We start from the raw sequence: 72089 nt of genomic DNA, 5'->3' as shown, positions 1-72089 counted from the left end.
GTACATCTGTGATCTTGAAACTGAAGTTTCTACATTACTTTTTTTTTTTTTTTTTTTTTTTGGCTTCTAAAAAACAGCAAATATATGAAAGCTCTAAGGACACTCAAATGAAAAAATGAACTCTCTGACACAAAGTCTTAAGAGAAAGGATCCCTACAAGCAGATGGGCCCCACCTTGCAGCAAATTGAACAAATAAAGAGTAATTTATCTTTAGGTGCAGTAAGCATCATACAAAAGTTTGCCAAAGGCTGGATAATTCCATAAAGCTGCTGAACAAGAAGCCATAATTGATTAGAAATGAAAGGTCTCACACCACCACCCTGAGTACTCAGCTCTTAATCAGGTTATCAGGCAGTAGGGCTTTTCTTAATTGATAAAGTCTTTTATCGAATGAGGGTGTTATCTCATTGGTGAGGTCATAAAAAGTGAGTCACACAGAGTCAATAGGGTATCTAGCACAAAGGCGATGGTATGCATTACAGAGGCTAAAGCTACTGCAGGTACTGTAGGTGCTGTTTACTTACAGGCAACTACTAAGTGTTGTGTCTCCCTTCAACCTTCAGAAAAAGCTGTTGTAAACTCATTTGAAGCTGTGCCTACTGTTCAGAATAATTCTGCTTATCGTGTTTTGATATTGTTGCCTTGGCAATGCTGTGGGACATTCTGAACCCAGAGCCTAATTTCTCATTTTCAGTTGCCCCAGCCGAGATTTTAATTAAGCTAAGTAGAATGCATTCTCTGAGCACCGAGCTCTGTGTGGTTCAACTGGCAATGTACTCATATTAAGAAAAGAAAAATTAACACTTTTAATTAAGTGTTTTGCATTTTTACCAAACTTTTACCTTAAGAATAGCTGCCAGTCAGAACTGGATTTGTCATCTTGGAGATCTCTATGATAATTCCATGATTCACACATGAATTCTCGTGTGACTTTTGGCAAGCCTTTGGCTTTGATTTTCTTCTGCTCTTAGGTACGTAACCCTTCGGTGTTGTACTTTTGCCTGTTGTACTCAGTGCCTCCTCAGCTTTCTTTTTTTTTTTTTTTTTTTTTTTTTTTTTTTTTTCTCTCTTATTTTCCTATAAATTAAGAGAAAATTACTCCATAAACAAACCCAAGGAATTTGGCTACCTTTTAGGAGACTCCCAGCAAAGTCCATTCCTAAAAAACCCTTCCATACTACTACCATCATCCCATTGCTAAAGCTTTAAGCTCCAGAAAGCAATGCACTGTGTTAAAAGAGCTGATCATGAGATCAGCATGGAAAAGATTTTGTTTCTGAAATTAATTTTTAAACCAAACAAAAAACTTCTAAGCTGATCAAAGCATCTTGTGCACATATTAGAAATATTTTGTTTCATTTTCAAGTCGCTAATAATGTTTTAAAACATAGAACTACTCAAATGTAGAAGGCAGAAAGAAAAGGCTTTTTTTTTTTTTTAATAGAAGATCTAAAGATGGAAGAGACTCATAGGGATCACCAAGTCCAACTTATCAGTTTGACTTAATGCATTGGTGATGGTAGTTAGACACTCATCCTTCAGGCTTCAGAATCCTTCAGAATTTCAGCCTGGAGGGCAGAAGTGCCCAGTTTGTTGTTAGGGTGTGCTGGGTTTCACTGTACAGCACCCCTGGCACACAGAGCACACAGACTCAGCTTCACTGTCCCATTACAAACCATCAGTAGTTGGTTTACCAGGCACACAGACTGTGGCTTCTCCCACCTTTCTTCTATCTTAGGTACTTAACACAATACTCCGGTCAACTGCATCAAGTGAAGTGTTTTTTCCTATGCCAGAAATGGTATTAAACATTATGTCAGGTGGAAAAATTACTTCATTCTGAGAGCAACAAAAGAGCAACTGTAGCTGGAAAATGCTTCCAAGCAGTACTGCAAAAAGAATGACCAGAAGAACAGGAAGCATCATCTCACACAGGAAATTAATAAGTTTTAAAGATTAAACAAATCGTGTCCATTAAAATTTTGCTAGGAAAAAAATCCATCCAGTATACCCTACAAAATGGTGTGAAGCTTTAGCTTCAAATAAGGTGAAAAACTGCTAAAGACCATCCCATATCCTGCTAAAGCCAACAGGCTGTAAAGAAAGCATTCACACTTAATATAGATGCCACAGATCCATAATTGTATTATCAGAGAATCTAAATACTCTGGAATGAGTGGAATGAGAAACTCTTGGCAAAGATCTTCCTGCCACTGGGTTTGAACCCCTTAAGTTAATACTGAACATATTTCTAGCCTCCTAGACAGAAGAAAATCCCAACTATCACCTTACTGCTGTTAGAGCCATTCTGTCCAGACTGTCCTCAAGAGATCAGGTAGTAGAGCACTGCTCATATGAGCATTGATATTGTTGATTAAAAAGATTGTGTGCAATAAAAAAGGCTTATTCAGCTAAGAGGCTGAAAGTTTAATTTGAATGTTGCTTCTTAGAGTTGAAAGCTCCACTAATGTCCTTACAAAGGCACTTCAGCAAAACTGGAAATCGATTCTGTGTTTCATGACGTATCCATATGTACAGGAGTTCATTGTACCAAAGTAACTGTGTCATACTAAGACCAGTGTAGTAATAAATTTTAAAGAAGATTAGTTTACCTAGTTGGCTTATATGAGATAATAAATACAGAGCGTGTTTTCCAAATGACAACTGGATAATCTCTGATTACATGGGCTTATCCTGGTAATGAAGGGCAGATAGTGAATAGCTTAGACAATTAATATGTAAATGTAAAGTCTTATTTCTACCAACACTGAGGCAACTTAGAGCCTTAGCTCCACTGCCTGCAACTCACCATCACCTAACTGCTATAGAGTACTGTTCAACCTGTGCTGAAGTTCAGTGGCTTCCTATTAGACAACTGCCATCAGACCACAACATTGCCTTCCAGAAAGGCAGCTCTTTATAGACACGTAAAACAGCCTCATTTTCAGATTTCCATGGAGGTGAATGCAGCTAAGTTATCCAAGCTGTATGCAGAAGATCACATTGGAGACGTACTCAATCCACAGATTTTTATGATAGCAGCTTTATGCCAGTAGGAAAGTAATGGGTGTGTTTTTGGAGAATTTTATGTAAATTCCAAGCTCATTGCCTGACCAGAAGCCTATTTTAATAACGCTTGCAGTGGTAAAGCCATTGCTGAAGGCCTCAGCAGTGTTGTGGCTGGCTCAGTTGCACAGATGTAGCCATGACCATGTTCTAGGCTTGCTGCCTTCTCCCATCTGGCCTCTTCTGCAGCAGTGAATAGTCACAAAATTCTGCTTCAGAGTTCAGAGCAGACACCTGGGCTGGGGGACCATATTCCCTCTGAAGTTAAGGGGAATCAAGCAAGGAATCAAGCTCCTCCTGGGGAATATTTACAGCATCAAACTTGACATCCTGCTATTCTCCCCTAGGGATACAGCTACAAGAACACAAGCACATGGTGTCCTTTGCAAGCATCTGGCATTGTCTATAGAGACAGAGGTAGAGGGACACAAATTCTCTGTTCATGACGCTCAGGAATCCTGAGATATTTAAAGGGGCACAAGTCTTTTTCATTTGCACTGTGTCCAGGCAACTAAATCCTGCATCTGGGATCTAAAGAATGATGTCCAAAGTAAGGCTGTGCCTGGGAGTTCCTGTTGCTTCCAGAGGCAAGAAGATAATAAAAAAATGCTAAGGAACATCAGTTCAGTGAGACCATGAGTTCATGACAGGGAGTCATTCATGTCTTATGAGTGAGACATCTGCTCTATTAATGAAACAGTGAATTCCCATGGGCTTTGAAATCCCCTGTGACATGGGCAGGCACATCAATGGTTCACACTTGCTGAGCTTTAATTCTCATCACATGTACAAGCCCATTCCTTATACAGTCTGGAAAACTCTGTAGCCCCTGACAAAACTGCAATAGTATCCATGGTCTTTTATATTTATCCCATGAAAATATAAATAAATTGCATCTACATCAACAAATCTTGTAAAATGAAATTATAAGTATTTACAAAAAGCAAGCTAACAAGCAATACCTTCTCTTCTCTTACACCAATAAAACAATAAAAGTCAGTGTTCCAGTCTTTGATAAATGGCAAATGGAAAAATCAATGAACAATGAACCCCGTATGTATTTGTTATAGAATAATCAGTGGAAAAGGGCTCAAAAACTTTTTATAATGAAATTAAGGTAACTGAAATAGTTTCATATTTGGTAAAAAGCTGGGTTACCTCTGTTTTCAAACAAGAACAGCCCCCTTTTATTTTTTTAATCTGCAGGGCTGCTGCCTAAGAGAAGAATGTTTTGAGTTTTTATTCACAAAACTGTAATATTGGCTGCTGTGGAGATCAGATTCCAGCTATGGGACATCTCCAGCCTGCCCACCAGTTGTGGCAGCCCTTATTTGGGTTGTGGGGTCATGCAGTTGGTGTGATTCAAATCCACCACTATCACGCCTGCCTTTATCAAGGCTGTGCAGCTCACCCCCTGTTTGTACATAAAGCATTAGGTGGTGTGGCTATCACTTGCTTCCTGCACAGCTGCTCCTTGTGTCTTCAAGGGAATGGAGCCAAATAGGAACAACCTTGAATGTGGACTGTGCCAACAGGATGCAAGTGGCCCACCTCCATGGACATAATATTTTTTGCTTTTGTTTCCAGAGAACTGATGTACAGTCCATGTTACCATTGAGGAATGTTGGTCTTCCACTGGCCATGTGTGCAGAGCTGGCCAGCTGACCCCATGGGCTCTGGGGTGCTGACACCAGCCATGCAGAACTGAATCTTGTGATCTCCCAAAACATGTCCACCTCCCTGTGAACCTGGAGTGATGGGAGTCTTCTGTTAGTGGGCATGCCCAGGTAGATCAGCAATAGAGTCCCTAAAGGTAAAATGTGAGAGAAACCTTTGCTACTTAGGACTAAATAAGAATGAGCTGTTACTACTGACTTAGTTAATACTTGAACAAGCTGAGTCAATACTTCAGAGAGATGACATAATACAGCTGGTAAAAAAATACATATATAAAGTGGAAAACTCAAGAAAACTTTTGTATTCTGTGACCACAGTTCCTGTAATACATTTTGTATGCTGTCTGAAACACAACTTCTAAAACCTGAACTGGAAGCTTGATTTGGGGCACAAGGAAAATATCTGGAAAATGCTAACAATTCTGTTCATTGTGTGGTGGATTCATCACCTTCTCTCTCATGTGATCATGTGAAGGGTACCAGGTAGCTTGTGCCCACTGCCATGATTTCCCCAAGCAAGTATGATGTGTTTGAGTGCAGATATCACTGCTGATACTCCCCTACTTGTTTTCAGGAAGGGGCTGAATGGGCACACGAAGAGTAGCCTGAGCTGCATTCCTTGTTCACCATAGCACCTGCTTGGTCAGACTATGCTACAAGAGACACAGGGTGGGTAGTAAAATCATGTAAGTAGCAATGGGAAGTAAAGGGAGGGTTTGAAGGGGTAGAAAATGCAGGCTGTTTGTTTATTTGTTCATGTAGGCAGGCACATCAAACAAATACAATAACTGACCCAGAGATTTGTGGATTTGGGACATCACCCAGAGTTGGATTTCAGCACCAGTACAGGAAAAAGTCAGATTATCTGACCCAATAAGTTTGAATGGGTTCTCATTTCTCTTGTTATTAACTGGCATCTGAGAGCTGCTAAATCAGTAAATTCTTAGCATTTCTGGATCTGAACTCAACAAGCTTGACTTGCTCATCCAGTTACTGTTGCACATGCTTTGACATCAACTTTAGCAAGGAGGAGGATTTGAACCAGGAACTCCTATAAACAATTTTCCTTTGAAATCAGATTAGCAAGTCAGAAATGCCAAGTGATAAGAGAAGACTTTCCTTCACAAGACTTCCTTTAGCAACCCTGCGTCAATGGCATTGGGAGGACATTAGCCTTCATATCCACCATACACAGGGTAGAAAAATTGTTTCACTGTCATCATGAAAGTTGTAATTTCAACTTTGCTTCAGCAAGCTATGGAATATAATTAGAGATGTACTAAAACCACACATACCTTCCCTATTTTAAAAGGAAAAGGAAAAGGAATTATGCACCTGGAGGAAAAGTTCACCCAAAATCTGGATTAAAAAAAAAAAAGGGAAAATAAAAAAATAAAAAGGGGGATAAAATCAACCTGCAGTGTCTTTGCTTGCTGGTTTTGACATTAAGGTCCTTTGTAGGCCAAAAGTGAGCCTTCTAAGCGAGTAGATGGAAAGCTTCTTCTTGGGGTGAAGAGGTAGAGGTGGAGAGATGCTTCTTTTTTGGAAGCTGACTAATCACTAGAAAGATCATTTTAGCAAATCCATCCTGGCATAATATTCCTGACTAGTTCTTCCAGTAGCAACCCTTGTATAGATTGGAGTAAATCAAGAAGGCCCTTGTTTTGAGGTGTGCACAGCTGCACATTGGCATCACACCTACAAAATACACTCTTTGGAGAGTCAGATACACTAAAGCCTGTGGTTCCTCATCAAGCAGGCCACGCAAGATATACTGAGGGAGGAGTACTTGGTGAACTTGTAGGAGGGCAGTTTCTCTTCTAAAAATAACAAAAACGTTTCCCGTTCTTTTCTTCTGTTGAACCATAATGATATGGTCTATCTCAGACTTAACACCTTTTTTGGGTTTGATAGAACTCTAGAATGAAAAGTCAGATTGAAAGCAGGATGATATAAGCAATTTAGGAACCTGCAAGTATCCAAACTGCCACCAGCAGAAGGCTAACCTATTAAACCTAAGAGTTTTTTTACTTAGGTCTGTTCTTAAAGTCATTACCCAAAAGATTTACATTATTAATATCTTCAGACCATTGCTATTACAAAAATATTATTGCATCACATCGTATCTACATCTACAAAACTGGATGGATTATTCTCCAAAAAGCAGTTTTCAGGTGGGTATTCACATGCATGCTGGTTCACTGATGTAGCAAAACCTCTCACACCTAGCCTGTAGCATCCTAGCTAAAATGGAATCCAAGGAGGTGAAAAACTCAGAGTGAAATGCACTCACTGGGTGTCTTAAATCCAGCAGTGAGTTTCATGGTCCTCCTCTGTTGAGAGTGGAGAGAAGCACCCCCAGAGCATCATTCTGCCCACCTAGAATCTGACTGGAACATGTAGTGTAGCTCCACCTGAGGTTACACCATTCTGTAGCAAACGCCATTAAAAAGCAGCTTTCAGAAGTAGCTTCTGACACCTGACCCAAGAAGATCAGTGTCATTCCTTTGTCTTGATCAATTTTAATGCAAAAGAAACCCATTATACTGCAGGAGAAATGGAGCCAAGCTCTGTACATCCAGTGTTTTCATGCACAGGCTCTAGTTAGGGCTGTGATCTGTTATCACTATGGTGGGTCATTACCCACAGGTATGAAGTTGCTTCTGTCAATATTTGCTCAAGTCTGCAAATAAATGGATTACCTGAATGTATATGTCTCTGCAAAGATTTACATGTTAGATTTGTCGTTATCAGATCGCAGAGGGTGTAACACAAATTTGACCACAATCATTTCAAAGAGCTAAGCTTCTTTCTCACCCTGGAATTTTACCACAGGTTTCAGAGTAATATCATCAGCAGAACAGAGACAAGATCAAAATACATAAAATAAATGCTGAGCAAGCAAAAATTCTGCTTCTCTTACTTTGTTATGTTTAGTATGAAATACCACAATTAAAATAATTATCATCTGAAACAGTTTTAAAGATAAAAATGGCTTTGTGAGCCAATGTGAATGCACTTTCAAAAAGCACAGCTCCAAAGGAAATGAAAATAAAAAACCCAAGAGCAATTACTTTTTTTTTTTTTTCCATTCTCATTTTCATAAATGTCTAAAAGGTCAGGGAGGAGAATGTACTGAAAATTGATTTGACACCCTTTACATATCTTTGCTACATATCTGGTGGAAAAGTGGTTTTTCACTCACTGTATGAATTTTCTTGCAGCAGTGGTTCCTATTTTAAAGTGAATAAAGGGGAAGGTGCCACAGAGGTGAAGAAAAGAGTGTAGATTTTTCTGATACAGCAGATACCTGATACAGCACCTACCTTATTAAGCTGTCATGGAAGCCAAGACTGTGTTGAATCATTACATCAGGATGTTCCAGTCACTGGGAGAGTTCAGGTTCCTTTGAGGTTCGTGGTTCAGGGTTCAGACAGAGAATTGTGAGGTTTCCTGACTGAAAAGAAGTAAGTATTTATATTCATATACTAGTGCAGGAATAGTATGTTCCACTGATAGGGAAGGAAACTCTTCGTGGACTTGGCTAAGAATATTCATTCTTTTGAACCTATAAAATGGACTTTCAGAGATGCCCTCAAACTAAAAGCTTCCTTGAGCAACATGTGTTCATATTCAAAAGTAAAGCCAAGGAATTTGGCTCTTACAAGGCACATGAAATGAGCAGCAGGTAGAGAATTTGAGTTCCAAGTGGGCGATAAAGTCAATTTTTAATGTCACACAGTACTACAGTCAGAGCTACCAGCAGTGGGCATTCATAGCACTGGCATGTACTTGCACTAAATTATAATAGCATTGAATATTAAAAAACCCAACCTAACCTCAAACAGCTACGTACTTCAAAATTAATCAGGTCAAAGGGTTGGAGGAATGAGGGGTTTTGAAATCTGTAAAGGAAAAAGAATCATAACTGTAACTATCATCTTTACCCCTGAACATTATTTTATATATTTGCTTTAGTATTTCTTCACTTCCTGTTTGCATGAAAATGTCTTTCACAAGCTACCTCACAAGCTTTTTCCCAAAGGAATTTATTTCAACTCAAATTATATTACTGCCGTTTTTACCCTTTTTTCTTTCTCAGTGCGCATTTTCTTTAAAAAATATGAATTTATCTTAAACCCAGCAATCTTCTGCTTGATATTTTCTCAGCTAATGCCAGACAATTTCTTCCTCCTCCTTCTTGTAAGTCCCCTTTTTTAATAGCTTCTTGTTTGATTTCTTCTGATATACATACACCTATCTCAAGACCTTTATTGTAACATTTATGGGTTCCGTATATGTGTATTCTGCTTTTTTAATATTGTTTCTATGTTTTCTTTAAAGGGAAGTACTACTCTTTAATGTTCCACACACTGGTAATATTTTTATTGGTCAGATAGAGAATATAAGCTCACACATTAGTATGTCAGAGGGAAGAGTAATGAGTTTGCTTTTGTTTTATTAGATGTTAAAAAATGGTTTACCAGTTTCTGAGAATCAGTTGACACTTTTTTCCTCTATACCTCATCCCATTATAATTATCTATGAGGTGTCCATGCTGCTCTGGTTTCATATCTCTTCTGGTTTTGGCTGCAATTCTAACATGTAAATGGCCAAACAATCAATTTATCCCCCAAAATCAGTTGAAACAACAATGTCTGTGGCAGCAAAACTACTATCTTTTTAGAGATATTTTAGCACATTAACAAAATCAATTACTCAGTAAAGGGCTTACATGCTTCAAGATTTTTTTTTTCATCAAACACAGAAATACAACATAGTTCTGCATCCTTGGGAAGGTAAAACTGCTTTATCCAATAGCCTTGGGCTTTGGATCTGAATTTTAGGAGGAGCTGCTTGCTATGACTCTGAGAAGTGCAACTATGAAATCAGAGGGACTTTGGACACAATTAAACTGGCGTTTAATACTGGAGTATTATATCTGTTAATGTCTAGCATCTTTTTGTTCCTGGGAGCATTATTTGGTGATTGCTGCAGATTTCAAAGGAGTGAACCATCTCAAATTCTTCCCAGAGATCTACGTATGATCCATCACCCATCTGAATAGACACACGACTAATAGCAAAATAAAGACCCATGCTGACATGCAACAGGGATCCTTATTTGATCCTAGAATGGATACAATATTTCAGAAAGTCACTGAGAACAAGGATCCCATACACTTAAAGGTGACCTCGGACTGTATATCTGTATACAGGGGGAGATGAATTATTTCTTCATGAGCCACTCTCATAATTAGTCTTTACCATCAAAAAGTATTATCAGAGCTGGCTGGTCACTGGTGAACATCTCCTTTCCCAACCCAATATAAAACCAGCTAGTTTCCAGCCTTTTTCAATGCTACCACATTCTTCTCTTTATTCTTGCTCCTTCCAACCGAGTCACTTCTTCCTTCCTGGTAATCTGTGTGGCACTGTTCTAAAGAAGATTGTTGAAAAAAATGTAAAGGGTCATTGCCAAGACCACTCTTTGCTCTGAACACTGCTTTCTATTGCCGTGACTGCTGAAGTAACAATATACAGTGTGTTTTAGTGTTTTTATAGTGTGTTTTCTGTCAGTGTAAGCAGTGGCTGAAAGCCTCTGCCATGTGCACCACCACACAGTGGATGCATCTTGAAGGAGGTTCTCATGGACCCCCTCATGCCCTAAAGAGCTGTTTCTACAAATGGTACATCTTAGGTAGCTCGGGTCTGTCATAACAAAGATAAAAGAAGGAGAAACATTAGCTGTGGGTGACTGACTGAACACAAATAACTATAGGGTACAGAGGTTTAAAATGCAGCTCATTTCCCTGCTTGACCTAGTCCCAGCCCTTAACTGTAACACCTTGAAGGTAAATGTTAAAGGGGGCAGACATTTTTCCTGCAGGGTATTTCCATCTTGCACACGGTTTCATGAAGTTCTCCTTTTATGATCGCCTTGTGTAATGCTGTGAGCCCAGCAGAACGGGCTGTAGCAGGGTGTTTTGGCATTTCAGTCTTGCACTTGGTCCTTCCAGTCCATGGAATGCCTCCAAGAGAACAGGTGAGTAGTGGCTGAGCAGATCAGCTGATTTCACACACGTATCCACTTTCCTGAACCTGGATGAATATCTGCAGTAATTCTTTGCTAATATTTACTCAAAGAGTTCCACTCTTTGTATGTTATACTATATCCTGCTTCCATGCTTTCTACTTTTTCCTATACATTATTACCTGTGCCTGTTTTGCTGTCTTTTTGTTCTTTTGTTGCAGTCCACTCTGGAAATATTTTGCTCTGTAATTACACACCTAGTAGAGCAGAAGTTTGGTCTGAGATGCAGATATTTGCACTTATAAATATATATAAGGACAGCAGTTCCTATCCCTCTTTATATGTTCATGACTTCATACCACCTTCCACAGTCACCTTCTCAAGACTGCTTCAGGTCATCCAACATCTTTATTTTTCTTAGGTCATTAGGGCCTGTACTGGCCCATCTTCCCTAAATTCCCAACATTTCATTTTTACTAGACATAAGGTCTGAGCCATGTATTGTAAAATAACAGATTTTGCCTGCTACAAATGTGGAACAGGCAAAGCCCAGTTTGTAATCAGTGGTAAGAGAAAAGAGTGTGATCCAGATCAAAACTTTTTCAGGCGTTTGGAAGATGTAAGTTATGGTTTTGATGTTAATGTTCAGGTGTACATCTGAGTGGCCTCAGTGGAGGGCAGAGAATCCCAGTTTAACATCTCTTTTCCAGGGATCACCAGTGGCTGTGTGCTCCTCTCTTACAGGGCATCATGAACCCAGCTCATCATTAAATCAAGAGAGCTGCACTGAAGTAAGTAGAAGAGGGCTGACTCACAGTACCCAAGTATTTACCTCTACTAATTTTTGGTAACAGAATAGAAATTTTCCAGTTAGGTGTATCCAAACAGTGGCTTCCTATGAGACATTTGATGCAAATATGTATTTAAATTTATGTCAAATTTTCAGGGGTTTAGGGAGAATTTGTTCCAGAACAGTAATAGAGGACTATCGAGGGTGTTCAAATAACAGATGCTTTTTCTCATTAGCTTAAATTAAATTATCATAGATAGATAACAAAGAATAAATACCCAGCTAGAATTCTTGCTTTAACTTAATTATTTAGAGAGTTTAAATGTAAGACTGAAGTGCAGCACAAGCTCTGTTCTGAAACCTCATTTAAACAACAAATGTGATCCCATTTGGGGACATAATTTACAAGTAATATGAATCTTTTATGGTTAGATGTTCACATGCACTGATTTTGGGATAAAGGATTCCTATCCCACCTAAAGCATTATATCTGGTTTAAAAATGGTCTATACACTGATATAATGAGCATTCCTCTCTGCAGAACAGGCTGAATGCAAACCTAATGCTATGTGCTTATATATCAAAGACAGTGGGTTTATGGTCATTTATTAAAAATTGAGCTGGCTAATAATTATACCACCAAGTCTACCTCACAAGTTTAACTGAACTTTACCTCAGATCCTAGCTTGACTTACTTTTTTTTTTCCTTTTAAAGAGGCTTTTCAAGTCTTCCCAAAGGACTCGTGCACATTATAAATATCTTTATCTTACTTTTAAGTCTTACATTATTACATAATTTAAAAACAAATTCAATACTGGCAACAGAATTTCCTCTAAGTCATTCTCTGTAAAAATTCACTAATGGCTTCAGAGGCAGCAGCAGCATTGAAAAGGTTACTGTCTGTTCCCTGGATGGCTGAAGAACTACTGCAGTGGTCAGATACCTCTGGAAGTCTGATTATTGAAAGATATATTAAATGAGATCATGAGAAAGATATATTAAATGAGCAAATGTCTCAGGAAACAATTTCACAGGGCAGCCAGAGGGTCTGACCTGGCAGAAAAAGCCAGTATTAGCTGGTCCAGGACACTGCCTTCTTTACTTTATCTAGATAATCAAACAGCAGATGAAATCAGAAATATTAAGAGTTCTGAAAACTATTTTCATCCCACCATTCATATAAAAAAATTGCATTTCTATGCAATACTTTCTATGCTTTCATATGAAAAGAGAATTTGTCTAAGGTTTACATATTCACTTTGTATTGAGACCCAGATGGTTTTTTTTCTCCTTCAGCAACAGATCTGCAGGGATGATGTACCTTGAGGCAGTTTTTCTTTAGGTGATTAGAGCTCTCTTTCCAATCCTTTGCACTATTTGTTGCTACGCAAGCAAGAGACACAGGTGAAACACTAAGCACTTCAGCATCCCTGTCCTTAATTGGGTGGAGATGGGTAGTACTTTCAGGAAATTCACCTTTTGACTTGGAAATCTCTGCACTGCTCTTCCTCTTCTTTAATTTATTTTTAATTGGCTAATCCTGTTTTCCTCTTAAACAGCCTTAAACCTGACTATCCTACATAATCCCAAAATGGCATCACAGTGTGAAAACCATCACATTCAGTCATTTCCCCAATGTAACAATCATGATGGAAATGCAACATAATTTTTTTTTCCTACAGCAGGGTAGGTGCTACTTTCTAAACTTAGCAGAAGTAACTTCCCAGCTGGCACCTTGAACAAATATGGAAAAACAAACAAGTAGGTTGGATTCGATGATCTCAGAGGTCTTTTCCAACCTAACTGATTCTGTGATTCTGTGAAATAAAAGTAGACAAACATTCTATAACTCCCAAAAATGGCAGACAAGTGATCTAGAAGCTGTTTGTTGAAACAAATAATCGTCAGAATAAGTACCTCTAACCACAACCATCAGTCATTAAGTTCATGCAAATGCAGAATTCAACTTTAACTTGTATTTGCATGTATTAACTTATATAATAATAATTAATTATTATTAATAATGAGAAGGGTCAAAACTAACTTGAAAAAATGGCCCTTTCCCCCTCTGTGCACCAAAGGAGCCTTTCATCCAAACTGCCTCAGCATCCTCAGTCCATTCTCACATTAGCTTTGCTCCTTGAATCCCTACTTCACTACTTGCCAGCATAGAAAAGGAGCTAAAGGGAGACTCTGCCTTTCCTCAGCTGCAGAGTCTTGTTGCCCCGCTGTAGGCCTGCTAAGAGGAATAGTCAGGAGTCATCAGCCAAATCCCTGCCTAACAGGTGGGAAATGGGACTTGGAACCAAGCCTTGATATGGACTGAATTTCACTGGGACAGCATCTGAGTATTTTCAGAATTTAAAATACATTTCTGAGATGTGAAAATGTGTAATCTAGTCAACAGGATGTTGCACTTGCAGGTATCCATGGTGTCAAATAGCCAAACAAACAATCACAAGCCACAGGATAATTGTGTAGAAGTTTGATAGAATTAATTACAGAGACTACAGGGTCAATATATTTCATTAATTCAACTGAAGGTTCTACTACAGATAAAGACAGAATATACTCAGAATCCAGGTTTTAACCTGACCAGAGTGTTTTTTGTTCAAAATAGAGTTACGTTTTCTGGCTAAAATGTGTTATCTTAAAGAATATAATTATGGAAAGAACCCTTGACATGCGCATTGGCCACATGGATTTCTGAGGACTCTGCTTATTTCCTGCAGTTGCTGCACCATAGCTCTCAATAAGAACATGCCTTTTCAGGTGTGTTGCTCCCTGTTTAGTCAGCCAAGAGTGAAGCTCTTGGGATTCAGGGTTGTTTCCAAGAACCTGTGACAGATACAGTAATGTTTGTCTCTTCCATCATGGAAAAGGCGCTGTCTGACACCTGTGGAAGCCCTGTGTAAACTGGCATGCTCCTCATACGTGCAGGCTGGTGCTCAGCTCAGTGTATTTAAACTCCTTAGTACACAGCAACACCCACCAAGAATAAATTACTCTTCTATCCACATTAGATGAACCAGGAGACCTCTCCAGGTGAAAGTGCAATTTTGTTTTTTGCAGTCATTGCAGAAACAAATGTATTTAACCTTGTAGGTCTTCATAGAAGACATTCTGGCTGAACAAGAATCCCATATTTGGGATCTGTGTGGTTATAGGTGGTATGGTTACTATCAAAAGAAAGCTTTGAATTAATCTCAGATAAAATAAAGTGAGAGTTCTCTACTTTCTTCTTAATATGAGAAATTATCTTTCAGACACCTATCTGGAGAGCACAGCTTAGTATTAAGCATGCACTTCTGGGTGGAAACCAACTACAAAATTGTATTTTTTGCTGTAGTTCTTGTCCTCTTAGATAACGGTTGAACAAGCTAGTCTTTGTTTTAGATGATGCTTGACTTGAAGTTGTATATTTAGTGTTTTGGCACTAAACAGAACAACCTTTTGGCAATCTCTGTGACTGTGTACTTGCTCAATACTTGGTTTAAAAATACTGTCATGATAAAATGTGCTCTTCACTCTAATAGAAAATACATATTCAAACAGCACAGATTTTGCTGAGAGAATGGGAAATTGCTAAGATGGGAATTCTATACATGAATAGTTTATTAAATTAATATAGCAAGTTATATATTATACTGATATCACTGAAATCATTCTAGTTCTTTGTACGAACTTATAAATATGTATCTGTTCTGGACATAAAGCCATTCAATGTTTCATTCATTACTTGGTAACACCGACTCTTGACAATATCAACCTTGGACTGGCAAAAAGTACTCAGAAATTGCAGAGGGAAATAGATGCCAGAAGCCAGCCAGGCAAGTGCTTACAGTTTGTTATAATACCCAATTAGCAGGTTGTAAAATAGGATCCTTTCACTTCCTGTTTCACATGAGGTAGGCTTACAAGTCTTATGCTTCCAGAGCATTCCTGCACATCCTTATGCATGTCATGTCTGCTGCCAGGAATTTTTACTGCAGTTTCATCCTGATTAGAGAGATTTTCAAGACAGACTTCAGTTTGTAACTACCAGTGGTTCTTATGATGATTACATTTCCTGTTAGCAATAGGAAAAGACCTATGGCTATCCTCAAATAATGCAGTCAAGGATATGCTAGTCAGACTCCAGGTGCTGAAGATATAAAAACCAATTGCCAATATCCAGGATAGCTGCAAAACTCTCTAAATATATTTTTTGCTGTAGAGGGTAAACCTTCTCTTTAGGCTCAGTGATCTTGCAGATGATGCTAGTGACACATGAAGGAAGTAGTCTGTCCATAACACCTCCTGCTCAGTCCAGCCCCTCTCAATGCCATTTCCAGCTCTTTCAGCTCACCTTAACCAGAGTTGCAATGTCTTCAAGAAACAGTGAGCTGTAAGCAAATCTGGTTTGGGATTGTGGCCAGAGTTTAAGATGCAGCATTACCATTGTACAGCATACTACCTACAATTACCATTCCTTCCACTTTTCCTCCTTAATCTCCCAATATTCGCATAAGAAGGGAACAAGAAGATTCTCTGCACACCAACCACTCAGTGTGGTGGCACTTCCATCATGAGTAGTTTTATTTTTTGTAGTTACTGGAATGAAGAGAAGTAGTAATGCAAGGGAGATCTGTCTGGAGCTGTTTCTCCAATACACTGTGTCACACCATTTCTTCCTTGCTTTGAACAAGCACATGTCAAGAAGGCTGCCAACAAAAGCATTGTTTCTGACTTTCAGTGTTTCAACAAATACTGTTTTGACACTATGAAATGTGGCTCTGAGTTTTAAATACCTTGTATTCAGGGAATGGCAAGGGCATTCTTGATTGAACTTGTGCACTGACTGTGGGCACTTAAAATCCTCACCAGTGCCACAGCTTTGGCCTCCACCCTTTCTTAGCATTTAACCTGACATTGTTATTAAATACTGAGCTTTGTTATACACTGCCCTAGACAGTGGTTAGGCTTGTTGTGTATTTAAGATTTTAATAGGATTTGTCCTGGCTAATCTTACATGTTGTAACTCCATAGTGTAAAACTCATTCCTCTTTATACAGGGAAAGTGTCCTTAGACCCATTTATTTACTTATTCATGTATAGTGGCTCTGACCTGCTTTTTCAGGCATTTCTATCCTATCCCTTTATTTACCAATGTGGGAACCAGCACAAACCATCATCCTTTTAATTTCTCTGATTTTTAAACTTCTAAGCTAGGACCCTAATACATACTTATTTTTACATAAAACACACACATACAAAAAAAAAAACAAAAAACAAAAAAACAAAACCAAAGGGGGCGGGGGGGAGGAAACTAAACCCCAAGCCTCCTTATTTCAGTTTCGAAGTTAGAACAATGCAAATTCTAAACCCAAGGAATTGTCCCCTAGCTTCTGTAAAAGTACATTGTCAAAGTACATTGCTTATCAAGGTGGATCATCTCCCAGGACAACTGAATTTAGTGGATTGCATAACACAGAGATAATCATTACTTCATAAGAATTGAGAGAAAAGCCTTTGCTTTGAGAACAGTATAGTAAGTTTTGTGATTATCTGCAAAGGAATCCTTCAGTGGAAGAAGTTTAATTGACTATCAAGATTTTATAGGTCAGATACACTGGAACCTCTTTTTACTACTTAAGAATCTAGGATATTATAATGTTACATAAGAGAAAATGTACCAAATTTTAGGAAGAACTCTTAGTGATACTTATCAATTCAGCTTGGAACTGCTAGAAGGTAAAGTGATTTCACATTATTGATTACAACATTGCATGTGGTATTTCCTCAGCCACCCTAATCAGTGTAAATGTAATGAATTCATGTGACCCACGACAAGGTGGTTCAAACGAGGGTCTAGCTTGATGGAGCTTCAAGCCACAGCATGCACAAACTGCTCAGTACTTACTAAGTGTTATACAAATCATAAAAGAAAGAAATCATTTAAACCTTTCAATCTGTAGTAGCTACAGTGCAGGTTGAAGTACACCACAGAACATAGAGAACAGGCTGAAGTGACTCTTGTACAGCTCCAGTGTGGCTACATGCAACCCAAACCCACACAGTGAAAGACTTCTCTTGCTTTTTTAATCTGCAGACAATATCCTTTCTTGATCTGATCCACCTTCACTTGTGTGGGACAAAACTGGACTGACTTCCTGGGAACTGAAACTCTGTATGAAAAACAAGGCTGCCAAACTGATTTTAACCAAATTTTGACATAAATCTTTCAGCAAACTGAGTTAGTGTTCAGCTGGGAAATGCTTCAGCTGCTGATGTATGCAGTGTAGGTTTTTCCCCCTTGATTCTTCCCTTAGAAAAGGAAGACTCTGTCATTTAGCAATGTTGAGTATATAACAAGGAAAACAGCTTTTCAACAGATGCAGGCAATTCTCTGTCATCGGGAATCCCTGAGCCAAGAAGGGATGTTTGCCTAAATGATTTGCCCTAAATGTAAATTGGTAAGTTACATGAAAAAAGTACAGGATAAAATACGTATGAGGGCATGGTCTGGGATATAGAGGACTCTGATTCAACAAAAGTGATTACCTGATTGTTTTAAGTCTTTGAGTCAAGAAATGTAGTGTTTGGAATACCACTGACAAAGCATGGGACTTGCAGGTTTCCTTCTGTGCAGCCCAGCTGAGTTATGCTGAACCGCTTTGAAATTCCCCAGCGTAAGAGCCTTGGTTTCCCGGAGCCTTGAATTCAATCCAAAACTGCAGAAAAGAAAGCGCTCCCCACCTGTTTGCAAGAATGATTCAGAGAGAACAAATGAACATACAAAGGAGTTCCAAAACTGCAGGATCCACACCATAAAAGCAAACTTACTTTTCCTGTTTCTCTTCTTGTTGGACAGAAACACAAAATGGAGATGAACAGGCTTCTGGATCGTGTTTATTTCAGAAGGCTTAAGAACGCACTACCTGCTATGAAACATATGTCAAACTTTAGATTGTGGAGAGTAATTTATTTGTTTATTCTTGTGAAGACATGAAAAAAGTCTCCTCATTTCATGGCAATATTTTCTCTATCAAAAATGTTATTGCATTGATAAGGCTAAAAATGGAAAACAGCCCTTTGTGTCAATATTAATCTGAGATAAATTTCAATTAGAAACCCTACTTCACCTTCAATTTCCAAAAGAGTCAGCTTTTTACAGAAATAATTTTTGCATTCATTTCCATGAGCATGTAATTAGTTAACAATGGACAAGCTTTCTTCAAATCTCTTCAGTATACATTGCATAGAGATTGTAAGCTTCTCAGTTCAGATCTGCATTTGATGTATTCATTACTGCCTATTTTAATTAATCTAGTGCAGTATTCTATCTATAGTGTCCAAAATTCCTTTCAGAAACTTTAACAACATTCCTAAATTATTAAGAGCAATATAAAGAAGAGACACCTGTGTTTTATTGTGTTGTATAAAAGGAATCATAGCTCTTCTACTCCACATTTGTATAAAAAGCCATCAGCTCATAATGTATTAGAACTCATCAGCTCAGCATGTATTAGAACTAACCACATACAGAATGTCACATCTAGCGTGACTACAGACAGCCACTTCTTACTTTTCTAATCAGCAGCTTACAAAAATCAGTTTCAGATCTGAAATCTACATGCCATTCTCTCTGTTCAATTTATTACTAATAATTTAGACTCTACCTTCATTTCATCAGAAATATTGTTAGCACTCAAAGGAGGTGAAGAGTCAGAAGATATATTCTAAAAATTAGACGCCATCTGCAACAATCACTACCAGCTTAAAACATCAATCTCCTACTGAAGACTGACAGGCGAACTGACATGGATAGTGTTTGTTTGAAGATGGCAACAGAAAAGAGAAGAATAATCTTCTCTTCATCCCTAACTCTGCAAGTCATTTCAGGTCATGGTAAGAAAGTTCAGTCCATACAATTCTTATTTTCAAAACATGAACACACAACACCAGTTTTCAGCCATTTGCAGCAACCAACCAAAGCAGATAAGGATTTTCAGAGTTTTCAGATCAATAAAGCCGAAAACTGACTATAAAATGGTCAACAGGCAATTCATCCACTGACGTGTTGAATGTTCAATACAGTACAAGTCTAGCTGCTCAAGTCTGACAGCATTCTTGTTTTATATCATACTTCAGCACTGCAAATGATAAGGGGTCTGACAACTCAGCTTAGCAAACTCTGCAAGACCAATTAGTCACCTCCATGATGCATATTTAGAGAATATATCTAAAACCCACGGTCTGTGATAACTTACAACACAGAACCCATGAGAATTTCTCATGAGTAGTTCTGTCCCTGCTCAGACTCACCGAGGAAGGGTTACTTACGTGAGCAGGGAGTGCAGGCTATCAGAAGTCACAGCGTGCCATCTTTGTGCGTATGCAGGATTGCACAACCCTGAGGCTCTGATTGGATCCTGCTGCTCTCCACTGGACTGTGTGCACATCAGGCACCTGCTGCAGGGAGCTGAACCCGGATTCGAGGTTCAATGAGAGCACACTCTGAGCATGATGGTTGTCCTTGGTCCTCTCTCACTGCATGGAGAATTTGGCCACTGCAGAGTGAAATGGCACACAGATGTCACCGTGTCAAAATTCTCCCTTATTTTAAATAGTTTTGATGTTGTGCATATTTATTAAAACTGGAATTTTCACACTTGATGATTTTTTTTCTTCTAGATTCTGTGCTGGACACTTCAACATCTCAGCTGCAGAATTGTAGGACCTTCACAGTTCTATCTAAAGATATGCAACTACCAAAATATAGTTCAGTATTTTTAAAATTAATCCTAGGGGTGTTAGACCATTTGCCCCCCAAATTACTATGCCTTATTTAGCAATATGTAAAATAAAGATAGTATATCCCAAGTACTTCAAAATGTATTTTCAAAAGCAATACACTACTATTGATGAACTTCTCAGGGACTCCAGTGATGGGCACCACAGAGAAGTAACTGAGGAGATTGCTGACTGTATTCAGTGAGGATTGAATAACACAGAGTAACAAAATGTTAGGACACATAGGTAAAAATAATTGAACAGGAAAAACATTCATTATCTAAGCTCTGTCTAAAAAAAGCAAGAACCCTCTAAGAAACATAACATTTCACCCATGTAATTTAAAACTATTTCATGGAACTGCACTGATGGTCTTAACATCAATACCTCCTAGTGTTTTGACATTGCAAACTTAATAATACTTTATAAAAATAAAGTAAGCTCTCCTTATAATTTACTAAAATAAAAATAAAACAATAGATAAAAAACTATGAATCAATAAACCCTCATATTAATAACTATGTAAGTGAGCATCAGGTTTGTCTCCAAAGTTATTATGATTCTTATCCCAGTTACTGCAATAAAATCTTACAGAAATGATAGCAGTCCTTTAATGTTTATAAACCTTAGCCAAATTTCCAAATGAAATTAATTTATTGCAAATTTGTGCATCCCTGCATTTTGTTCAACATTTTCCATTAGTTTAAGTCTTTATGCTGTACCATTATCCAAGTTTGTGTACTGAAATGCTGAATACAGAAAAGGACTTTTAAAAGTAACTTTAAAAGTTACTTCACAATAGAGTTTGAACACACATACACAGATACCCTCATGCAATGTGCTCTCCCTTCAAGAAGGATGACATAACAGAAGCTTAAATTATTAATGTGAATGGCAATATTTGAACTGAAATACTAAAGAAGTCTCTGCTAACTTTTATACCACTTCTATAAATTTAGTTAATTTCTCTGAGTCTTGAATAATACATGGACCAAAGGATTTTGTTTCTTTTTCCAGGTTTGTCCTTGCTTGTATGCATTTCATTATATCCTCCATGCTTTTTTTTTGTTTGGTTGGTTTTTTTGTTTGTTTGTTTGTTTTTTGTTTGTTTGTTTGTTTGTTTGTTTTTTGGAATAAGAACGTCTGCCACTGATTTAACATAAGGGAATATACTCAAGGGTCTTAGAATTTCTGACAAAACTTGCTAGTGGTAATAGTATATATATATATCCAATTATGCACAGTCTGTAGTTTACATTATTACAAACAAACAAAAAAATATTGTCATTCAGCAGGATTGTGTCCACCAGAGTATATTAATGCAGATTTTTTGAGTTTGTGCATCACCAACAGGTTCCTTTGAGAGTTTATAGGTACTGCTCAGCATAGCCCTCCATTTCACCCACTTTTTGAGTAGTTGTACCATTTATTTTTCTGAGCCTGCAAACACCAATTGCTTTTAAAGACTGATTTTTGATTTGGGTCACTAAGGCACTGCATAACACACCCCAGATTTCAGCTGGCTTTACACAGTGCTGCAATGGCCCTATGGAATTGCATAGGTCTAGGTAGAGCTCTGATCCCAAACACAATGCTGCAGTGTCAGTGCCTCAGAGAAATGCACATTCTCTTAGGTGCAACTTCATATTGATGCAGTGACACTATTTCCTATTATGAATTTACCTTGGCGGCTGCTAGCAGAGGGATCTCTGCAACACGCACCACTGCACAATGTAAATATGCCCTCCAGTATGTGTGTGTACATCAGTTTTTTAGTCTATAATACCAATTGCAAATATTGGCATGCATGGTTGTGGTGTCTGTGTTTACAAACTGTAAAGAGGCTTAAGTGTTTATCCCCTTTATACACAGAGATATCCTGGACGTGTTCAGACAACATGGAAACCCTGCTCTGGCTCCCATATTCATACTTCTCATGGAACAGGGTGCACATTGCTTTTCCTTTACTAACTCTGCCAGGATCTTTACTAGCTTTCTATAGGGGGAATGTCTTAATGCAGTACTCTAAGTTGTTCTCTGACAGATTTGCTTCCCAGAGGATAACAGTTAAATAAAATGAAAGATATTATACTCAGTATCTTTTACTTCCTAATCATATCAGTATTAACCAGCCTCTTATGTGGCAGCTAGTCAGTCTCCAGTGCCTGATTTAAAATGTTATGCTTTGCTTGGGTTCTTCTAAATGGCACTTCAAGCTTTGAAATTAACAGATCAGAAACAGATCTTAATCAAATTACATATGACTTGTTTTGAAGTAAAACATAGAGATTGCAATGGAGGTTAGAGCATTATGTATTGCTCCTCTACAATGCACACACTAAAAGACAGGAGAACTACTCATGCTGATGAAATGGCTTAAAATCTCAGTTATAATGTGATTTGATTTTCAATTAATGAGTTTTATCTAAGCATTTGGAAGTAAATGAATGGATCAATGGCTCTGTGTTTGACTAGAAAAGAACATAAAAGGAGTTGGATCCCTGTTTTAGTCTTTAGCTACAGCTTTACTTTAGATAGAGTATATTGTGTCATACTATGAAATACTGCAGCTGATTGAAATGTAGTTCATCTTCACATAAGTAAGAGAACACCTATAATGTTAATGAACAACTTTTAAGCTGAAATTGATCAGTTACCTCACTTTTCTATAGAAGCTTTAAGATAAAAATAATACATTTGAATTTGCACAGGTCAAAATTCAGGGACAATGAGAATGGTACTTCAGCTCAATTCCATGCCAAGTCCCAGCATCACTCTGGAGCTTAACCATGGCTTCAGAATTGACCAAATGACAAGCCGAGAAAAGCCAAGCGGGCAGTGCCTTGTTAACTTGCATTTTAGCCCTCACACAGAGGAAGTGCTGTAATTCCTGTCTATTACACATGCTTTCCTCCTTTCCCTGAAATGAATACTCCCTACTCCAGTACAGCACTAGGTGGATTAGATAATGTTTTGCATTCTCCTATAAGTTCATCATTCTGTCTTTTTAAACTATAAATGGAGACACTGATTTCTGCCATTATTGCACCCAAAAGTTAACCAAGTTTGCTATCACATTTTATTTGCATTCTACAGTGGGTATCTATGAAGATAAGATATGATGGTCTCATTTTATTTTATGAAAAAGGAGACTCAGAAATCATGAGTAAGATGTGTAAATAACATTACCACCATGTAGCATTTGATCACGTAGGGTTAAAAAGAATAGATCTGAAAATGCTAACAAGTCTTTTACTGAAATATTTCACTCAATTTAATATTGCGGATGCTGAGAGTAGGAATACGATCCTGTGAAAAAGGAAGAGAAACTAAAGAAAGAAATTTCAGGGTTTTCAGATCAAATGCAATGGTAAAATCTTCTATATTTTCTGTTAAAAAAAAATAAAAGTAGGTACATCAATAAGTTCTTCTAATATATTAATATTTCCATTTATGCAGTCAGGTGTATGGATTTGATCATAAGGAGGTGCAAAAATCAGACGTGTTACTCCCAACTAATTTTTAAAATATACTCTCACGTATCACCTGTGTATGTCTCTTGAGTGAATGAAGGTGAAATACAATTTGAAGAGGAATTATTTCTTTGAATAATTAATAATGCTACTAAATCAATTTATCATAAATATTTGAGATTATTTTTGCAAGTCTCATACATTTTAACACATTTTATAACAATTTCTGAGAAGAAATAGCACAAGATAAGAAATTTATTATGGCAAGAGTCGCATGTCATAGTCAATTAACCACTTAGTAGTGTCAGGAGAGTTGATTCATCACATATATGAGATTTGAAAATTTCAGTCAAAAATACAGATATAGGGAATCACTTCTGATGGTGCCTTCAAGCTCAATTAAACGGGTTAAACTGAACTGTAAACCAGTTTCAGCCTAGTTGTGATGACCGGACTGGGATGTCTCAAAGATCACAGTGCTTCCCTGAACATGCAGGAAATGTATATGAAACCACAGCATAGCAACTGTTGATATGAATTGATTTTTAGTGGTAAGAAATACAATGATTCATAAAGTATATATTTCTTCTTACTAACATAATCTCTTAATAAGCTTATGTGTGTTACCCACATGAGTTTACCATACTATTTTATCATTACTTTAATTACATACCATTTAAATCCATTAATTTTTTTTTTCCTAGATCTTCATCCAGGAACTTTGATAATAACCATTAGAGACAATGATACTTCCTTAAATTTTCACTGCATGTATTTCTGTATGTACAAGTATCTTGTAGGCATCTTCTGTTTCTTGTTAAATAATGCTAAGTAAATTCTACAGACTTACACATCAGTGAGGTTGCCAAAGATATAACTCATGACTGAAACTGAACAATTCTTTTCCTCAAAACTTCCAACTCAATTTTCTTATGTCACCTTTATTTAAATAGTTGTACTCTTAAAATATTCAGGACAACCAGCATATTTCTTGCTTTTGTTCGCTACTTAGGTAAAAATTGTGCCTTTTATTTCCCTCTTAGTGTTGAAGTTACTTCTTCAAATCTAACAGAGAGTAGATTTTTATTCGATATTAGGAAGAAATTCCTTTCTGTGAGGTGAGTGAGATGCTGGAACAGTTGCCCAGAGAAGTTGTGGATGCTCCATTCCCTGAAAGTGTCCAGGTGTGACAGGGCTCTGAGCAAGCTGGTCTAGTGGAAGGTGTCCCTGTCCATGGCAGGGGGTTGGAACTGGGTGATCTTGAAGGTCCCTTCCAACACAAACCATTCTATAATTCTATGATTCCATGATTCCATGATAATTTTTCATAAAACATAATAGAAAATCATATTTGAGAGAATTTCAAATGGACATTTAGTCTATTCTCTTGCCCCAGAGCATTATCAACAGCACTTAGACCATTCTCATGTAGGTCTTTTGCTAACCTAGGTATTTTGCTAACCTAGTGATGGAAATTGGACTGTATTCTTAGGCAACCTAAATGAATATTTCACTACCTTTTCAATGCACCTCTAACATCCCTGCATAATAGCTAAACTTCATTCCATTTTGAACATAGTTATGACTCCAAAGAATATGGAGATTACACCAGTACCTTCTTCTTTGCAGGAACTGTTTGAACCCATGTGGGATTATGGGATCTGCTGTCTTAGTGAAAGACTGTGTTTCTCTACACCCCAGGGTAAAACACTATAAAAGGTTAATATCCCAAAGTGCTAAAGCTGTAAATAACTATTTTAACATACTCAAAAACCATTCTTCACTGCCTCATTGCTCCTAAGCAATGATAAGGAATATTCCAGAAAATATTATTGCATATCTGTCCTTTAATATCTGTAGATATCACATGGATTTTTTTAAATCATAGGTAGAATCCAACTAATTTTTAATGGTGAAATCATGTTAGAAGGGAAACAGCTGAAATAACCCTAAAATTGCCCATATGAGAAGAGGAGTCCCTCAAGGACAGGGCCATATTACTGACTTGCCAACACAGAAGGATTCTCATTGTGTACACCTGTGTTGTGCTTGGCCAGTGGGATAACTGCTGACCTTAAGTGGCATTTGATGTCTTCATTTTCACAAGCAAAGTAGCTACATAGGCAGGTGCAAACCCATTTAAAAAAATTTGTACAGGTGGAACTTTATTGGAGCTTTTGAGAAGCTAATTATCATCACCTGCACTAAGAAGGAAAAAAAAAAAAAAAAAAAAAAAAAAAAAAAGTTAAGTAATTTACTCAAACTTCCTGCTCAAAAGTCACCCAGAAGTCTCTTAAATTGTGTTTATCCCACAAGAAACAAAAATTTGAGAAGACTAGCCTAAGCAAAAATTCTTCTTGCTCACTTCATGACATTTCGTCAAAAATGTGGAGAGAATACTCCTCCTAGAGTGTAAATAGCTGAGGGAAAGTCAGAGCATCCTCTATTTACCTCTGCACCTGCAAAAGAAAACGAAAATGTCTGAAGCCCCACCTTTTAAGAGCCTTGTGAAACAACCTGGGAACCGAGCCAAATTCTGCTCTCTCACTATATAAGAGTTGGGAACAGACAGGTGTTTCCTCAGAGGCAGGTTGTTCGGTAGGTTCTACCGGACCTCCAGAGATGGGTAAAGGTGGTGGGACACAAATACCACTATGGATATCAATCCTAGCCCTGGTCTTCATACAGATCAAAGGTAGGAAGATTCACTTGCTTGGCATTTTTACTGTTTTAAAGAATTTATAACTTGCTTTGGAGTTTGAAGCATTTTTTTTTCCCTTGGCTTTGTGAAGTTAATGAACCTGTTACCTTCATGCAAGATTTTATTTTCTGCTTAAAAATACTTTCTTTCCTAAGAAGAGAAAATTAACTCTTTTGAAACTGTCATCCTATTTTTCTCCAGTTGAAATCTGGAACAGCTGCACTGCATTGAGTGGAACTTTCTCTGAACTTCTATATCTACAAAAATGCCTCCAGATTTGCATTTAGCTTTTAATATCCACTTTAAGGTGGTATAGCATTTCTAAATGTACAAACCAAAAGGTACAAAGGTACCTCTGGAAAGGAACAAATCAACTAAGGAGTATGTCTGCATGAATTATTAAATACTCTGTTTATCAGCTGATGATAGAGTATTGAAGAAAGGGAGGATTTTGCTTGAAAATCATCAGGCAATAGGTTTTAAAAATTAATTTATTCTTGCTTATGAGATTGCATAGAAGCTTAGCACACAGAGTTGGTTTTCAATGGACTGAAAATAAATGGAACTGCTATCAATATTCTGAGGGCACTTAATAGTCACAGATGGATGGAAACCCCTTTAATTTTTTTTCCTTTGCCACCTGATAATTTCCCTTTAAGGTAACAACAATGTTAGTTTTAAATGCATTTTGATCTCTAGTGCAGATCCTGTTGTATGATTTCATATTTTTCCTGCTCCTAGGTAGTTCCATAGTAACTTGTGTTAAGAAGTTGTAGCATCAAAGAATAGCCTATGACAGGACTAGCTGTAGCATTAGCAAAACATGCAATGGCAGCAGGGATCTGCAGTGCATGTGGCATGAGACAGAGCAGAGCCACACAGTATGTGGAGAGAGAAGAAAAACTCTCTGAGGCTGGGCACTGAAGGAGCCCAGAAGCACTGAAAGGTTCCTACCTTAAAAAGGGACACACATCCTCTAATCCCTGCTCTTTGGCCAGGAGGACTCTTGCAGGGTTCCTCTCAGCTCTGCTTTCAGTCTTAGCCCCTCTAGTGGTCCTAACCACAGAGTGCCCTTGTGAGGGGCAGCAGGGGGTGAACCTCCCCTTGCACTTTTCTCTGGCCAGAATAGTCTTTGCCTCAACCTGCCCTCTGATGAGCTCTCACTAAACAGTGCATTAAAAGCCCCGCTGGATAATGCATGTATTCTAGTTCTGATGCTGCACTGGAATGGAATGAAAAATGGTTTCTTTGCTTTAGGGTGAAATCAACAGGCACAAATGTATCTATTGGAAAGACCTTGCCTTCTGTGTGATGTGGCTTTTGCATTTATTTTCCTTCTGTGGCTCATTACAAAGAATATCAAAGCCAAAGTTACTCTGTATTTTCTAGTTTCAAGCAAAGATCAGTCCTCTAACTCTAAAGTTAATTCTTTGCGTACAAAAGGGACTTATTTGAAAGCCATCTAACTAGAAAAAAAGGTTTTACTGATGCTTAAAGCACAGAGTGATCATAAAACCTAAGAAATTTAGGTCCTTTATCTGAAAAGCTTCTAAGGGGATCCAGGGGTGTACTGTGACAGAATAAGGACCTGCTCAAATCACCACATGTATGTTTTTGATTGCTTCCCTGCAGTAATTTATTACTCAAAAAGTTAAAAAAGGAAAAGGCTGAAGGGGTGGTGTTTGGCCATCATTGCATGTAGCACGGGTCCTGATGCATTTCTGGCCTCCTGTACATAAACATATCTTTTTCATATACTGAGTCTTGCACATTTAAACAGATATAATTGAGACATTATGAGGGGATTCAAGAAAATTAGACATTCACATTTCCTTTACTATTCTTCTCGATGCAGTTCAAGCCCAGGGTGGTGAACAACCAACAAAGTCAGAGTATGTTTCTCCATCTCTCCTGCAGCGACAAAAATGTAGGTACTTTTATGCTGATCTCTTTCTAAGGTTTTGTTCCAAATAGAGGTGATAAATAGTAAGATTATGAGAATATTTTGATTCCTAGCTACACACATACCACATACAATAAAAGAGAAGCCCTCTGTACAATATATCCAGTTCTCAGACAATCTCTGACTGCTCTAAGCTTGGGAATTTCCTCTGAGATCTGGCCCAGTGGATCTGCTCTACTGATACGATACAGTTATCTAATCTTTGACTTCACGAAAGGTACATAACTTATATCTAAAAGTGTATTTTCAGAAGAGGTGTGTGTTTACATACATATCACCAAGGTACTTGATAGTAGGTAATAAAAGGCACATTTTTTTACACTGTGTCAAGATGACTGCATTACTCACAAGAGAATAAGAAAGCTGTAACTACCTTAAACATTAGAATAATTATGTACTACAAGATCATGCATGACACATAACTGGACAGTGCAAAATAAGGGTGGAAGGATCCAAAGCTGACTGGTGTATTAGTGATGACAGTCACTGAAATAATTGGTCATTAAGTTGCTCTGCAAAATGTGTCCACAGATTATTTAAAAATAGCTGTTGTAGTCAGTATTACAATACAGTGCTCTGAGGATCATATTGCTGCTTTTGAGTTCAGAGTATCAGGGTCAGCATCAGATGGAAGTCTTGAACAAATGATGGAAGAAAGTACTACAGTCTGTGCAATTTAGCTGTTAGTGAAATTTATAGAAAGACAGAACATAAAGCATTATGTAAAAACCACTAATAAGACCTTGTGGAAAGTTTCCACTAGAGTGTAACTAGTAGGAAATATTATTCACTAAAAAGATTAGCCAATCTCTACCCATGTTTTAGGACTTCAGAAAAGATTAAACCTGGTCATTTTTTCTCCTTTCTATTTTCTACCAGCTTTCAAATCCCAAGGAGTGACAATCATTCCACCTTTTCAAAACACACTGAAAGTAAAGGGTAAGTAAAACAAATGTCATGGCTCAGATATCTGTGCCCTTGTTAATGACAAAGAGCATGGAGTGACTGGAAAAAAAAAAATGTGTAAGAACCTTTAGCATCATAAAACAAAAAATTAACAGAAAATTAATTTTAAGGGGTAATACAGATAATGTAAATGTGAATCTAGGGCTTCTGACTCATTGTTCTATGATGCAGCTGTAAGAAAAATTTTTAATATATATATATTTAAATATGCATATGTATTGTACATGTTTTTCCATGTACATTATACAATACACTGGTATTATATATATTTCCAGTGAAGTGAGGAAAATACTAGTGTGCTGAAAACTGTTGAGGCACTTATCCAGGGAATAGGGTACTATTCAAGCAGGCTGAGTGTAAATGTGGAAAGGGATTGGGAAGATAATCAAGGATTTTTGGAGAGTATGCTTGCAAGGAAAGGAAGACTGAAAAGAAAGAGATTTCTATAATGGGCTGGGGGAGGATTAGGGAGGTGGAACCCCTTCAAGGTGAAGTGTAATTTTGGCACAAGAACACCCAGGCATACATGGGACAGGAATATATTTTGGAAGATGTTGACCAAAGTCTTCCAGCCATTTAGAGGTTGTGGGTATGAGTGGTCTTCCCAAGTAGGAGTATCAGCTAGTTTTAAACTAGCTTTAAAATGGTTTTATGATGAAATTTTACATACATACATTTAAGAAAGGATTATGGGATAGGGAAGTCATCAGAACTAGAGCACTGGATCTAGTGACCCCAGAGGTCTTTTTTGATCCTAGGCCCTATATCCCTATGCAACACTGATTAAGCACAAAAAGCAACTGAAATAAATAAATAATGACAAATAAATATCTTGACAAAACAGAAAAAAAGATGAGTTTTTTGGAAAGAGGCTGGTGAAAGAAGCAGGAGGGATAAAACATCTACAGGGAGCATATTACAAAAAACTACAGAAAATTCTTATTGCTTATTTTGAATCCACAGCTGGCAACCCCTCTCACAATGGCCGTGTGTGCAGCACATGGGGTAACTTCCACTTCAAGACCTTTGATGGGGACATCTTTTACTTCCCTGGGGTCTGCAATTACATCTTTGCATCCAACTGCAAGTCTTCCTACGAGGACTTCAACATCCAGATTAGGCGTGCCATGGTGGAAAATACTACTGTGATCACTCATGTCATCATGAAGCTGGAAGGAGTAGTGATTGAACTGACCCCCAGCTCTGTCCTGCTTGACAACAAACTGTATGTTCCTACCTTGTTCTGGGCTCTTTGAACAAGTATCCCTTTCCCTCATCTCATCATTGCTCTCAAGCAGTGGGAGGGCTCAGGTCCTTCCTGAAGTGGTAACAAAAACAAAGGAGGGCTTGACAGCAAGCTAAGTGTCTCTTGTACAGATTATCCCTGTGGCTGTTTTGTTCAGATGAGCTGTATCCAATATACTGTCCCACTGCTACAATAGTGTATGTATGTAAGCAATTAAGTCTGTAAGCTGCATTCTTTACACCCTTGAAGTTAGTAGTTTCTATTACTCTTACCACAGCAGAATCCCTGTGAGGAATTTTTGACAGCTTTTGTTCTTGCACTGAACAGTGTGCAGTAAAGCAGTGACTGCTCTTCAGCTTGTACCTGAATTGATTTTAAATTATCTGTTTGCTATCTATGTAGCAATTGTAGCACTGACTTTTGCATGGGGTATGAAACCTACCCAAAAATGCCAGGTAAATATTTGGGCAGCTATCCCACAGTGAGTTGTCTGCTATGGCAGCTATGTACAGTGAGCTAGTCTAAAGGTTATCTTGGGTACAGCTTCCTGAATGACACTCATGTCACAGAAAGCCTGGAGTCTATCCCTTTATTAGCAAAAGCTTCAGGGAGTAAATAGCAATATCCTGAAGCACACTGGCTGCAAAACAGAGCCTCCCACCACTTTTTTAAAAAATGCAATTGCAGAAAGATGCTAACATTTTATCCAGCAAAACACCCTTAATGGAGAAAGTCAAAAAGAATACCAGGAGGCTGATCCTTTTGCATGATGAGAGGCAATTGAATAGGAAATGGACAAAATATTAAAAACCTGTGCTGTCTTTAGTAGTTATTGCCCTAATTTCTTCACAGATACATGCTGAAAATTCTCAGAGAATGAGAAAGGATATCATTGTGGACATTCAATGGATATTCTGTCCCTACCTCTGCTGACTTACGATGATCTTTCCCCAGGGTCCAGATGCCCTACAGCCATATGGGAGTCTTTATAGAGAGAAGTAACAACTATTTGAAAGTTTCTGCCAAGCTGGGACTGACCTTCCTTTGGAATGGACAAGATGCCCTCCTGGTAAGAAAACACCCAAAACACAGCAGAAAGTCTGTATTTTGAAAATAATCTGCTTACACCTTTGTAGTATTACAGCCAGGCAAACATTAGTTACTTCTGGATTGGTGTCCATTTTTAGTGTAGTGTTCTGTCTTCCAGTCTTCTCTCAATTTCCTGCTTTTTGCCACCAAGCTCAGCTCAGAATCAATAGATGCCAAATGTTCCTACCTCACCATGAAGTATTCCTGAGATTCCAGACCTGGCAAAGTATTGATGTTCACAACCCAGGGCTAGGATAAGAGCGAGCTTTTCTTGGTCATCACTGACCGTTCCAATGGTGCCTACCTTGTTATCACACAGTACAATCTCCACAAGAAACATATCTCAAATTTTGAGTACACAAGCAGTACTGGCATAGGCTGTGCTCCTAACCATCAAGAGTGCCCTTTCTATAAATCTCCCTCTTTTTTTTAGGTGGAACTAGATAAGAAATATGCAAATCAAACTTGTGGACTTTGTGGGGACTTCAATGGAATTCCAGTCAGCAATGAATTTATTTCAGGGAGTAAGTAATGAAAAGCATTATTAAGTACTGGTGCTTTTTTTTTTTTTTTCTTCTTAGAATATACTTTAATATAAGTCGTGGGTAGAAAACTGGGGATGCTTCATGTATTCCTGTGACGTCAGTTATGCAAAGCCAGGATTTTGAGATGTAATTAGACTGCTTCCATCACTGTTAGATATTTTAAGACCTGCCGCATTAAAATTTCTAGTTGTTTTCAATAGTTAGGATCCAGTTTTTTATATACATTGTTCATATTTTCCCTTTCATACTATAGAGATATTATTTGGTAATCACTTTTTTTGTTCATGTCATAGCAGGTAGTGTCACAAAAGAAAATAACTCCATGGAAAATTTAGTAAGCATTATTCTAATATTTGAACTCTTTTTTACAGAGACAAGACTGACCCCCATACAGTTTGGTAATAGGCAGAAGATGGATGGTCCCACAGAGCAGTGTGATGATCCTATTCCTCCTACTTCTCTGATGAACTGCTCAAGAGAATTTGTAAGAACCTCTCTGTCAAAATTTGTTTCCTCACTATGAATACATCCTCTGTCTTTCGAAAAAAAACATTTTAGAAGGGGGGAAAAAATAGAGCATGAATATGACTCAGCTATAGGTCTCAAAAGAAAAATATTCTTAATTTCATGTTGTATTCTATATTAAAGTGAATGCCAAAAATTTTCATTCCCCTTCTACAAGAAGACTGCATATTCTCCATAAAGAGAAAATTACTGAGGATGTCTTAATATAAAGAAATTATATAATGCTTGGGAAGTGACCTGAGGTGACAGTAACTAAGGGTATGAAAGCTACAAGAGTTATTCAAAGGAGTTCCATGTGCCCTAATGTTTTATTTTTCCTTAAATATCAGCTTATAGATACTGTTGGAAGGGTTTCTGGACCAGATCAATCTTTGATTTGTTCTGCTCCATGCCTTCATTAATTATTTTCATATGTTCTCAGCACTTTGTTTACCTTCTTTCTTTTCCTTCCTAGGCCTCTATCTGTGAGACAGTATTAACCAGCAAAGCATTTACAAGTTGTAACGTGCTTGTGAATGTCCAGGACTACATTGAAACTTGCATACAAGACCTGTGCCACTGTGACAGCTCTATGGCTGACTTCTGCATGTGCAACACCTTTGCTGAGTACTCCCGGCAGTGTGCTCATGCAGGTGGACAGCCCCAGAACTGGAGAACCTCAGACCTGTGCCGTGAGTATCTCGGGAAGGGACCTCCACCTGTGCTTACACATCTAGCAAACCTCACATGTGTGAGGTTTTTTCCTGAAGAAGACAGTTTAAAAGTGCATGCAATTATAATGAAACCAGTTTTTACCTGGTCATACACTAGACTTTGGGAATATGGACGTTTAGGGGATATTGCCTAGGGGCTTTTCAATATGAATGAGAAAATCTAAAATGTTTCAGCCTCTGCTTGGATCAGGATACCCTATCATATCTTGACAGAACACAACCTAAATTGAAAAAAAAATGCTTTCTCAAACGTTTAAATGAAAAGCCAGCTTTATAATACTCTTTCTACTTTTAGCCAAATCATGTCCATTCAACATGCAATACCATGAGTGTGGCTCTCCCTGCTCCGACACGTGCAGCAACCCGGAACGATCTGCACTTTGTGAAGATCACTGTACAGACGGCTGCGTCTGTCCTCCAGGCAAGATCATTTCCTGCCCTTTTCTCACATGAACCCCTCTGGAATACTCACCTGTACACATTTAACAACTTTCGTACTCTGGATCATTCCCATCACATCATCAGTGTTATTGTCATGGAAGTAATAGCTACATTTCTTCCCCTGGATGCACTATTTCTATTCAAACTACTAAATACGGCCTTTTAAACAACAAATGTGCTTTATATATATGTTTTTAAAATTTATATATATAAAATGGCTGAGAATAAGATAATCTGCTCCTAACAACAGCAGTCTTCTATTCTCAGCATTCAAATTCAGTTCACAGAAAGTATAAAATGTTTAAGCAGATTTTGCATGCAATCATAACTCCTGCTGTCAGCAAAGCTGCATCTGGTTCCACAAATGACCAAATCCTCCTTGTCAAGTGTTGTGTCTAAACAACAAGGAGCTGACAGAGCACTAGGTAGTGTGTTAGATCTGGTGCTTCAGAGAATTACACACAAGAACTGCGTATCAGTACAAGATAGATGTGTTCTTTGTGTATATTTCTGGGTCTAAATTTTTGTTGCTGTTGTGACTGTGTATCACAGGAGCTTCACCCCTTGCAGCTGTTCTGCCCATCCCCATGATGTCTCACAGAATTCACCATAATTTGTTTGTGTCGTAGCATTGACTTATCTAAGTCAATCCCCTGTCTCTGGGCATAGAAATATTTACTGTACAGATATGTCATTGGGCAGTCTTACAAATTGTTCATATATTTCAGCTCGTTACCTAATAATTTTAATCCTAATTCCATTCAAATGAAATCCATAACAGAAAGGTACTTTCCTAGAGGCCCCTTTTGATCATGCTAAGATTTTAAATAGACTTCAATGGAATATAGCCCTTCAATCTCTACATAGCCTGCACCCTAATATTTTAAAGTACAGCAGAAATGGGACATAGGCTCAGGCATCTGCTAGATGTGGGTTCAAAGGCAGGTTCTGTATAGCACAGAATAAATAACAGACCCTTTCTTTTCCTAGGAATGGTATTTGATGATGTTAATGGTGCTGGCTGCATTCCCCGCAGAGAATGCCACTGTACCTATGAAGGTGAAACTTATGCTCCTGGTGCCTCCTTCTCATCTAAATGCAGATCATGGTAACATATTTTCTCACTTTTTGGGTTTTTGGGGGGTTTTTTTGGGTTTTGGGTTGGGTTTTTTTGTCCATGAGCTGAATATTTACTGATTTTTCCCTTAAAAAACAAATGAGCAACTACTTACCAATTGAAGTTCCATAATTACACTGCTTTAGAGGTTGCTTTCACGTCCATTTTCCCTTCACACTTGGAACAAAAATTTGAGTTTTTGAACAGGTGGTTCAATTTCAAGAAATTCCAATCAAGGAAGATCATCAAAGTCAAATACCAGAGGTGTTTAAAAATGTGAATTAGTGTTATACTTTTGCAGCACTACTGTGTAATGCTAAGGTGCTCATATAAATATTATAGAGATCATGACATTTGGGGGCATGTTACATTTAGTGTGGGAGATCACATTTGAGAGGCATGTTTGACAAATATACATTTTTTATTATCCCTATAATTACTGAATTATTATTGCATAAGTGTATGCGACTGTACCTACCTATTTATTTATTTTCCAAGAAATACTTAAAATATTTGAAATGGATGAATGAAGTTCACCAGGACTGAATTCTGTCCAAAGATTGGAAATGAACAACAACATATATAGAAAATTATCACCTTAAGATAAATGTGCCTGCCCCATATTTGTCTGAGATTTCAAAGCAATACTGGTTTCTTTGGCACTATGATCCGTGTTTCAAGAGGAAAATTAGGGCATCATCTGCCCTTACTGCCTTTTTATTTTGTGTACACTTGCATTACCCAATGTCACTGAATGCCTCCTTCATTTCAGTACCTGTGTTGGAGGTGAATGGTCTTGTGTCACTCAGTCATGCCCTGGGACTTGCAGTATTGAAGGAGGTTCCCACATTTCAACATTTGATGAGAAATACTATTCCTTCTTTGGAGACTGTAGTTATGTCCTAACCAAGGTAAAAATGAGTCACAATCCTTGCTACAGGAAAATGGTTTTATTATATATAACGTTTTTTGATGAAAACTTCTGGTAATCACATCAGTTTTCTGAGTCACTGAAGGTTAACGTGGCTATAGGGTTAACATCCCTAAATGGATTTCAGGTGCTTTTCTGTTAGGGTTATACTAAATCATATTGTAGTATTTTTATGTTCTTTGATAATTTTTTAGGATTTGCACTGAGTTTTTATGTTAGATTTCATAAGCCTAGGTGTATTCATTGTTTATTTTTACTGAATGACTTAGGTAAACTATTTTCATAAGGACTTCATATTAAATAAAATCTTCTTGACATGATCAGTCTGAATGTTACCAAGAAAAAGAATAATAAAATCTTAAAAATTAGCTAGAATGAGATGATTTAGAAATAGATTAACTTAAATCATTAAAACTTTTGGATAAGATTCACAAGCACTGCTTTAATGCACAATGGCAGCATAGGTCAGACTTTGACATTAAACTCCTTCTTTTGGCACCAACACGTAAAATTAGATTCTCAGGGTCTCTGGAGGCAGAGGAAAACCCCTAAATTTGTAAACAAAAGTTCAAAAAGCCTCAGAATTTAATAATGAATTTCTAGATGGCTATAATTCTGCATCTCAGCTGTCTTCAATTTAGTCCTTAATATGCCAAAAAAGTGATACGACACATTCAGAATTAAAGCCTTCTCTGAGTCTTTCTCTGTGTTTTGGCCATTAGGCACACTTTGAAGATGGCTCACGGAACACAGTTCTATGAAAATCAGAACTGGGTCAAAATCTGAACCTTTATGTAGCAACTTCCTGAATAATAATTTCATTTTCTGTGAGAGGATATTTAAATCCATATTTCCTACCTGTTAAAAGAATGTCCAAATCACCAGGGTCTTGAATAATCTATTCAGTGCAGAAGACATTGGAAACAATCTTTTCTCTCCCTGGTGAACTTCATAACCAGTGGGCAAGAAAGGCACACCTCCTTCTGATTTAGCATACTAAACAGGTATTACCTACACATTATGAACTTGTCTTACTAATGCCTGAGGAAGTTTTAATGTTCAGATTAATATGTCTAACTCACCCCTGAAAGCCAGAAGCAATGCAGTGTGCAGACTGCATGAATGCCAACTTACTTGGTGATTCCAGACATAATGTTAGACCATAAGAGGAAGAAGAAATTAAATAAAGTGTTTTTAAAAGACTAACTTTACTAAGAGTTCTGTTTGAATTTTTTTGAGATAACTATTTCAATATAGCAAATCGTTTTAACAATACCTTTGGTTTTCTTCTTCAAGCTCTGTGACAGCAATGAATTCACAGTGCTGGGGGATATCCACAAGTGTGGCCTGACTGACACTGAGACATGCCTCAAGGGTGTCGCCATCAGCCTAAACGGGGGACAAACGGTGAGCAGCAAATGTACACACCTGACATCCTGCAGGGATGTTCTCTAAGGTTAACAGACAAAGCAAATGACACCTAACAGCACAGACAAGAAATTTGCACTGCCTTTTTGTTTTATCAAATTTGAACATTATTTTTAATTTTTCTTTTAATAAGTAAGCACATTAGAAGGGAAGATCTTAGTAGCTTTCTGTTACTTAGATAGCTTCTGGTTTTTGCTTTCTTTGACAGTCAGTGGAACACAGTAATAGAGATTAAGGAAATAGTACAGGCATCAGAACCTCATCATGGTGTCCCTCCATTATTTTTCCCTTTATCTCGAGTAGTATTGGATAGGAAACATTTAGAAAGTATTTAATTTATCTGCTTGATAATAATTGTCTTTTCTTGTGAACAGAACATTGTGATCCAGCCTTCTGGGAGTGTATTTGTGAATATGATCTACACACAGTTACCATTCTCAGCAGGTAAGTTCTTTTGAAAAACTTGTAGTTCTCATTTTTATCTTAAAATGTTATTACATGAGTTAACTAAAGATAGATTCTACCTCTGGTTACACTGCAGAAAACCCAGAGCACTGCCATAGTGCTCCCATTTTTATGTAATAGGATTTGCCTATTCAACATTAATAACTTCAGCAAGATGATGGTTTATATTTAGAATATGTAATTAGTTCAAGAAAATTGTGTTATTGCACACTTTCAGATCCAAACATTGTTATAAGAGAGGAAAGAAAAATTCTGACATGAAACTGGACTACCAGAAGTGTGTTCTTCCCTCATTTTAAAACACCTGACAGAAAATGGAAGTTTTGTATACATTTGTTGCTTAGATGTTTAGGTTGGACTGTTTTGGTGCTGGATTTGAAATCCTGTAAGGATCATTTTCCCCCCCAGTTCTTCAGAAGCTAGGATCATATCAAACACAGCTATAGAATTCCTCTACAATATTGTTCCTATAATGAACAATTATTTTCAATTGCTCATCTCAAATGGAATTATAACTATTTTGTTCTTATATCCGTAGCAAACGTCACCATCTTCAGGCCTTCATCTTTCTTCATAATTCTGCAAACAACTTTTGGTCTTCAGCTACAGGTTCAACTCGTGCCTTTAATGCAAGTTTTTATAGACTTGGACCCATCACATAAAGGACAGACCTGTGGTGAGTGACCTTGTCCTAACAACTGCCTTCACCAGCACCTGTCATCCTGTAGGAGACTTGCACAGACCATCTGCTTCCTTCTAGGTCTCTGTGGAAACTTCAATGATGTACAGACAGATGATTTCAAAACCACCAGTGGTGTGATAGAGGGCACTTCAGCTGCCTTTGGCAATACTTGGAAAACTCGGGCTGATTGTCCTGATGCCAAAAATACCTTTGAGGACCCCTGTACTGTCAGCATACAAAATGGTAAGCTCAGCAATCTCTTTTATTCTCCTTTAAAATGCAAAGATGGAGTAAGCTCATCAACCACCAAGCATTTAGCCAAAATAACAGAACTATTTGCAAATGCAGACAACTTTCCTCGGTTGACACTAGAAATCTTCAATTAATAAATAATAGCTAGTAAAATATTTTGGATCTTCAGATATATTCTTTTGGATGAATACAGCAAGTCAACTTAATTAAGGGAAAATGGAACCATACAGCATATTAGGGTTCATTCCTGAAAAGGACTGATTGTCACAGCTATGCCTAGCCCCTCTGAAGGTTGTAGCCCTTCCACTCTCAAACTAAGAACCAAACTTGCAGTTCAGAGACTGAAATCATTCAAGCTGCATTTCAGCCAACAAAATAAGAATTCTTGAGTATTCACAAGCTATTCTTCTGTTTTCTGAGATGAACTAGCATAGTTTTAATTTACAGTGCGAACCTTCCTTTTTAAAATTCAGCTAGGGGTATCTTTAGTCTCTTCCATGACAATTATGAATTAGAGAACATTCAGTTTATGAAGAGTTCATACTTCTGCCTAGAGGAAGTGAAAGCCTATGTGCCTCAGCAAATGCAGAGCTTAATTATATTGTAATGTTAAGCTTCTGTAATTTCCCTGGAGGCGGTATAGTTATGTTGAGACAAGAGTTTTGCAAATGCACTGCCATAGAAATCCTTACCATGTTTTCAATTCACAGACCAGTATGCTCAGCACTGGTGTGGACAGCTCTCTGATACCACAGGACCTTTTGCTGAATGTCACTCAACAGTGAATCCAGAAGTTTATCAAAAGGTATTTGGCTCTAACTCCATCCATCCAATGTAGGAGAAAAACCCTCAGATTTCTGATACTAACACCTGAGAGAATAACTTGCCAGTTGTGAGGAGATGCATTCATGATAGTTCTTTACAAGCCAAGGGTTCATTCTTGTCTACACAATATGAAATTTGCTCCTTTGTGAAACTATCTTTCTTTCTATTCCCTGGAGGATAAACATACATGTGTTTTCCTCCTGCATCTATTTTTAGGCACAAACTTAAAGACTAAGTTAGGAGTTTGGATTTGCTGTCAAAGAATAAAAATTGTCCCTTCTGAGAGATGTAATGAAAGCTTTAGCCAGAATCTTTACTGGCACTTTAACTCCTCTGAACTGCTCTCAGAAGGCTTTTGCATACAAGCAAGGACAAGGCAAGCAATGTGCGTAAAAACCAACGAGAATTAGACAAGATGTGAATGAAAATGTTCCAGGAATTTTAGGTCATGAAACCCTGTACCAGAGTCCCTGGGTACTTTAATTAACCTTCCTGTTATTGGAAATTTGTATTATGCTCAATAAATATCATCTGGAATTAACAATACTGTATTATCCCTGCCCAGCATAGAAACACATAAAATAACTTGTATTCTTTGTTCCTCTGCTGCAGAGAGCCCAGGCTCTTAAGAAAAAGCTCCAAAAGTTGGGTGGCATCAAATAATCTCCATTTATTCTAAGTATATATGGCACAGTGGCAACAAATTTGGAGTAGTTGGAAATCTGCCAATGTGAAAAAATAAAAAGAAAAAAATAGTTCAAAATAGTGAACCTCTAATTACTCTTTTTTCGCATAAATAATCTCTTTTGAAAGAGCTCAATGAAAATCAGGCATATACACTTATTCATGTCTAGTCCACTTATACATGTGGATTACACTCACTTTAACCTCTAATGAAATAACACACTTAAAAAACTGCAGAGTTCTGTGCTTTTGACATGACATTCTGGTGATCACATCTTCTGTTCCTAGACCTGCATGTTTGACACATGTAACTGTGAGAAGAGTGAGGACTGCATGTGTGCTGCCCTTTCCAGCTATGTCAGAGCCTGTGCTGCTAAAGGAGTTGTTCTCACTGGATGGAGGAGCAAAGCCTGCAGTAAGTTTTACATCCCTTTGCCTTTTGAAAATGATCAGCCAGAAGGTCCCACACAGCAACTCTCAGGGATTCCACAGTAAATTGTGTTAAACTGGTATTTAAGTATAGCATTGACTTTCAAGAAGCTGAGTAGGAAAGGAATGCCATAAAAGAGAAACAGCAAACAAGGAGAAATATTAAAAATAGGCCTTGCTAGATTACTTGCTCAGAACCATCAGAAAAAACCTGAAGAGTAATACCTTTAAAACAGGAATAAGTAGGGTGTTTCTCAACTTTGACAATAAGTATAAAAACAGCATAGAGGAAGAAACATACTGTGTCTTAATATAATTGAACTTTGTTCTTTTTTTAACTTGAGCAAAACATTTGACACATTTATAAGGGAAAATTTTGCTCTGTTACTACAAAAAATTACACTAATAGGCATATCAGTAAAGCATATGTACATACAATGCCATGTTTATCATACATACTTTATCTCAAATACTTTATACCTATATTGATTCTTGAATGAACAACAAATGTAACTCACCTTCTTACTCTCAAGCAAAATACACCACCTTGTGTCCGAAGTCCTTGAAGTACACCTACAATGTTGATTCCTGTCAACCCACCTGCCGCTCTCTGAGTGAGCCTGATGTCACATGCAGCATCAAGTTTGTCCCAGTTGATGGCTGTACCTGCATAAATGGAACCTACATGGATGACAGTGGCAAATGTGTGCCTGCTTCTAGCTGTCCTTGTTACTACAAAGGAACGCCTCTGTCTTCTGGAGAAGTTGTTCATGATAATGGTGTTGTCTGGTAAGAGATTGGTTATAGGCAGTCATGAAATGATATAAATGTTATGAAATCAAATCAAACTAATTTCTATAACAAAAATTTTCAATTAAAAAATCACAGCCTCTTAAATTCTTAGGGCTACCCATGTTTGGAAGATTGTACATAAACTACTACAGAAATTCAACAAACAGTCCAGTCCTGTTGTGGGTCAGTCTTTGCTAACAGCCAAACTCCCACCCTGTCCTTTTCTGTCAGCCTCCCTTCCTCCCTTGCCTCCACACATACTTTTCTAATCCGTGACTGTAAAAGGCTTGTTCCATGGTGAAAAATGCCTGATAATCCTCTTAAAGATTATTCCCATTATGATGGGAATCTGAACTATTCTTAAGGACAGCTTTAAACCAGGCATATAGACAGAGAAAACATTTAATTATATAGAATCAACTTCTGTTTTGTTCTACTCTAATATAGAATATTAATGTTTTTGAAATGTGCAAACTATTTGATAAAGGATGCATTTTATTTTATCACAGAGTAATTCTTCATTATTTCAAGTTAATTGGGAAATAGGCTGAAACTTAACAAGAAGTTTAAAAATTATCCATTCCCTTCTTTTTACAGCACTTGTGCCTATGGAAAGCTGAGCTGCATTGGAGAGAAGCCTGAACCAGGTAATATATCACTTAAGGTTTTCTTTAATTCTTCCTTTCCATCTTCACTCTTTATTTCTTTCTTCTCTTGTCATAATGATGCAAATTGTACAAGTCTGAAATCAACCAAGAAAATGAATTGAGGTCTTTTGTAACATAGAGGACATTCTCAAAATACAAAGAAACAGTCTTACCTTTCAGGTGGCTGAAACAAGTTGGAACCCCCTGGGTTACCCAGGCCAAAATGATACTTGGTCACCTCACTCAATGTGAGAGGAAAACTACTCACATTTTAATTAAAATGTAAAAGCAAAAAACCCCCGAAGCAACAACAACAACAAAAAAAGCCCAAACAAGTAAACGGGATATTTGTTATCCTGCTTTGTTCTGTTTTTCTGAAAGGAAGTGTTTCATGAAGCTAAATAAAAATTAATTTTATAGAGTACTCCTAGCATAATCACAAAAACCACTATGAGATCAAAACAGTATTTGGTTTCTCTCTGTCGCTACGTGCATCACATTAAGGTACACACAATTCAAAAGGAGTATTTCCATTTTTTCTTGGAAACACAAAGATACAAATGCATGGTTGGTCTCACATTTCTCATGGCTTTTACTCTCTTTCAGTCTGTGTGCCTCCCATGGTTTATGTTGACTGTGGCAATGTCACTGCAAATGTGGTAGGAGCAGGATGCCAGAAAAGTTGTCAGACTCTAGATATGGAATGTGTAAGTACAGACTCTTTATACCAAGCTGAAAGCATATTAATCAAGATATCTCTTACAATCACCAGCTGCAGCTGGACTCTTCCACCAGGGGAATGTTTCAAGACATGTTTTCTTTATGGTCCTTACAGTACAAAACTCACTGTGTCTCTGGCTGCGTGTGTCCTCATGATCTAGTGTTGGATGGCAAAGGTGGCTGTATTGCTCCAGAAGACTGTCCATGTATTCACAATGGAAATTCCTACAGTCCAGGAGAATCAATCAGAGTTGGCTGTAACAACTGGTAAGAGCATATTGAAAAATAATATTTTGGAAATAAAAAAATAGAACAGCTTAAGATCTAAGCAAATAACATTTCACTCTAGCAGTATCAAGATTTCTAGGAAGGAATCCTGCATAAAACAATCCACTTAGTACTTAAAAAGCAAGCTCTGTCTATTTTTCTCAACGGCACAGCCCAGAAATTGCAAGTTATCAGAAAAACACCATGGTTTTGATGTTGTTGTGTTCATTCAAGTAAAAAAAAAATCTTTCTTCCAAGGAAATCCTTCAATTTCAATAGATCCAACAGGATTTGGAAATGTGAATGCCTTCTGATGCAGTTGATTCATTACATTAACACAGTCTTTGAATAAATTCCAATAGTTTTTGAGCTATATTGCATTTTTAAGAATAAGCAAACCTTATTTTTTCATTAGAATCTTAACACACATTAAAATACAGAAATGTACCTATACACTGTGTTCTTGTCCAGTTTTTACATTTGGAGTGCTTTTTGTCTTGTTTAGCACATGTAGAAACAGAAAATGGCAATGCTCTGAGGAACCCTGCCTGGAAACATGCTCTGTTTATGGAGATGGGCATTATACCACCTTTGATGGCAAACGTTTTGACTTTGAAGGAGACTGTGAATATGTTCTGGTCCAGGTAACAGAGTCCTGCCTAGATTTTTGCTCTAAATACCTTGCATTTTACTGATGAACATGTAACATGTAATAAACAGTGAATGATATTCTCCTGTTTCAGAACTACTGTGGTCAACAAGCTATGAACCAGGGAACCTTCAGAGTCATCACTGAGAACATTCCATGTGGCACTACAGGAACTACCTGCTCTAAGTCTATTAAAGTTTTCCTGGGTGTAAGTATTTTCTTTAAGTTGTGCCAGAAGGATGGAACAAGATGCGCCAGATAGACTGCATATGAGAAATGGCCTCAAACATAATGAAAATGTCACTAGACTCTTTTTCTCTCTGCTCTAGAAAGCAAAGGAGGGAAATCTACAAACTTCTTAACCTGAGGTTGTTGAATAGGATCCTCTTGATGATAATACTATTATTTCAAGAACTTACTGTCAATATATAGAACTACAAAATAGTGAATTTTTAAATTGGCCTCTAACTTTTTCTTCTCCTGTCTTAGAACTATGAGCTGGTACTCAGTGATGGACACTCTGATGTCATCCAGAGAACACCTGGAGGAAAAATGCCATTCCAAATCCGTTCCATGGGCATCTACCTGGTTGTTGATACTACTGTTGGTCTGATACTCATGTGGGACAAGAAAACCAGTATATTCATCAAACTTAGTCCCAGCTTTCAGGTATACTTTAAAAGTGAAAACATGAATAAAATGAATTTGTAACATAGTCATATTATCTCTCAAAGAAAGAGGGTGGAAATTCAGGCTGTAAACCAGAAGAGCAGAAATCACCTATTATCCTTGTTGTGTTGACTTAAGTTGTGTACTATTCATTATCCTTAAATTACATTATTCAGCAATGGCATAATAATAACTTTATCAGTAGCTTTCTTCATGAGAAACCCTCACTGAAGAGACATATTTAGGATCAGCTAAAACTAAATAGCTCAGTACTTAGAATAAAACCTTCTACTCCTTCTTTTTAACAACTAGCTAGAGACCTCTCTTCCTGAAAAGAGTTTTATGAAAATGTCCAACACTGTTACTAAATAGGCACTAATAATCTTATATAAGATGGTTACATAAGAGTCATCCTGATGAACAGAGGTCTGTTACTCACAGATACTAAGAAATTGTTCCTTACTGATCTGTCATTTTGTTTGTTTACCTGATGCAGGGCCATGTCTGCGGACTTTGTGGAAACTATGATGGCAATGGAAATAATGACTTCACGACTCGCAGTCAGTCTGTGGTAGGAAATGTGCTGGAGTTTGCCAATAGCTGGAAAGTATCTTCTAGTTGCCCAAATGCCAATCGTACGCAGGATCCATGCACTGCAAACCCATACAGGAAAGCCTGGGCACAGAAGCAATGCAGCATCATCACCAGTGAAGTGTTTGCAAAGTGTCACTCACAGGTATGACAAAAAATTTAGTCTTAAATTCTTGACAAAATGATTACATCAATTTTTATGTGGAATAGATTAAAAAATACTCTAAAATACATTTTGTCATGCTTGACATAGTGAAGTTAGACCAAGTTCCTGTATAGAAAGACAGCACAGAAATACTTTCATTTTCTCAGCTTTTGTCTTCAGCAAGTACACTAAAGAAATTGATTGTTTTGGTTGGTTAGCTTGTTTCATTTAATTGAAGAAGCAACAGGAGATAACTCTCAAGATTTGTTTATTTGCTAACAGCATAATTTTCTACTAATATAAATATCAGCCACCTGATATGTATGACTCTCTACTTGCTTATAGTAATTACCAGTATTTTGCAAATGTCTTTAACACCAAACAGTTCTTAATATTGCAGCTTACTATCAATAGCTTTATTCTACATTTTCCTCTTGATTTTCCAAAGCATTCTTGGTATTTCTTCCTTTCTTAGCTTTCTCTCATACAGACCTATGAGTTTCAGATATCTTATTCAGGTATTTTAGGACATTGCAAAGAGGACAAGGGCATGAAAACTTGAATGTCTTCTTTATCAGGTTGAACCAAATGAATATTACCAAGCATGTGTGGATGATGCTTGTGCCTGTGACACTGGAGGAGACTGCGAATGTTTCTGCACAGCAGTAGCTGCCTACGCTCAAGCATGTAATGAGCTAGACATCTGCATATCATGGAGAACCCCATCCATTTGTCGTGAGTTTCAACCCACTACTTTTTTAAGGGGTTCAGAGGGAAAGAAAACAAAAGGGGAGGGGGGGAAGGAAACAAAGTAGAACAAGAAAGGAAGGATAAAATTGTATTTCTAAGAGGTGCAGCTGTATGCTTAAAAAACAAACAAAACCCAAAAAAAAAACCCTAAAAACCCCAACAAAGCAGTTAGGTAAATCAGTAGAAGACAATCTATCTTAGTAAAATGAAACCACAGGTAATAATTTTACAAGCAGTGTGATTAGTGTCTAATTAACTTGACAATCATGATACACTACTCGTGAAATACCATATTTTATTACACTGCCACATGTCTACATCAGGTTCCTTGTAAATAAAAATTAGTGCATGCTAGCTAAGATCAGTGATTCAGTCAACTGATTTTTTTCATGTTTAATGTGTAACTGTTATATGATGAATATATTTATTGGTGTTAAAAGATTTTAGAAATGTAACAATTGTATTGCATTAGCAATATGGCAATATATTGTTCACCACCTATGAGATTATGCTGATCCCGTTGGATTTTTACCTAGAAAAATGGAAACAGTATAGAGCTAAAACATCACAGATATTTTTTTCTGGCCTTTCTTCTTCTAGCTCTCTTCTGTGATTACTATAATCCACAAGGGGAATGTGAGTGGCACTACAAGCCATGTGGGGCACCTTGTATGAAGACCTGCAATAATCCAAGTGGGAATTGCCTTCATGAGATGAGGGGTTTGGAAGGTAAACATAATTATGCATATCTCATTCTACTTGAAAGGTTAAAATGCAGTATGGTGAACAAAATTTGTATTACTCAGTGTATGACATGTTTGGACTAGAAATTACAAGAAGAGATTTTCTAATTAGTATTGTATTCCCTAATGGATTATGTACTTGTTTGGAATGAAGACAAGGACAAAATACTCCAAAGCATAATGTGCAATCAAAGGAATAGCAGTAAGAGGATCTGACATTCCACTTACCATGTGGGACATTTTGGGAAAAGCAGATATGAGTGTAGACTTATTTATACTTATGAAAGGCCTACTGTCAACTTGACGCTCTTTTTATTGCAGGTTGCTATCCAAAATGTCCAAAGAATAAGCCCTATTTTGATGAGGAAACCATGACCTGTGTTTCTTATTGCGGTTGTTATGAAGATGGAAAAAATTACAAACCAGGAATGGAGATGCCTTCAAAGCAGAACTGTGAATCATGGTAGGATTAGAAAAGAATTTTTTAAGTAGTTTAAAATTGTGGAACAAAATTCATCACACATTAAATTTGTTAATTACCAACAGCAACTAGGCCAGTCAGAGGCTGATGAACAATGTCTAATTTTCTTCCCTTCCCAGGAAATTAAATGATAACATAGTGAAACAGTTTATCACCAATAGATGAATTTACTACTTATTTTGTATATCTATTAAAGTCCTTTAAAGTTTTTATCACTATTAAATGAAGTGAAAACAAGCTAAAATAATTGTAGTTAGGGAATAGTCTGAGAATTTTTAAAAAAATATACCTAAACACATCATGTGATATTTGTTAGAAGTGAGCAGCCAACTAATCTACATTGTTTTGAGCTTGTTTCTGTTACTGCACTGGTACTTGCATAGTGGCAACAGTGCAGATTCTCTCGCATTACTGGTGACAAGTGCTGCTAAGCCTCCTGTAAGGCTTAAGTACAGAGTTAGCAAATCCAGTTGTGAAGCAGTTGTCTTAAGATACCTTTAAAGTAGCTACATTTGAATGTGGTAAGCAGTGCAATCTGGATAGCAAAAATTCTAAGCCAAAGCCCACTGGAGCTCCAGCAACGTCCCTGGCAGGTTTTGCACTTCATAGATGCCTTGGACTATATCATCTAGGCCATTAACAGCACTAAACCTAATCCATTAAATACATATCTAAATTTCAGTTTATTCAGTGTATAGATGTCCTGAGGCCCTGTAAATAAATACATCAAGATTCAGTTCTTCATAGATGAATTAACTGCCCTTAAAACCAGAATTCTTCTTGCATATTTTGGAAGCCTAATGGAAATTCACTGTGTAGATAGCCTCAATATCCATGGTAGTAATCCTTTGTATATATCCTTTTAAATGCAAATGATACATTTACTGTGGTTTTCCTCGCCAAAAAAAATAGACCTGTTGGGGAGATAAGAATGTTTCAAATCATCCATCTCATGTCTTTTGTTCTGTTCCCAAAAGCACTGGTAGAGAAGCTGCATGTTCTATATGTTGGCACAAAGAAGAGCTACCTTTCTTGCCAGAGAATTTGTAGCCTGAATATAAATACCTAGCCTGAATTTGTATAGAAGAACTGACTATCTAACTCACACAAGATAGGGACATTTTACATTTAAATACACAATGAATAGCAAAGGATTGATAGAAGAAAAATTATAACAAAAAAAAATGTCATGAACCAGTATGTCCACATTCATCTGTTTTTCTCTTTTTCAGCGAATGTACAATTCATGGCAAAAAATGCAGATATGATGAGCATGGTATGTTGATGAAGACGTTTTGATGTGAATAAGACACATTTAGGGTACTCTTTGTATCAGGTAGTAAGGAATAACATCCTGTTTTAATCTACAGAATGTGTCTGCATTTATGAGGGGCAGAAGTACAACTACAAAGATGTGGTCTACAACACTACAGATGGCACAGGATGGTGTATTGTTGCAACCTGCGGTCCCAATGGAACACTTGAAAGGTTTATGCATGAATGTCTAACCTCAACATCACCCACAACAGCAACGACGTTTCATTTCAGCTCTACACCACCTACCACTACTTCCACAGGTACGTCCTTTGTAGCCACTAAGATTGTATTCTCTTGTTTAATTAGAAAAATATATTTTAAAGTACTAAGTGGATTGCTCAGATATTGGCATTGAGATATGAAAATTGTGGGTTTTAGAATACCTGTACAGCATTACAGGCTGGGAATCTCAAGTTACTCTGGGCATATGTTGCTATATGAAATCAGTATTCAGTATAAAATACCTAAGTTCTGAAATTACAGAAAATATCAGCATTGCTAGAATTCAGTAGCTATTTTCCATCTATTTCATAATGAGAGTTGACCTGCAAAAGCTCTCCAACCAATAAATGGTTTCTTCAGGTCAGAGCTAAGATACAAAATGTAGGAATGTTTGAAATAGAGGAATAAGGACTGCTCTGCACTGAGTGAGAAGCCAAGATTTGGAAGAAAAAAGTAGCAAAGGATCTTGATGCATACTATGGAAGTTACTCTTTCCACTGATTTCAATACATTGCAGAGAGACTAGTATATACTGAAAAAAAGATAGAATCAAGGCAAATACATTGAACCAAATGCAAAGCAAGTGAGACTTGGTTTTTTTCCGGAGTATATAAATTAGACCTGAGCCTTATTTCAGCACCTTGTAACACATAATTAGTATTCTCTCAGGAAGTGACAGTTCCAAGCATGTCACTACATTAAATTGCTGGGTGATGGAATTTCTGTTCTAAAATATACTAAAATAAAGTGATTCACTGCAGGAGCATAATGCAAGACAAATGACATTAGGAAAACTGTCAGCCCATTTAAAAAAAAAAAAAAAAAAAATTACAAAACGTTACATTTAACAAAAAATAAAAAAAAAAAAAAAAGAAAAATAATATCCACAGGAATTCATTCTTAATTTCATGGTCTCTTCCTTTCCCTTTTCTCCTTCACAGTGTCACCAACTACATCAGTATGTGTTCATGAAGTCTGTAAGTGGTCTGAATGGTATGACGGGAGTCTACAAACCCCTGGCTATGATGGGGGAGATTTTGAAACTTTTGATGATTTACGAGCAAAAGGTTATGAAGTTTGTCAAGCCCCAAAGGCCGTTGAATGCAGAGCAGAAAAGTTCCCTGATATACCACTGAAAGACCTTGGACAAAAAGTAGAATGCAGTACGACACAAGGGCTTATATGTTACAACAAGGAACAAATTTCAACAATGTGCAACAACTACGAAATTAGAATCCTCTGCTGTGTATTTGTACCATGCTCTTCCATGCCTTTCAGCACATCAACCCCAGTCACACCTCCAACTCCGACAGAAACATCTACTGAAACAACATATTCAGTTACTACTGAAAGTACAACATTGATACCTTCACCTACTGAAGAAACAACTATAACAACAACACCTGTCACCACACCTCCTTCAACAACTCACCTTTGTTTCAAAGAAAAATGTTACTGGTCAAGATGGTACGATGTCAGTTATCCAGGGTCAGGTTACAATGATGGAGACTTTGATACGATAGAGAACATTGAAAAAAACGGATACAAAGTCTGCAACAATAGAAAGGATGTAGAATGTAGAGCAGTACGGTTCCCTAATACACCATATCCTCTACTAGAGCAACACATAACATGCAACAGAGAAGAAGGGTTGAAATGTTACAATAAAGATCAACTGCCACCAATCTGCTATAATTATGAATTAAGATTTAAATGCTGTATGAATATAACAGTGCCATGTGAAACAACACCTGAAATTTGGACCACAACACCACCAACTAATATTCCATCAAGTACAACACCCAGACACGAACCAACGACACTAAGTTTGCAAACAAAACACAAGACAACAACAGAATACACAGTTGAACCAAAAACAGATTACATACACACAAGAATAACATCAAAACCAACGACGCAAACTCAAAAAGAAATTACTACTACTACACCAGTGATAACCAGCAGAACAACATATTCAACTACCACCCCCTGTGAACCCGAAGTGTGCACCTGGAGCGAATGGTACGACGTCGATTTCCCCTCCTCGGGGCCCAACCAGGGAGACTTTGAAACCTACCAGCACATCCGCGCCGCCGGCAAGCGGATCTGCCGGCAGCCAAAGCAGATCGAGTGCCAGGCAGAGGACTACCCCGACGTGGCCATCCAGCACGTGGGACAGGTGGTGCAGTGCGACATCCACTTTGGACTGGTGTGCAAGAACGAGGACCAGACGGGCAAATTCAAGATGTGCCTCAACTACAAGATCCGCGTGCTCTGCTGCACCCCCAACTACAACTGCCCATTCTCCACTCTTTCGACTACCACCAGCACTTCCACCTTTTCTACCCTTAGTGAACCGTTCTTTACAACAACTTCTCCTCTAATTTCAACTACACCATGTTTCTGCAAGATTGGTGATTCTATTTTTTCACCCGGTTAGTGTGCTTTATTTTGGGTATTTTTTATTTATTTTCCCGTTTTTCAAATGTGGCGTTTTTTTGCTTGTTTCTTTTTCTGTGTTATCCTTTTCCTTTGTTTGTTTTTTTGCCTTCCTTTTTTTTTTTTCCTAATGTTTTATTTTTTCTTTTTTTGCAGGTGACTTGATTTATAACAGACTTGATAGCGAAGGATGTCGTTTTTATGCCATCTGTAGCCCGACATGTAATATTGAACGACACAGTGTACATTGTCCTGTCACTACTTTGCCAGCTACCACATCCTCGGAGTGGTCTACAGTAACAACAACAGTTCCTCTGCCTTCCACCTCTACACGTCCTCCTTTTCATGGTTGTGTTTCCACTCTTTACCCTCCTTTACAAGTATGTAATTTCTGTGTTATTTTTTGACTGTTGAAATAATATAATTTATTGGGTGGTTTGTGATTGGAAAAGTTTTGGAGTTTTTAAACCTTATATGTGCTGATTGCCTTAATTATTTTGCTGATGATGGGCAATGTAAATATTTGATTTTTCCTTTTTCGGGATTTCAGTTTTTTATACTGCTAAAGCAAGTGACAATATTCTTTTCTTGCTACTTTATTTTTAGTGTAACTCTTTGGTGCATTGCATATGTAATGTATCTTCTCACTGACATAATGGAAGGTGTCTTCTTATTTATCTTATTTTTTCACTAAAGGGAAATATTTAAGATCCAGTAAAGGCTTTGATCTGTTTGCACTCTACTGCCCTTTTATCTATACTCCTTTCACCTTTTTTATTCTTATGTTCTCTGGTGACCTTGAAGAACACTATACACAGAATAGAGGAAAGCAGTTCCTGTAACCTAATACATGTCCCCAAGCTCCAGAGGAGTTCCTCGTGCAGAAGAAACAAGTGTAGTTAAGGTTTCCACCTCCTTTTAGCATTAAAAAAGCTAATCCTGTACAATATCAACAACTTTTTTTCTCTCAGTGAAAATTTTCATTTTAGTCTTTGTTTTCATTTCAGAAAAGTAAGTGTGGTTTATCCCCCATAACGTGGTCAGAATTTTTAATAAGTCTAGTTGCCATTAAAAATCATTAATACCACAAGATGAAGAGAAGTAACACATACTTTCTTTTCCAACACTACCATTACTGGAAACATCATAGCATAAATCTTAACAAGAGGAGCAAAGGTTATATCTGTTTACAGAGTTTTGTGAAAAAGGTTTTTCTTCATTTTGCAGCCTGGAGAAAGATTCAAATTATCCAACTGTACTGAAGTCGTCTGCAATGGAGACAACAATATAGATGTAGTACCAACGTACTGCCCACCTGTTAAGGAAATTACCTGTGCAAACAAATATCCACCAATGCTGGTACCTGATGAAAATGGATGCTGTTACCGATATGAGTGTCAATGTAAGCATCAATAGATTCAGGATTAACATTTAAAAAAAGAAAAGCTAAGCTTTACACAGATTATATGGGCACTTTCATTTCTTAGGTTTGCTCTTAGAGTTGCAGGATCTTCAGTTTTTAAAATTTCTTCTACCTAAATTCTCATCTTAATCTTCCAAATATTTTCTCTGTACAGGTGTGTGTAGTGGATGGGGTGATCCTCATTACATTACTTTTGATGGAACCTATTATACCTTCCTTGAAAACTGCACTTACGTCCTGGTGAAACAGATTGTCCCCAGATATGACAACTTCCGTGTTTACATTGACAATTATTACTGTGATGCAAAAGATGGACTCTCCTGCCCTAAATCCATTATTATTTTCTACAAATCTGCAGAAGTGGTGCTGACTCGTCAACTCATGAATGGTGTGATGACCAATGTGGTAAATATTTTTTTTCTATTTTTGCAAGAAAGAAATAGTGTCTATGAGCCTTACAGATGCTATTTGGAGATACAGTCTATTAGAATATCACATCATGGAGGTGATCAGGGCAGAGGGTATCACTAGGAGGGAAAAAAAAGGATTGCACTGGATGATAAGAACAAAATTAATGTTTCATGAAAACTGGTACACTGTGCCGTACACTTATGTAAACAAGCACACTTTGAAGAAACACAAGTGCAAATTGCAAGCAGGAGTCTTCTCCCGGGGGGAAATGGATATGTATCCCTTATCCTCTGGATGACTGCTTTCTCTCCATATGGAACTTTGGCACCAAACAGTCCTGAAACTATTCCCCCTTCAATTTCCTACAGTGAAGAGAGCTATAGCTGAAGAAAAGGGGTGTAACTTAGACTGTCACCTCACCTTCATGATCCAAAGCAGTGTTAGCAAACCAATGAAAATGAAAAGATAGTCCCACTCTTACACTGGAGAATCTATTAGTTGATTAGAGAATCTACAGAAAGAGAGAAAATTTTGTCTGAAGAGGCACTCTCGCCTTACAGTGCCATGCCAAATTTTCAGTCAGAAACACACGTTGGTTTCCTGTGAAAGAAGACAATAACTGACAATTTTAACTCATGCTTTAGTCTGATTCAGTGAGAAAAGAGTTGCAGAATAACTTCTGACAAAAAACTATTAGGCAAGTAAGTTTACCTTTATTAACTCATGTAAGATACTGGGCTACAAATTGAAAAGTTTAACAAATAAATATGATCACTACTACATAAAAATGGCACTAAAGGCATCTGACTTCACTTTGAATTCAGACAACTCTTCCAATGTCAATTAATTTCAAATATAGAGATGGTGTGATTATCTGGCAAAGTTATTACATAATAATGGCAAGGATGTTTCTGTAGCTAAAGAAAACTACCACACATTTTCATATGAAAAATATTTCCTAGGCACATAATCATGAGGGATACAATGAAATACTTGGATTTATATGCATAGAATACTGTGTATTAGCATACAATCATCACAAACACAGTATGTAGAGGCCACTTAGATTATTATCACATTTTAGCAATATAGCAATACAAGCCAAGATATCAATGCAAATATATGCTGTCATTCCGATGCCAATGGGCACGGGATGTGATGAACAACAATAGGGAGTTATCCATAATTATGAAGATTAGAAAATATATTATTTAAAACAATCAAGCAGAAGCACTGCTTATTCTGATGTGGTGTTTTGTTTTGTTTTGTTTTTTAACCCATTCAGATGTACTTCAACAAAAAGATTGTTGAACCGGGCTTCAAAAAAGATGGCATTTCTTTCTCCACTCTTGGCATCAATATGATTGTTGAAATAGAAGAAATTGGTGCTGTCATCACCTTTAGTGGTCTGATTTTCTCTGTCAAGCTCCCATACAGCAAATTCGGCAACAACACCGAGGGACAATGTGGTAAGAAGGCTGCCCAGATTGGAGCAGGTCCTCTTTACCCACCCCTACCTTGGGGTGGGGTTCTGCTCACCCACTCTGGCTATGCAGTCTTACAATCGACAGAGATTTTTAAACAGCAGTAAATGGAAATGAGTACAGTTTTGCTCTTCAACTTCTGTAGGATTTCAAAAGCTCAATATTTCTTTGGGGCTGGGGTTTTACATCTGTTTGTTTTTCCATAGCCTGAAGTTCATATAACTAGAGGTTATGGTTCATATAACTAAAGTTCATAGAACTAGAGAAAGTGCTCCCTATGAAGCAAGGCAAAATATGCATTTCATGAGCACATCATACCTAAACATATCAGCCCAGGAATGTATTGTGCATCTCTGATGTGGCTTAGGAGACTTATCCAGCTTGTCTCTTCCAGGAACATGTACAAACAATAAAGCAGATGAATGCCGCTTACCAAGTGGTAAGATCATTTCTTCCTGTCCCCAAATGGCTCATCACTGGATTGTTGACAACAACAAGTCATGCCATGGAGTACCAATACCACCAGCTATAACCACACCTCCACCAAAGCCGCAGTGTCAAACACCTCCGCTCTGCAAACTTATCCTGAGCGAGTAAGAAAGCAAATTCATTTTTTCTAGACACAACTGTCTCAGTATCTCACAAGAAGAATAACACCTATAGCTTTAGTATGTGATAATAACTGAAAATGTCAGCTTAATGACAGAATATATATAGTAAAAGGCCTTTGCAAAAGAAACAGTTCTGCCTTAATGATTTGCATGCCAAAGATAACAGCAAGGAGAGGTAAAGTCAGAAAATCCAGGATGCAACAAGCACAAAAATCAATACTCTCTGGATGCAACACTTCCAGAGTTTGTTCATTAAGTATTAAGCAAAGACTGAACTCTAAATTTGAAGTGGGTCTTCAATACAAATCATAGAGAAGCCAGTTACCAAACAGGTGAAGGGAGCAGATGCAAACAGCTGAGAAATGTCCTTCTTTCTTTGTATGTTTTACCTAAAATATGGAGTTCCAAAAGTGCAAAGGCTTGTTTCCTGAAGTATGTCCTATACCTGGGTAGGCTGACAAGGTTACTTATAAAAGCCCTCTTATACATGCTTTCTGTAGTGTCTAGTAAGTTTGGAACTATTTTATGTGTCAATTTTCTGTTGCTACTTCTTTCACTCCTTTTTTCTCAATCTAGTGCAGTTGCCTTTTACACTATATTTCTGGTGTCAAGCCACTAGAAAGTTGTATACACATACAGAAATACTATGACCATTAACATCTTTAGAAAAAAAAGGCACTACAGATTTCTTAATCTTTGCTGAATCTATCTCCCAGCTTACTGGCCATTCCTAGGATCTTGTTTCTCATAATACCTTCCTTTCTGAAGCAGAGTCACATGCTATTAACTGGAAAGTGTTGTCTGACAGGAACAGACTTTGTATAATGGCTCATTAATATGGAAGGGGTTGCTTTCTTTACTGTCTGCAGGGTTTTTGCAGAATGTCATACTGTGATACCACCAGAACCATTTTTCAAGGGCTGTGTTTTTGATGGATGTCGCATAGATGATGAATTCATGCAGTGTTCCAGTTTGGAGATATATGCTACAGAGTGTGCTGCTAGAGGTGTCTGCATTGACTGGAGAGGAATGACCAACAATACATGTTGTAAGTATTGCAGGACTCAAAATGTGTGTGATAAATGGTAGAAATTAGTGTTTTATTCACTAAACACATCTTATATGTGAAACTTGGTTACTGTCTACAAAAACCCAGTGGGGTACTTTCTCACAGAAGCTGCAGATTAAGAAGGCAAAGCTGTAGTAATATTTTTCTGAAAAAAAAAATGCATCTACTGTCAATTTTTAATTTTTTTTTGTCTTTTTCCATACAGCATTCAGCTGTCCATCAAGCATGGTATACAAGCCATGTGGGCCCATTAACCCAGTTACCTGTGACCAAAGGTATGAAAAAACAAAAACACCCGACCCTGAAGCACCTGCTTATATTTTTCTTATCTACTTTCCTCAGAAATTTGAGTTATTACACAATGAAATGTGTTGCGAATTTCACCAACTTAGTCAAGATTTATAAATACCAATCAGCTCTAGGAACAGGTGCTTCCTGTTGCCCTTCAGAAAGTGTACATTTTTTGTCTCTCTCGTATCTGACATGACACACTGCTCTGCCCTCTGCCTCACCACAAGTGTTGTACTCAAGCAGATATATTCTTCCCATTCCAGCTATGAGCGTCCTGGCTATGGAGTAACTGAAGGCTGTTTCTGTCCTGAAGGAATGACACTCCTGCATACAGAGAGCAACATCTGTGTCTCTGAATGCTGTAAGTCATCTGTAGCTAATTTGGGGAATAAATAGAGATAGGGATTGTTAGTCAGGAGGCCTGAGTTCTATAGTCATCTTCTACATGGTCAGATCATCGCACATCAGCTTCCCTGAGTGTCCCCAGTCACAAATTGAATAATAGTCAATGTTTCCCTTTTCCCCCATCCGTCATTCCTTATGTGAGACCCACTAAGATGGTAGAACTCTAAGTTCAGCAAAATTAGTCTGCATATTCATTTTCTTGTTAGCTTTATCTTCACAGTATTTTTATTTCAAACTGCATGTATGTACTCCTTTGTCAGTTTTCAGTGGTGTAAATACCCATTCATTTTTTTGTCTCTTTTTCTTTCTAGTCTGCAGAGAACCAAATGGAATGTCCAGATGGGTGAGTGTCACATTGAGTGTGGCTTAATAAGCACAGACAAGTGAAACAAGATGATATTTAGTGTTCTACTAAACCAAAGCTTTGTCACAAATGTTCACTTTCAGTCTTAAAAATAATGAGTACTAAAGCACCCCTAAAAAAATTAACAATAAGTGATAAAATATTCTTTCAATAACCTCAAATACAGGAAAAAAAAAACTTAAAAAAAAAAAAAAAGAAGAGAGAAATCAAGAGATGGTAGTAGTGGAAGTTAGGCATTACGCTTATTTTATTTCCACAAATTTGGCTTGCTAAAATTACTTGAAATTAAGGGAGAGTTTACCTATTGCTTATCATGTTCATATCTTGCATTCTTAGTTCCTCAGCTGCACAGAAATCAGCAACCTAATGTGAAAATAAGTATGTCATATGATAATTTCATATTCAAAAAAGGATGTGAGGCTCAATCACTTCTCCTTTAGAACTCCTGTAACTTCATACTAACACTATTAACAAATAGAAAGTAATAGCTTTGTGAACTCAGAACCTTTAGTGGCCTCCAATGTCTTCCCCAAATAAGCAGTTTGAAGGTCTCCTATAAAATCTAAAATGTGGAAAAAACTTATATAATCAGTTAGCACTATATGCATGAATATGTCAGCTAGAAGCAAATAAAATTATTTTGGTTTAATTTTCTATTTAATTTTTTTCTTTCCTTTGTCTGTGTTTTTCTGTTTTATTTAGCCAGGAGAAAAATGGACAAAAGATTGCCGGGAATGTGTCTGTGACAAAAATACTCTTAAGGTGAAGTGCACAAGGCACGAATGTTCTCTGACACAGCAAGTATTTTGTGAAGAACCAGGTTACATGGCTGTTCAGATACCAATACCAGAAGATCCATGCTGTACTAGGACCGAATGCTGTGAGTACTGTCATTGTTCTTTATCATGGGCAATATGCTACATTAATTTTAGGAAACTACAGCAATCATTTCACATTTTTTAATACTTTGCATTGATGCCATAATGCTTTTTTCCCTCATCCCGCTTTTTAGAGCCTTCTTGCAGAGCATACAGTAAATGCCTGAAGATAACAAATGTAAAGATTAAAAGATTTTACATACTTAGACATAGAAAAGTAACTAAAAATCTTCTATAATTTAACATTTAAGCATTTAATACTGCCACTATCTGAAACAATATTCAAAAACCATTTAAAAAATTTTCAATTTCAAAGACCAATATTAGGAAAATTAAAAAAAACAGTCCTGGCTATTTAAAAATTGCTCAGGAAAGTTCCAGAACCAGTTATCAGACCAGAGAGTCATCAGATTTCTCCACCAGTACAAATTTCTCTTTGAAATTATCTCTTTCCAGCAATTACTACTCTGTTCTCCTCAATGTTTTGTTTCACAAAGATTATGGGAAAGCCTAATTACATTGAAAGCACCTTGGCACATAGAATGAATTAGTAATTAAACTATCTTGTGTAAACACCATATCTACCCTATGGGAAGACTTCAGAAGTTCATGTAAAACAAAATTGCTTTAATTCAGAAATTCTGAGCTTATTATTTTCTATATTCTCTTACATGAAACAGACTGCAACACAAGCCTCTGCACTGACATCACACCCCAGTGCTTAGAGGGACAGGAAATAATCACTATAATGCCACCTGGAAACTGCTGTCCTATCTTTGAATGCAGTAAGTATTGTGCACCCTCCTCATGTGCTATTTACTGCTGTATTTTTCTAAGTAACAAAAACCTTATAAGAGAGATGTAAGTTATCTGTGGTATCATATTGGGCCTTGTCGTGAATGAGTGTTTTAAGGCCACTGCCACAGGCTTATGAAATGGGCCTACAAAGCTATGAAACAGAAGTTTTTTCATGCATTTCTGGCTCCTAAAACTTACACCTCCTTCTTCCTTCTTTACAGGACAGGGCTGTGTAGTCAACGAAACCTATTATGCAGTAAGTACACAGAGTTACTCATTATGAAAATATACCCTCACATAGTTCGCAGAGCAGTGTTTTTGAGACACCCATCATGGTCCATATCTTGTAGGAAGGCCTGAGATAAAACATTATTGATTATTTCACTGAGGTTAACACCCTCTGTACAAGCAAAATCATGTTCTGCTCTCTTCCTTTCTACATTAGCAGAATTTGATTCCAAAATCGATATTACCAAACCAGAAACTCCGCTTAAATAAAACAACCAAAATTGTATTTATAGATAGCTTAGCCTATACATAGGTCATCTTTGTATTTTCTGTGATGTGTATGCACAGAGCAACTTAACTGACCAATAATGGGTTTTTCCAACTTCCCCTAGCCTGGAGCTGCCATTCCATCAGGCCCCTGTGAAGAATGTACCTGCTCTGCATCCTCTCCCTCAAGGCCTCACCACCTTACGGTCACGTGCCAGCCTGTCATCTGTGACACATACTGCCCGCTGGTGAGTGCTGCTCTGCTGCTAGAAACTCCTACCCCACTCAGCTCAAATAACCACCAGTTCAGGCCAGTGACCTGACTTAATGCCATTGTCTCTCTATTTCTTTCAAAACAGGGCTATAAATACACTGTGGAACCCGGACAGTGCTGTGGCACGTGCAAGGCAGCAGCTTGTGTAGTGACTGTGGGAGACAACATTACACATGTGCTCCATGTAATTACCTCTGGTTTGCCTCACTTTTGGGGAACTCTGCTAGTCTTTCCATTCTTTCCTCTCCTTGTATTTGTCACATTTATTTCCTCCATATTTTCTCATATGAGACAAATGCTTACTCAGGCAGGGGCTGGACAATCTCCACACAGCCTAAACAATACCTTACACCACAAAACGCCAGCTCTAAGGCTTCTGGCAGCAACTGTGCTATGATACTGAACAATGGCTTTCAGAAATCAACATAGGAAAATACATAGGTGAAAGCAAAGGACTTTTGTTTGCCTCCAGTTTGAAACTGTAGCACCCATTTTTCTCAGAGGATAATTTTATCTGTGGAGGCATTTTGACACATCCATAAATTCTAATGACAAAACTATTGAAATTCAAATCATTTTTTCCAACTGAGTCCGCGTACTTACCCTATTCACACAAAAAACACATCTATATCTATGTAAAAATAGAACCTCTTCACTTGGTTAATGAAAAACACTTAATAGCAGTATGATAATATGGCAAATAATTATCAGCTGAAATTCAAGGAAGTTGTTCAGAATAATCAAACTACTATATGCAGCAAAAATAAGACATTGGGGGGCTTTTGTTTCATTTTGATATAAGAAGATTTTAATTTGCATTAATTTTGACTACTTTCAGGAAGGAGAACAATGGAATCCACCTGGTGATAACTGTACTGTTTACACATGTGAAAAACATGCTGACCAGTTCATTCAAGTCATCAAAGAGGCAAGCTGTCCTGCCTTTAACTATGATGAGTGTGATCCAGTAAGTACTGTTCTACCAGTTCTCAGTTTTGGAAAGGTTGCAGTGCCTAACACCAGTGATAGAAGGATCATAGTGTCCACTGAAAATAACTAGCAGGAGCACCATGCAGGAAGTAGCTCTCCTTTTATCCTCTCTGAACCTGATCCCAGTCAAGTTTTATCTCAGAAAAGCAACTCAAAATTAAAATGAGTGTTACAAAAATCCTCACTGAGGATCAGACATTAGAGAAAAGGATATAGCATAATATTTTGGATACATTAAAGTGTCAAGTGACCTAGAAGCAAAAATCAGCCTCTGGCAAGTCACTTATTTCATTCATTGTGTTATCCTGTCTGTTATAATCCCTTACTTTTACTGACTTTGGTCACAATATTTTGACTTACATGTGCTAGGAGCTTTATTGCTTGCTGAAATTATACTATTAAACTGAGGGCTTTCCTCCATTTCAACTTTCAAATCACTATTTTAATATTAATAAGAGTTATGCGCCCTTGATATTTAGCCTTGCTTGAAATTAGATTCCATGGCAATACAAAAATATACACAGTCTCTGGTATATTTTCTCATGGCCAGAGAAAATTAGGAAGCAGGGAAAGTCTGCTTTAGCATGCAGATATGAAACCTGAGTTATCTTTTTATGTTTTCCCACTTAAGGATGATATCAGGTTATCTGAAGATGGCTGCTGTTTAGTGTGCCGAAGAGTACCAAAACGTAAGTAATAATAATTTTGTTAAAAGTATTGATTATATGTGCCTGGTTGGGTATATTAGCCCATTTTGCACAATGGGTGCATAGACAGAAGAGGTGAACTGACCACGTTTCGGTTCACTGCTTCACCGGGGTGAGAAAGGAAACAGGTGGAAAAGAAAGGAACAGGACATTTCCACTATGCATTTTAGGTTCTAGTGAAACAGATGGTGAACTTTCCCATCCCCTTCTGTTAAATGCTGGCTTTTTTGTGGGAGGGTGACGACTATGACTACTCTCCAATTTCCATAGATACATTCTCTTTAAGGAGGAAAGTGAAGCCAGTTCTGAGAGATGGGTGTGCATTGAGCAGTTGCCACAGTACTGTTCTTAATTTCTGCATTCTGAATCAAGTTACCTAAGAAAAAGGGAAAGTTGCATCCACTGATAACACAAACAGCAAGTCCTCATTTGGCCCTCAGCAATTAAAAGAAAAATGCATTGTGACGTAGTTTTCTATTTCAGCTCCATCCACCTTAGTTTTCAGTTACAAACTGTCGTATCATATACAGCTATCTATTCATATGCATATGTATTTTAACCTGTTTTCCTTTGCTTTGTGATGACCTCAGTTTGTATGAAGTACAATATGACTACTGTCATCAACTATCATGGCTGTGTATCTCCTGCACCTGTTGAGATCACATACTGTGAAGGCAGCTGTGATGCTTACTCACGGTAAGTGGCATAAAAGATAATTGTGGCCTCTTGTCTTCTACTCTTTACACCAGTTAAATCAAGCAAATCACAAGTGTTTTTCTGATGTGTCCAACATCCACTCCATCATCAACGGTTTCCATTGTGCTAATTAACATGACATTGTACGAGCTTGATTTCCTTGAGATTCAGTGTTCAACAGCCTGTTCAGCACCATAGTGAATAGACCCAAATTTTAATTTTGCCCATTTAAAACTGAGGTTATTTGTTTCTCATTATCTCACTGGACTGGCTTGCTGTGTGATCTGGAATAAATCTTTACTTTTTCTGTGCCTTAATGAATACTTAGAGTCATAAAATTTTACAATGAGGAGCAATTTTCCTGTATTTCACCACAAATACTGTAAGAACACTAATATTGAGCAATAGTCTCACATGCAAGTGCACAACTTCTGGTTTTGTAATGGGTGGGAGGGGCAGTGTTATTTCTCACATAAATTCTGAATCTTTCTCATTGTTTTTTCTATCAGATATTCTCAAACTACAAACACAATGGTGCACAAATGCTCGTGTTGTCAGGAAATCAAGACCAGCAAGAGGAAGGTGACTCTGATGTGCAGTGATGGAACCTCCCTTGATCACTCCTACACCTATGTGGAGAAATGCAGCTGTGTGGGTGCTGAGTGCATTACCCAAGGCAACACCCAACAGGAGACACAGCAGACAAAGACCTCTCAGGAGCAAGCAAATGTCAAAAATTAGAACTAGAGAGAAGTCCTCAAGCAAGGGCTGAGCATAAGACTAAATAAAGAAACTTCAAAAAATACAAAAGTGTCAAGAGCAGCTAAAATTTTGGATGAACAGATGATGTTTCCTGCATAAACCCCCCGTATGTCTGTCTACAGAATTTCAGCTTTCATTATCAATGTATCTCCCACTGGTTTTTACATCTTTTCTTTTACACCTTGAGAGGTGTAAATTCATCTTGACATTTTCTGTTCATTTGTCTTCTGGGAAGTGCTGGACTTTTAATAACATTTTCATTCCAGTTCACTGAGAAAAATCAAAAGGCAAATCCAGAGAACACACCAAACCCAAGGAAAACTGTACCACTCTGCTTCTATAGGTTTCTTTTTTTTTGTTGAGGAAAACTTAGAGGGCAGAAAGCCATATCTTTTCAAAACTATAAACTTCAATATTTTGAACAATTTATAATGGACATATTTCCGTACCTGTTTTTGTGAGGAAAAGGAAAAATCCTATTGTGAGAAGCTGCTGCACACTACTTTTTGTTTACATAACACCATCAGCAGAGTAGCTGTATGAAAATATGGATTTTTAATTTTGTTTTGTTATGTGGTTAATTGTTTACAGAAGAAATATATATATATTTGCCAACAGAGGCATATGAAGGATTTTTTAACAAAAGTATAATAATAATAATAATAATTAATAATTGTAAATTCTTTCCTAGGAAGCTTTAAAAAGTTGGACCACTACTATTTATTACTTTTTTTTTTTTTTTGGAAACTGATTTATTAGGTAATTTCTTTCAGAATTAATGTTATACCATTTCTTATTCTCAGTCATGTTGTCTGGGTATGGTATATTTTCTTTTGGTTTTGAATATTATTTTATTTTTGTTCCTTAAGACACAAAAAAGCAATTATGATTAATAAATTTTGAGCATTTTACAGCATGTCTGCCTTGACTTTTCAGTGAATCCCTTGCATGAGAGTTGCTGAGTCCATAAAACATAGTTCCAGGTCAAAAGTCAATGTGGTACCTAACACCCTATAGAGCTTTGATACTGCTTTGAATGAAAAACACTCAAACCCAAACATTTGGAAGTGTTCCAAGCACATCACCTCAGCTGCTATCACTTAGTGAACTCTCAGAGACAAGCATCTCTCTGAGTCTGCACGTTTTGTAGCCCTGAAAGTTCTTTACCTGTTTGCCATAAACTAGCCAAAGTATTTCAAACCAGTCTCTCATGGTTTAGAGCCCACTGCAACGTAAATAAATCTCTGAAATTGCACTGTTGTAAATCTACGTGGCTGCTACTGAGAGGAAAGCTCATGTCTCTACAAACGATTTGCTGGGTGAAGGTTGGGTGTTAAGGTCTTTGAAATGGGTCCCAGTGTCTCTACCGACTTTGGGCAGCAGGTTTATTGCAGAGCCCAGGCAGTTCTGCTCCTGAAACAGACAAGGGTCTGCACAGCCCCAGTTCCTGAACTTTAGGGTAAAATGGTAGGTGCAAGCTGGGATATGTGGTAGGTGGTTCTGGAAGGCTGAACCTTCCTGGTGCCTCAGCCAATGGGGAAAGGGAGAGGGCAACATGCAGCTGGGAGCTGAGGATAAAAGGAGGGTGCCCCCTCTGAAACCTCCAGAGAGATCATGCCACAGGTGTGTGTTGTGGTAGACTCTCTCCCTTTATTCAAATAAAATTGCAGGACTCCCTGGTCTCCTTTTTGGACATAAACCTCTGGCATTTGTGGAATTTTTCTTACACTACTCAGCTTTAGTAATAGGGTACTTTGAACCAGCCACCACAACTCTGACTGTACATTGTATAGTGCCAAGCAACATCCTATGAATAACTGCTCTAGTATTTGTAAGGGGAGCAGTAAAAAGCTGAAGTTGTTTTACTAAACTTTTCTCCTACCCTATAGTTTGGAAGGCTCAACAGAGGGAGTAAGAGGGTGCCCTGCAGCAGCTTCGGCTGCTCTTAAACCTGTTTTTCTTTTACATGACAATAACCACCCCTGTAGTTCCCCCTTCAGAGGCAAGCAATGAGTTTTCCGTGAGAAACACTAACACCACCAGACTTCCTGCTGGCAGAAATCCCGAACTCCGTCCCAGTTTCCTGTTGACAGTTTTTTCCATGCCTTGGGCTCTTTTGCTGCCCAGCGAGGCCCCCAGGTGGCACACTGCTCTGTTCCTCCCTTCCCAGACAACCCGCCAGGCTTCCCACTGCAGCACCACTGCTGAATTCATGACTAGTTCAGTGTGTAGCAGAGTTTCTGGCCTTACCAGGCAGGCTAGGAAATTATTCTTCTCCTGTTCATTCCACAGAAGGGAAATAATGTCTATTATAGAAGATCAATGATTATGCACTTTGTTGGTCCACAAAAGCTCCTTGCCCACCATTGAGCTACTGAAATGGCAGATTTCCTGTGTGTTGCTTCAAGATCATTAGTTGTTTTCCCATACAAAGCTTGTATTTCAGCATCCCAGAAGACACCCTATTTCCTGGAGATCCCTGTGTGTAATAAGTCTGTACCACCAGCCATTTCACACACTGAAAGAGAAAAAAATAATACAATGAGGAAGAAGAGAAGGGGAGACATGTGGCACATGGAAAGACTGACAGGTGATAATGGGACAGCAGGGTTTGGTGGTATAAAAAGGAAAGAAAAAACAGAAATAGAAGCAAGAGCACTGACAGCCTTCAGTCCTGGCATGGGGAGACAGGAAGCACGGGGAACATAAGCCAAGATAAATCATGGAGGCACACCAAGGCTGTGGCTGAGGAAGTTCTGGAGACCCTGCCTTGGAGAAGGAAGGATTTCTATCACAGATGCAGTCCCAGTGCTGGGAAAGAGCAAATGGGAACCCTCAGTTCAGAAGGAGGACAGGGAACAACATGCTTTGGGCATTAAAGACAAAATGAAAGATCTTGAAACAAGACATGGAGTACATATAAACCAGAGCACTGCAATGGATGCAGTAGAGCAGACTTACATTCTTCCTAAATTTTCCTTTACACAGGACCTATCTTTGCTCTGAGTTGTCGCTGACACAGATTGGGTAATAGCTCCAAAATAAACCTTCCTACAAGCTAGGACAAATTATGCCACTTACCTTATTATGCCATTTTTTAAAACCATAGATTAATAACGGAGTCAATAAATGATGGGGTGGGAGAAAGTGATTGGCTTGGCAGGTCTTTCCTGACAGGTCAGAATACCTGCAGGTCACCCTGAGCCGTGCTGGTGTAGATGGTTGATGTTTGTTACACCTCTGGCAACACCAGAGGGCTCTGGGCTCACAGCTTACAGACGTGGATGAGCAGGTTTGCTGTCAGAAGAGTTTCTTTCCAGGCACTTCAAAGTGAGCCACACAACTATTCCTTACTTTCAGATCCTGAGGATGAGCTTTGCCCTTAACATATCCTGAATCTACAAGTATCCATTCCACATAAGATAACAAGATTTGTTTATACATCACTTAATTTTTTTTTTTCTTACCTGATCATCATTGGAACACAAATAAGTTGCAGCAGAGAAATCATTCACTTAGAGGTTATTCCAGCTGAAAAACCCCACCAGTATTCAAAGTTTTAGTGTCTAAACTCAATATTGAATTAATGGGCATTCATACCTTCACTCTCAACTCTGGTCTCTTGTTATGTGGCTCAAGTTTTTCATGACCAGCTTACTGTTATTCCTTCTTCCCACTTAAAACTCTGCAGTATAAATAACAAATTACTAATAATCACTTTTCAATTATTCATTGTAATTATCAGCAACATATAAACTATAACCTGAAATTATATGTCTATTCAGATTCCAGCTTTGAATTCACTTCCAGTAATTAATTTGCCTCTTAAAGCAAGGCAGTGTTTAAACCACATCATTTTCTGAAAACATCTATTGAAAGACTTAAGGTTGTTTGTGGCACAGCTCAGGAGCTGGGCTGATAACAGAGAACTCAAGAATGGAAGCCACACTTCATAATAGTAAAAACCCAACTCAAAGAATGGAAGTTTTTCACCTCTTCAGTAGGTTTTGTTCTAACCATTGTAAAAAAAAAAAAAAAAAAAAGAGGCCACTCTCTGGCAACAAGCCAGATTAAGACAGAGTTTTGTAACAGAAAAGGAGACTAGTTCTATTCAAACATTATTAGTGTAATAATAAAACAATTATAAATGCACAGGAAGTACATTTTTGCAGAGGATGCAGTGGTCATGACTGTCCAATTTTCCTTTGTTCCTTACAGCTTCAAAAATTGTCTTCCTTCTTGATCCTCTGATTTCTTTTGGCATTCATTATAACTCCTATTTATAACTGCAATTTGATTATGAGTAACCAGCAAATGTTTCCACTATTAAAACAATTTGGTTTGGGTTTTCTTAAATAGACAGAAACTTATTCTGCTGCCTCTAACTGCCCTCCTCCTGTTATGACCATGCATAGAAAAATAAAATCCCACTTTTGCCTCCTTCTGATTTAAGAAAGCAAAGGCTGTCCAGGCAGTCGAAAATGGAGCTCTTAAATAGAGTAATTGTGGATATGTCACACGCTTAGTCTCACAAAATGAAAATGTGTAAAGTCTTAGTAGCCAGTCCTGAAACTAAACCATTGTTTCTGTATTCCAGTCTAGCTACAAGGATCACTGGGATTCACTGATTTACTAAAAAAAAAAAAAAAAAAAAAAAAAAAAAAAAAAAAAAAAATCCAGAAATACTTGAGAGGAGCATGATTCCAAGGCAAATTTGAAACTGGCTTTTGTTTCAGACAGTGTCACATGTGAACTGTGCAGCTGTTCCCTCACTCAGTGAGAAGTCAGTCAAAAACTCTCACTCCAGTCTAACTGACCTCTAGAGAGGTGGGAGGCCAAAACTGAGCTTTCTGTATTACTCAAAGTCACAGCTACTGAAGCACATGGCTGCCAACTGCAACACAGCCATAACATGAAAATCTGCAGAAAAGACATGATAAACACCTTCATGAAATGACCTCCTGCCACAACAGAACTGAATTTCTTACTCACATTAATTGCTGGTTGCTCTGTATTCTGGAGAATGAGAATTATTCTACCTGATGTAGTTTTATCATTTGCTCTATCAATGCTTTTGTGCTTTATGACCTCATTCTAATGGTAATTAAGGTCTATTATTCAGATACCTGCTATTTTACAGGAAATTAGTATTGCAATTGCACTAAATTTGGTCAGCTGAAGATAATGTAAAACATTACCTCACATGCTTCATGGCAAGTAGTTTTACAGCATTCATAATAAAGAAGTTGTCACAGTACACTTGATCTAATTTTCACATTTAGCAAGGAAGCTATGGGAACAATGTTATCCATCCCTCAGTAGTACTGTACAGGATTTTACTGAACAGTATTCCAATAAACAGTATTTTAATCCCAGCTGAGATGCCATCGCAAGTAAATTTTCAACCTAAATTATTTTAGATTTCCAATATTGTTTGGGTTTTTACAAAATAAAATAAAGTTTGCTAGTCACTGTGTGCTGGTTTTGGCTGGGTAGAATTGATTTTTTTTTCACAGTAACCAGTATGGGCTATATTCTCCTGTGACACAACTGCACTATAAAATAGATTTAAATCATCAGTTGCTTATTTGGCACAAGGAAGGCTTCAGCTGATTAAAAGATTGTGTGAACTTCTCTTCTCTGCCACTTCTTATCTCTCCAGGCTCAGAGTAAACTGCAGAGAAAGGGCAAAGAACACTTCAACCTGCAAAGTTCACAAAGCTCTTCTGCCTCAGTACCAAAGAAGCACTTTCCAGAACCAAAGAAGCACTCCTGAAGCAGAATTTCACATGAAACAGTGACCCTAAGCCACAAGCCCATCAAGGGCAGCCTGCGCTCCAAGGCACACGGAAAAGCTTGTCAGCATTACACCGAGGTGACTACAATGGACATGATTCTAGCAGGATCTCAATTTACCTCACAGAGAATATAAATATGCGCAGTGACTAATCTCTGAGACTTTCAGGAAACCACAAAAATGGCTTAGAGACTCTTTTTTACAGTTCATCCACCCAACTGAAAAGATCCCTGAGCATCCCAGATGCCTCAGTAAGGACACCTCACTTACCCTTCCTCAGGAAGCACACCTGAGGAAAATACAATGGTTAAAAATTACCAGAGACACAGAGAATTTACCCTAGTTTGGTTCATTCATTCTGGTATGATCATGCTGGTGTTATTACACGATTTCTCCAGCACATGTGACAAGATCACCAGGGCTTTATCGGCTGGAAATGACACACAAAGCATGAGAACCACAATCCTTCTGCATTTATGACAATGAAGATAAAGAGGCAGCCATTTTTCTAAAGGCAGGTTTCTTTGTTTCTCTTAGTTGTCAATTCATTTTAGGCTAAGTGAGAATAATCTGACCTGTTGATGTGGCCAAGCTAAGGATTCAGAAATAATATGCCCATAATAAGTCATCCACTGGTAAATTGCTGCAATTCTGGCAGCTATGGTTTTTAAAAGCTTATATCAAAGATATAATTAATATAATACATTACAAATCCTCTCTCATACACAATTCAGTCACAAATACCATTAAATAATAAAAAAATCTAACTACATTGTGCCCCATGCAGGTCTTTGAAAGCTCCTTTTACAAGGACTCAGAGTAATCAATATGGGATATAACAAATTTATCTGAATGTGCCACAACCAGTTCATCCATGGTGTAAGAGCTTTTTGGGAGGGAAGAAAGAGAACAACCACTCTTCTGAGAGCTTTTCCATGGCTATGACAAACTGTTGTAGATGCTGGAAAACATTGGCAGTACAGGAGCTGTGGGAGGCCAGGAAGGAGGAGGTCATGTCCTTCCCAGGGCCTGACCCAAAACTCCCCGAGCTCCAGGAGTGTCCTCCTGAGAAATGTTGAGGAGAACATAAGGAGGAGGACCACTTTTACCATGGGAATAAATAACAACAACAACAACAACAACACATAAGGAGGAGCACCCCTTTCACCACGGGACTTTCAGGTACAGCCTATTAACCCCTCAGGGCCCTGCTGGATGTGGGCACCAGTAGCAGGAGAAGCCTTGCTCCTGGCAAAGCCCCTAGGGATGGTGTCCACCCAATTATGAGGTGTCTGACTCCCAGAGAAAGGGGCTGCCAAGTGTGATTTCTGTCAGTGCACCCCCGTGCAGAGGGGGATGTCACCATCCTGTGCCACACACACAGGGCACCAATGGATGCAATTCCATTGGATGGCAATTCACCAGCATCCCCACTCCTCCAGGGGAAGGACGGCAAGGTATGGACCTGGAGCATGGTGCTCCTGCCTCTTTGGGAAACCCCTTCTGAGAGGACTTGGCAGCTCTGCTGCATTTCTGCTGCTGGGCCAGCAACCAAGATTGTGCCTGAAAAGGCTGTGACTTTGTTTTTACCTTTCTTTTAATAGATCCTTCCTTCTTTTTTCCAGACAGGAATTTGGATTACAACAAGCCCATCCCCTACTGCAAACAGGAACTGCAAGTGAAATCACAAGTTTTCCACCTCAAAATAATTTAGTGGAGCACAGGTTAATCCGCCTCAGTGAGGTAACCTGTTGACTCGTGCCCAAGATTACATGTAAAAGGTTGAAAAGTGCTGCTGGCAAAGTGGTCCCCAACACCCCTGAGGCCCCAGGAGGGGTGCCCTGGCCCTGCTGCAGCCCTGGGGTCAGCCCCTGCAGACAGGGCACAGCAATGCCCTTGTTCCATCCCATATCTCCTGTGGCAAAGCACACTCCACACAGTATTTATACAGCTGGGATACACATAGTATTTGTACACAGTGAACAAAGCAAGCTGCTCCACCGTTCGCCATAAAGTCAAGTTTCTAACGTCACTGGGATTTGGTATGGATTTATCTTAGCAGGTTAAAAGAGAAGAAAGAGAAAAATGTATCCAGCTGGTTTTTGAAAGTGTGTCCTCTTTACAGCCCCTTTGTTTCTATCAGCAGGTTTTGCTGGTGTACCCTGCTTGCCTGGCTGCATTGGTACTGCGTTTTACAGCCCCTTGTGTCCTGGTCTCTGCTGGGAGCACATCCCTGCTCTGCTCACAGGATCTTCAGGCAAACCTGAGGATTCTGTTAGTTTAGATGATGGGCTGAGTCAGGGAAGGCTCAAAGCCGTACGTATTCGTCCCCACAGTGCCAAACTGTTCTGGCACTGCTGAGAATCTGATGTGTCATACCAATGAACTCTGGCATCCTGACTGCAAAAGTAATGACTGCCAAGATCAAACATGTCTCTTACAAGGAAACAACAAAACATACAAGGACAGCCTGTTTTCCACCTTACTGAAAGAACAACTCGATTCCTGCTTGCATTCCTTGAGGCTATGTCTGTCTTGTTATTTATTCTTTGTTTCATTCTTAATATCCATTATATCATGTATCTTAATGCGTGTTTGTACTTGTGATTATATTGCCTTGCTTCTGTTAAATGATACAGGCTACTGACTTTAATTCTCATTATTGACATACAACTTTTTAAAGTTGTGAAATACATATTGTAAAATTATTTTTTTTTTAATCAGTGTGTGCTTTTGTTTTAAATTAAATTCATAAGCTTTCACTTTTCTCAAGAAATTTTGTTATTAGTCTCCAGGAAATATAAAGAGCTGCTTTCAGAATTACATAGGAAATTTCATAGCTGTGCATTTGATTCATTGAGCAGTAGCATAGAAGATCATCAGTCTATCTTGTCAGCCTTAAGCTTCTATAAAACACCTTAGCAAACAGAGTGTTCTGCTTGAGGCAAAAAAGTTATTTTGTTCCTTTTTCCCAAAAGGTTCTGTGTCATCTAGGATGTGACTCAGATACTTCAGCTGGGTTAGGCAATCTGCATTGGTATGTATATGAGCTCTCACACTGAGAGTACTTTCTGCAGTTTGTGGCCAAGGGTCCCCAAAGGGAAAGGATCTACAGGGAAAGTGCAGATTTGTTGTCTACCGTTGTTTTTATTTCAAACAGGTTTTTTCCTCTTATTATCAGTGGAGCTACTTGTGCCCTTACTGCTCTGAAGTCTGCCAGCCCTCTCTCTTCAAATCAAAGTCAGATGTAATACAAGGTTTATAGGCAGTGGCAATGTTTTATTGGCTCAGCTGGCATAATTATAAAAATTAGGCAAGCTTTTTGGCACAGCAAACCTCCAGTCAGCTTAGAGAGTTATTTCTTAGGTATGTATACCTCAGGAAG

General features: G+C 37.9%; 1 protein-coding gene across 1 annotated transcript; it reads left to right on the top strand.

Moving 5' to 3' along the window:
• Positions 1–26437: 26437 nt before the first annotated feature.
• Positions 26438–62886, top strand: MUC5AC (mucin 5AC, oligomeric mucus/gel-forming). The gene is made up of 49 exons (XM_041481116.1): positions 26438–26510; positions 28372–28443; positions 29359–29418; positions 30409–30670; positions 31646–31760; positions 32214–32304; positions 32697–32809; positions 33305–33521; positions 33859–33984; positions 34995–35112; positions 35894–36032; positions 37349–37459; positions 37855–37924; positions 38484–38621; positions 38706–38870; positions 39590–39684; positions 40677–40803; positions 41351–41606; positions 42207–42256; positions 42863–42963; positions 43092–43243; positions 43749–43887; positions 43987–44100; positions 44382–44561; positions 45058–45297; positions 45876–46032; positions 46648–46776; positions 47112–47253; positions 48504–48547; positions 48642–48848; positions 49752–51245; positions 51406–51629; positions 52477–52651; positions 52827–53077; positions 54369–54552; positions 54962–55160; positions 56048–56226; positions 56453–56522; positions 56802–56899; positions 57255–57286; positions 58010–58187; positions 58866–58970; positions 59205–59239; positions 59604–59726; positions 59838–59936; positions 60591–60719; positions 61374–61431; positions 62040–62145; positions 62655–62886. The coding sequence occupies exons 1-49, from the start codon at positions 26438–26440 to the stop codon at positions 62884–62886; spliced, it is 7974 nt and encodes a 2657-aa protein (XP_041337050.1).
• The last annotated feature ends 9203 nt before the right edge of the window (positions 62887–72089 follow it).

The sequence above is a fragment of the Pyrgilauda ruficollis genome, unplaced genomic scaffold (genome assembly GCF_017590135.1).
Source record: "Pyrgilauda ruficollis isolate IOZ18807 unplaced genomic scaffold, ASM1759013v1 scaffold55, whole genome shotgun sequence".
NCBI classification, from domain to species: Eukaryota; Metazoa; Chordata; class Aves; order Passeriformes; family Passeridae; genus Pyrgilauda; species Pyrgilauda ruficollis.
This window is presented reverse-complemented; position numbering and strand designations above follow the sequence as displayed.

Excerpts from the sequence above, each read along its gene's own strand:
- MUC5AC (XM_041481116.1), top strand. The coding sequence starts at position 26,438 with ATGGGTAAAGGTGGTGGGACACAAATACCACTATGGATATCAATCCTA. Across the intron at positions 54,553-54,961 it reads CAACACCGAGGGACAATGTG|GAACATGTACAAACAATAAA; the intron begins GTAAGAAGGCTG and ends TGTCTCTTCCAG. Across the intron at positions 60,720-61,373 it reads ACTATGATGAGTGTGATCCA|GATGATATCAGGTTATCTGA; the intron begins GTAAGTACTGTT and ends TTCCCACTTAAG.